The sequence below is a fragment of the Mytilus galloprovincialis genome, chromosome 5 (assembly GCF_965363235.1).
Source record: "Mytilus galloprovincialis chromosome 5, xbMytGall1.hap1.1, whole genome shotgun sequence".
NCBI lineage: Eukaryota > Metazoa > Mollusca > Bivalvia > Mytilida > Mytilidae > Mytilus > Mytilus galloprovincialis.
The window spans coordinates 20,261,743-20,333,831 of NC_134842.1; the positions used below are offsets into that span (position 1 = coordinate 20,261,743).

Here is a 72,089-nt window from a genome sequence, read left to right on the forward strand (position 1 = left end):
AATGAAAAAGACAAACAGAAAAACAATAGTACACATGACACAACATAGAAAACTAAAGAATAAACAACACGAACCCCATCAAAAACTAGGGGTGATCTCAGGTGCTCCGGAATGATAAGTAAAATGAAAGTACTTCAGTTAACTGCGAATGTAGAATTTTTTGCAGTGTTAGAAAGTGGTGAAAATTATAAAAAAGCTATTAGTATCCCTTATGGGCCAAGAAATACTACCGTGCCACCTTAATAGTGATTCAAATATGATTGATATAAGCTATCCACTAGTATGTATACGTATAAATAAAGATTTCAATGAATTTCTTTCGATTCTGAAATAAATTCGTATGTAAATATTTTCTTCAAAAACACAAATAATTAAGTTTTATAATAAGTAATCAAATGAAAGTGGAATTTTGATTTCATTCAAACGACTGATTTATTTTCTTATATCATTTCAATCGTAACGTTGTGATTCTTACCCAGTTCAGTTCCGGAAATTTGTACTTGTATTTCTGTTTCCCCTAAAACCACTTGTACTTTTATGTTTTCAGTAATCGTTGGATTTGGTTTTTCAACTTTGATTACTCCCAATTCGGAACACCCTTCTTCATCCGTATACATGGGATTTTCTTTTTCTGTTTTGAAAATATGCAACTTGAATTCTCCGCCTTCACTTGGTCGACTTATAGCCATTGTCTTAAAAATTTTGCCTGGTTGAATGGGTTGCTTACGCTTAAGAAATGCATCGAATAGACCAATACACTTGGCTTCACCATTTACTATTTCAAGGTGGTTCTGATCATGAATTGCAGGGTCAAATGTTTTTTTCTTCCTAAACCCATATGTACACCTCGCTATTCTGTGAGCTATGATATTTGGTTGGTGACCAAACATTACTGCGCCTTGCATAACGGCTAAATCACAGTCCTTTGGCACGATAACTGTAAGTTTGGGAAAGGTATCTTTTACTGCCTTTTGAACAAGCATGCATTGTGAAAAACCTCCAACCAAAAGAATTTGAGTTATTCCATCGCAACATTTCTCAGAAAGAATGTCTAGCATAAGTTTAATCAGAGAATCAATTGTTAACTGAAATAAAGATGTGAATAGACTAAATTCAAATCTTATTTTGTCTCCTTTTAGTGACACTTTTGATGAAAAGTCTGAAGACTCAATAACGGATTTTAAAGTTTGTCCCAATTGTTCCTTACAAACAAGATTCAATGCATTAGGTATTTTCATATTTATTCGCCCAGTGGTATTAGGTTTAATTGATCTCTTCTTAGTTTCAAACTCTCTCGATAGATCAAGGTAATTAGCAAGATGTTCTCCTTTTAATGCATTCATTATTGCTGGATTGGTGATTTTCTCCATCAAATTGAAAAACTCAGCATCTACTGATGTTCCCCCACAATTACTACCAGAGGCAAAATATATTTCTTTTAGTCTTCCATTATTGATTTTTTCATGAACTGTTATATCAGCTGTGCCACCTAAAATTTTTGAAGTTATGAATATCACATTGAATATATGTACACATTTTAATCATTTTACAATGACTTGATCTCAGCTTTCTCAGATCTGAAATCATTATCCAAACCAAAATGATATGTTTAACAGTTTCATTTTACGCAATAACATTCCTTCAAGCATATGAATTCGAAAGACATTAAATAAAGCACAATTGTATGTTTCTTTTTCACCTGTAAAAATTGCGAACAAATGGGTTTTTACATAAATAAGGCCGCCAGTTTTCTCGTTTGAATGGTTTTACATTGTCATTTCTGGGCTTTTAATAGCTGACTATGCGGTAAGGGTTGTGCTCATTGTTGAAGGCCGTACCGTGACCTATAGTTGTTAATTTCTGTGTCATTTTGGTCTCTTGTGGAGAGTTGTCTCATTAGCAATCAATCCACATATTCTTTTATTTTTTTATTTTTCCAGTTTTATTGCAAAGTTTGCAAACAATGGCGTTGTAATACTGAACAGTAAGAAAACATATTGCTTACAAGAGCTTATGTTATAAGTACTCGAACGCAGTTTTTAATTCAACAAGAAATATTCTCCATGACATCATTTGACAAAGCTCTACTCCATGCTCTAATTTTTAATAATTTGAATTTCAACAAAAGCAATAGAAATATATTGTTTGATTTCAATAAATGTCATTAGCTGTCAGTAGCTTCCATCCTTATTCATCAAATGAAAAACCATATGCTACTAAACACAAGTGTTGATGTTAGTCATGTTAATCCAGTAGCAAAATATAGAAATTATTTCCGTTGAAATTTGTTCGTGTTTACTTAAAATACCACCTTGCAAACTGTGACATGTTTACTTCAATTAAACTTGGAGAATTCACCTCTTGCTATGGTGCCTTATAATCGTAACTGTAATAAAGCCTGTAACGAATTTTGTCCTACTAAACATTTCCTGGAATATGATTGATTAAAAGCAACCGCGTGGAGTCCGTGTATATTTCATATAAGGTAAGTAGGATGGTGTGGTTTATTTCAATACACGGTAAGTAGTGGTGTTACATCCCCTTATAAAAACACGGTATTGAGGGGAAAGCTTTAAAGATTTCAACAGACAATGCAATCATGATGGTAAACAATTGAAATAAATTAACAAAACACATAAAGCTAACAAGTTGTTATAATTAGGTCTTTACACTTTTCTGTGGAAAGACCTATTGTTTTTCTTCTGATTATTATTTTTTCTTCTTCAGCCAAATTTTGTTCTTGCGATAAACGTTTGTTTCGCAATATGTCGCTTAGATATTTGGTATATGATATCGAACAGTTTATGCGCTTTTGAAATTTACCCTGCGTAACCGAATACTTTTCTTTGTAGGAGTTATCTCCCCAAACACTGTTTTCCTTGTGTCCACAACTCCTTCGCAACCGTAAAAGATTACGACAAATTTATTTTATAAAATTGCTCGTTATATCCTTCGCATGATTTGTCCAATTTCGACCGAAGCAATATGAACGCTTGATATGAGAGTTATATCCCTTTTTGTATTTGAAATTTTGAAATGTATCTTAAACTGGAACACCATAAGTGATAGAGACCTAGGATCTTTTGATTTGAGGTCCTTGGTCCAAAACAATGAAAATTAGGTCAAGGTCAAAGGTCAAGGTCATATTCTAATTTTTGAATTTGTCTTATTTTCACTCATTTTCATTAACCTTATAAGATATCGACAAATTATTTTGTATAAATTGTTAGATGCGACATGTGGTAACTAAATAATTTTAGTTGAAAGGGTGCGTAAACAATGAATGGGAGTTTTAGCCCCTATCATATCTTAAATTATGTTTAAAGTGATATAACTTATTAACCATACATATTAGAGACTAGGGTCATTTGATTTGAAATCCTCAGTTTGTGACCTTGAAATTGAGGTCAAGGTCATAGGTTAATTTGACGTTCTAGATTTTGACCTTTGCTTTAAATTCATATCTATACATCATAAAGCCATATGAACTGACCTTTTAGACCGATTTTTTATATTTTAATATCAAAATAGATATTAACTGGTGGAAAGACCTTCAATTGTTCTCTGAACAATTGGTTTTTAATTGACATTTGTTTTTGTATCGACTAATGATAGTAGGTTATTAATACTAACGGTATCGAAGAGTTAATCACTTTAATAGATCACTCGTCTAAATACCACATGTTAAGATAGTCGGTAAGATAAATTCGTTACAAAGTGTGTTAGTGAACTAATACGATATATATGGGATTAGTAAATTCGAAATGGAGATTTAAGCTTCGCTCTCGCCCCATATGTAATTTACTGACCCCATATATATCATATTAGGTCATTAGCACTCTATGTAACTAATAATCTTCGAGAGTAACGTTTTCAATGAGATATATAAATGCCATACAATGAAGATATGATATATTAGGAAATGGGTAGTTGGCAATTTTAAAGCTGACGTCATCACGTTTGTCAAAAATTTTAGTTTGAAGTCCTCTTTCTGTGTCAATTTCTATGTAACAATCAATCTTTGACATAGCCATTCTAGTTTTGGTAGTATCTTTTATACCCTGTTTACATAGGTATATGTGATACTAACAATTATTTTGGTATTTTGATTATAATCAATATATCTGACGAAAATTTGAAAAACACATGGTTAGATGCTTTTTCTTTTATTTTCTTTGAAAAGTTTAAGCACGAATGGTGCATCATATGAGTTACAAACAAAGAAGCCAGTAAAGATACACAATAAAAACCAATTTGGAATACCGACTGGCTGTTGATATATCAATCGAATGAACGCAAACAATATATTGTCGATGTATAAGATGTATAACGGACTGACTTGCTTGAATATATTTGATACATATATAGTATTGGAAATAAGACGCTTTTTTAAAATTTTGATTAACTTCTAACTATAACTTACCTCCCAAGTCAACCACTATATATTGTGTGCCTACCGGAGCAACAACTATTTCAGAGTCAGCATCAACACTTTTTTTAGTAGGCAGCGTTTGACAGTAAATTGAGGCTGCCTCCGGTTCAAGGGCTATACGTAGTTTGTTTGGATGTATACCTGCCTGTGATAATACCTATCTTTAAACAATTTTATAATAAATAAAGGCAACAGTAGTACTTCACTGTTCAAAAGTCATAAATTGATTGAGAGAAAACAAGTTTTGACTACAAACTAAAACAGAAAAACACATCAACTATAAGAGGAACTCAACGAAACAACAGAACACTGAAGTGCAATAAAAAACAAAAGATAATGCAACATACATAGAAACGAACAATTAGATAACAACTGCCATATTCCTGACTTGATATAGGACATTTAAAAAAAAACCAGTGGGTTGAACCTGGTTTTGTGTCAAACTCAGAATAAATTCAATATTCAAGCATTGACTATACATAGATTAATGCTTTTCCACTCTATAATATGTATAAGTACACAGCCTAGTGATTAAGTGTAATGACGCCATACCGATCTTAAAAAAGGACCATAATTTTACATATCCATTGTAAAAATAAAATTAACCTTGGTCAAGTATTACGAGGTCGTTCATTTGAATATTGTAAAATACCACAAGAGTAACGAGTAGGTACGAACATTCATCCAAAATGTGCAATTGGACTATTGATAAAATTGAGAATGGAAATACGGAATGTGTCAAAGAGACAACAACCCGACCAAAGAGCAGAAAACAGCCGAAGGTCGTCAATGGGTCTGCAATAAAGCGAAGATATCTAGCACTCGGAAGCTGCCTTCAGCTGGCCCCTAAACAAACATGTGTACTAGTTCAGTGATAATGGACGTCATACTTAACTCCAAAATATATATTGAAAATAAACTAAATTTCCCCTTTAATACTATCTTCGCTAACCAAGGGTTACGATCCACTCCCCTCTTCTCTATAGAGTAGAGTGGATCGTAACCCTTGGCTAGCAAAGATGCTCGAATACATATGTATACCAAACAAATACCTGTTCAGCACTTGTCCTCATAAACAGTTTTGCATTATCATCCCATATGGCTGGCACTGTTAGTACCCACAGAATATCATCTATTTGGATATTTTTCACCAGTTTATTAACTCTTTCAATGAAATGATCTTTCAGTGCTTTGATTGATAAGGAAAAGACATCTAAAGCTAATAATGATTTGCCACTAATATCTTCAATCATTAAATCTTTCGATAAATTCTACAAAACATGTGCAACATTAGATAGCAACACAAAATAAGGTTATTTTAATTCAAAATAATTCATTATCGGAGTTTCAGATATATATTTTGACATTTTACAGAGAAAATAATAATTATGATAATGGATCAAAACTCGAAATTAATGGTATTTTCTCATATATCATCAATGTGAAAAGGCTATCTTATGAGATAGGAAATGACATAGCAAAAAGTAGACATTTGCCTCGCTTACATCAGATAGAAGTACAAAGAAATCAAAAATGTTTGGAATTTGTATAAGAAATCTATGATTTGATTAAAGCTAGTAGTAATTTTGATTACACCGGAAGTACTTCTTTCCAATGATTTTGAAATTCAAAGGATAGATCAACCTTCGATTGTTCTCCGAACAGTAGGTTTTTAATTGTCATTTTAATTCTTTAAATTATTTTATTAATTGACGTTGCATGTTTTCCCCTATAAGGTTGCCTTCACGATCCTCTACCAGATTTTTCACGATTTAACCGCAATTCTTTTTTTCACTATCGTTTTTTTCGATTAACTAAACGACGGTTGTGATTATTCAAACTATTTTTTCTAATTCATTTTTCCCCCAAATTTTTAAATGCTACTTGCAAGTAATATGTTTTCAGTAACTCATTTCCATCATAGGTCGTAAACTTTATTTTGAAAACTACGTGCTTGAATGGTCACTAACCACGAGACACATTACATAAAACAATCTAATATATGATTTTTTTTCAATCATTAATGAAAGTGAAATAGTAAAATAATCATTCGCTTTAGCAGCCAGTATGGTCCAAGTTTGTCAAAGTAAGCTAAGAAACATTGATGATGAATTATTCCCTTGTAGGTGTATAATTCGACCTCATTGAATCCGTATTCATGTGAACTTCAATTCAAACCCTTATCTAGAGATGGATAACTCATGAATTGTGCGTGTAAAGTTATTTAAATGAAAAGAATGTCAATATTGAAAGTGAAACAAAGGTAAATCATTTAACTAATTGATTAGATCCACAAAAAAATCACTCTTATACAGGAAAAACGATCATAAATATACATTTCTAATCTATAATGAAAAACTAAACCTACAAAAATCCAATTGCACGAGTTCGCTTAATCTATTTATATCTATCTTTATGATAACATGGCTTATATGGTCATCGTATAACTTCGGAGGTCGATAGTTAATTAGATAGCGTCTAGACTAAAATACACACAAAATGAACCTGCATATTATCGTACCAATGCAATCTTAACTGTTTGTTATAGACTTTTAATAGTTTTGATAAATGTTTTACATTGTTATAAATCAATTATGATAATTTAAGTCAAAACGCTGAAAATAAATTTGACAGCTTTTTTGGAGAAAGTTAAATGCCATTGGCTATTTTTGTCAAATAACTTGTGATGGAAATTTTAAAATAAGTTCTAAATCGCAAATAATATAATACATAATTTAATCATATGTGTACCTTGTTTTGATATAAGTACATTTTAATTCTGGAAAAGTAGAAATAATCTTCATGAAGTTGGTCACTAATTAAATCGGCATATTCGTTTTCTGCTTCGTATCCAAATGCAACAAATTTTTTGTCACTATCAAGTAGCAGACTTGTAGGGGTTTTGAGCGACGCGAGTTGTGTACTCCCAGCATTCCATGACTGGTTTGCATGGATCTCTAGTGGATCTCGTTTGAAATCGGTACGGGAAGAAAACGCATACCCAGAATAAGTTGTTCCAAAATCTATTGCAGCAACATATAGATAATTAGATTCGGTCATTGTATCAGTTCAAGTGTACCTTTCACACAATAAAACATTTACAGCATGGATTCATCTAGTTGTCAAATACCGGCTGAAATTAAATAAATAGTTTTAAATGAATATGGTGGTAAAAGTTATTTAAACATATCAAAAAGACAATATATAAGTATATTTTCATATAGTCTCTTCTTTTATCCTTCGTAAGATATCATTGTAGAAACATATCACAACAAAGAAGAAGCATTTGAAAATCCAAAACACAACCATAAATGGAAACCTGTGAATGAAAATAAAATAACATTTTATTAAAGGTGCCTTTCGTCAGGAATATTTCAACCCCAAAATATGAAAGTAAAAGATACATAAGTGCATTGATATGGAAAATGGGAAATATTATGACCAAACGAGATCCAAAACTAATAACCCAATTGCAATCCATCAAAAAGCAACTTTGATTTTAGTAATAGGAAGTCTCTATAATTATGTTAACGGGGAATTAAAGACATAAAGGTCATAGTATAGACGCACTGCATACTGAGCAGGTGCTCCTCACAGGACCTAGCGATACAGAAGTGTATGCTGTGATTGTTTTTCGGTCTTTTTCGTTTTTTGAAATGAAGTTTTCAGTTATTTTTTACTTTAATATTATTTTGTGTCAATAACATATATTTCGCATAACCTTCGTTTGTTTACAATGTTGTTAAATCGGGTCGGTCTATTTGACTTACAGATGAATTTTTCACTGAAATTCCTATCTATATTTCAATTTAGTTATTTCAAATGAATCACTTAACGCGTAATATTTCATCCTATGCTATATTTAGAAATCAAGGTACAACCACATAATCTTTCTGAATAACCGTCCTTATCATTGGATTTTAACTTTCCATGAGCAACGGAGCCTCCAGCTTTTCAAGTACTGATCATCTTTCCATTAAGACTTTGTTCATCTCTTGTTTTTTGTCAGAATTGTGTTTTATATTCAATTTTCATCTCTTATTCCGGGAAAAAAATATTTCTTTGAACGCTTACCTTTCGACGTTGTACTGAACGTTTGAAGGCCAACTCGCGTCCACATTTTGTAGTAACCAATTTACATCAACTGTGTCGATTTTCAATTCGGCGAGCTGTTGTTGGACCAGATATGAAACTTCGGTTAAGAATTGAATCAACAATCAACTTAATGAAATGAATGAGCTGTAAAAAATTCGGTCAACGTCTATAAATGAAATCCATGGTTGCGAAGACAGTACTGAATGGTTCCACGTGACTATTCAAAGTTCACATACTTAATATTATTTCTTTTATCTACTCGAATAATGTCGCATAATCTTATTGATTTATATCTATTTACCCTCACTTAAAGATAGGTCAAAAGATATAAAATTACAAGGTTAAAAATGTGCGACGCATTTTGTTTTTATTCGTAATATTTTAAACGCGATAGTCACGATAAAGTGCCATGGCCTAATCGGGGCTTAAGCGCGATAATTTGATCCACTAATAAAGTGCGATGGTCTGTGCTTTTCATTTTAACACGTTAAAGTGCATTTTCCCACAAAATATCAACGTTAGCAACGTTCAACAGTATTAAATAAAATTTAAATAAAAACAGCTAGGGTACCAAAAACAAGTATACCTTTTTACTTTCTAATTAATAATTCTATAAAAAGAATACATTTTTTATTTTAAAATGACAGCAACCTAACGGACAGATGCATAGTATCATCATATGATTGCCAATATGACTTAATGTATGCAACCTTTGTTACAGTATAACCTTTAACGTGGAAAAATCGATTTGGCTTACACTGCATAGTATTTTTTATTAAGACCAAAGGGTCTCAAAAGAAGTGTGTGAAGTTAGCAGCCGGTTCGTTATTCGATATTCGATATTCAAAATCTAGTGAAAACCATAAAAAAACAAATACTTTATAACATTAAAAGCATTATTTTTATAGTTAAGAGGACTTTGAAGATACGTAAGAAATCGTTAAATGACCTCTTCAAGGTGTCGTAAATTCTCGTTGTCAAATATAAACCCTTTTCCAAGTTGCATATTTGTCTTTATATGTTATATAGATTTTTGTCAATAAAACGACCTCAAAAATTCCTCTATGTTGTATAGATTTTTGTCAATAAAACGACCTCAAACAGTGGCGGATCCAGAACTTTTTGTAAGGGGGGGGGGGGGGGGCCGCTCCAGTCACATTTCAGTGATTCCCTGTATAATCAACCAAATTTTTCCCACGAAAGGGGGGGGGGGGCGGGCCCCTCAGCCCCCTGGATCCGCCTATGTCAAAGATTTACTTTATATATGCTATTTTTTAAAACAAAAAGAAACACCGATAACTCTAGAAACATTTAGAATTATAAATAGAAATATTTATGGAAACCCAAAAAAAAGAAATACATAGCGAAAACCTACCTCAGACCGCTTAAATGAGAGTGATGAGTCCCCTGGTCTTAAAATGTCCTTAAAATGTAACCAAATCATAGACTATATATATTAAAAAAAAGGTGTATTAGAAGGGGTTTTTAGGATAATGTCATCTTCGATATCTACGGAGGGCTTAGATTGTCACTTTTCAGCTAAAAAATGTCAAAATTGTACGACAAAGGGCACAGGGCAATTGTGAGACCCCTGATATCTCAATCTTTCTACTATTATGTAGACATTAATCAAAAGGTAGACACAAACGTAACTAACTTGGGTACACTTCCGCTCTCTCATGTTTACGGAGCGCCTAAAGTGCCAGTTGGATATTCAAAATATATAGCGAAAACCTACCTTAGACCGCTTCAATGAGGGTGAAACCGCTCTGGTCTTCCAATGTCTATCAAATTCAACCAAATCATAGACTCTGTATATGCAAAGGTTGTATTAGTGTCAATCAAAAATGTTGACGTCACAACCGTATTGAGTTGGGTTTTTTTTTGTGTTTTTTTTAACATAAAAAACGTATAATTCTTAAGTAATATTATCATGTCATCATTTTCATTTAACATGTTTAAAGAGTTTTTCTATGATAACATAATATTGTTTAATATCGAACTGGCTGTTAGCGGCCAGTTGGATATTGAATATCGAATATCGAATAACGAACCGGCTGCTAACTTCATATACATGTAACCCCAGTGTAAAACAATTCAAATGACAAAAATGGCAACGTGAGTTAAATACATGAACAAAACAATAAACGAACAGAAAATATGAAATATGCAAAAAAAAAAATACCACTAAATTCCGGATAAACTAACTACTGCAATGTAACTATTACACTTTTAGGACAACTTTCAGATCGTACGTTAAATAATAACAAGAATACATGTTTGTAGTATGAAATATATATCCAACCACAAATGTAGTTCATGTATATATTCAGTTATTATAAGGCCTTCAAAGTAAAGTCTTCATTGTGTGTAAATTTGAGTTTTTGATTGGACTGCGTTAAGTCATTCTAATTTACATTTTATAGTGGTGTCTTTCTATGTTGTGATGTTTTACTATTGTTTCAGAAAATTGAGATAGTTTGGTACCATTAAAACGTTTAATCCCGCTGCAAATGTTGTACCTCTCCTAGCTAAGTCAGGAATCTGATGCACAGTAGTTATCGTCTGTTTATGTAGTTCATACCTGTTTCTCGTTTTTCGTTTTTATATAGATTAGACCGTTGGTTTTCCCGTTTGAATGATTTTACACTAGTAATTTTTGGGGCCATTTATAGCTTGCTGCTCGATGTGAACCAATGATCCGTGTTGAAGGCCGTACCTTGACCTATAATGATTTAATTTTATAAATTGTTACTTTGATGGAGAGTTGTCTCATTGGCACTCATGCCACATCTTCCTATAGCTATTGGACAATGCTTCATAACAAGCTGTATATAGTTATACAGTGAGCAGTGTAACAAATATCAACAAAGAAAGACTACGGCTTGATGTATAGATAAAACGATAAAAAAGGCATAGGAACTCAGCAACAAACGAAACCCATTGCCTGTACCAAATTCCCGTTCCTCCATTGGACTTTGGCGTGTCATACCATCGCACTTTTGCGTGTTATCTGATTGCACGTTCAAACCAAAAAAAAAAACTATCGCACTCCAGCGACTGACACCATCGACCTTAATCGTAGACCAATCTGACTTAAGATTGACCATCATGCTTTATAGTACCATTGCACTACATAATCCTTCATATCTGTATATGAATAATGAAGCAAAAAGGTAGAAAGAATATAAGAGGCAATACCTAACAATAAAAAATAGAAGAAATCTAGTAGATAAATGCATCATTAGACATGGTTCAAAACAAGCTCAAAATCGGCTCTTATAGACAAAGTCAAGCCCAGTCGAGACTAGATATAAAGGTCGAGGATGAGTCGAGACAGTATTCAGTCTCTATTTAAATGATCAAGTACTCAATCAGAATTATTAGGTAGCAATACACAGTCAGAAGATTAGGTTCGCATTATGGCCATGGTGAATTTTTAAAATATGATAGTTTTTGTACAATAAAATTAATGTTTAGATAGTGGATGAATAGTATGGCCTTCCAAGTGGATTTACATTAATATTTAGATTGTTTTAGCATATTTTATAGGCATCGATTTTGTTTGACAGTCCGTACTTTGCTATCCGTACCGCCCAGAAATTATTGTAGTGTTTTTCAACAAAGATTTGACGTTCGATTGTTTTCAATTAAATTTTTTGGAAAAACGTGCAGAAATGCATATGATTTTTTTGAACCTCTTGATATATAAATGTCTATGTTTTCTGATAAGGTATCACTCTCATCGATTGCAACTTTCCTTTGGACCAAATTATGGAGACTTTTGGGACATTTTCACCCCTTTCCTTGCAATATTTTGTATCAAATAATTGCAGATTTTTGCCATGATTACACCAAAAAGATATTATATTTCACCATTATAACTATTGGAAATAAAATCTATGGAAGATTCTTTTTCCATAAATATATATACACATGCAGAAGATAATTATTAAGCCTTATTTGTAAGAAAGGCAGGGAAACAGGTAGTTTTAAAATTATAAGTGTCATTTTTTTCCCTAACTGTATATTGCTACTTTGAATAAAGTCTAGAACAAAGTCGAGTACATATATGTATTGAACTAAATACAAATATCTGATATAATGGTGAAAGAGTTCAACATATGAACAAACTATGAAAATCAGTAGAAATGGGCATTACACATCAGATCAGTACAAAACAAAAAAAGTAATAAAAGCATAGACCGGACATGACAGAGTATTTATATATCCCTACAACAAAAAAGACACTTAATACAGATCTTCGAATACTCGCAGGGACTGATATTTTGTTCAAGTCCAATAACATCTTTTTAAAAAACATTTATCTAAGATTTTGGTATCAATCAGTAAACTGCCAACATTTTGTGGATCTAGTGTAAAGGCGACATTTCCAACCAGACAAAACGTGTCCCTATCCAATGCCAAAATATAGGTATCGACACATTGTAGATAAAGGCAACAGTAGTATACCGAAAGTGATAAATCGATTGACAGTGAATATGTATATAACATTAAAATTAGTTGGGTGTTAAATTATGGGTAGCAAAACAGTAGTACCAATTAAACAATGTTTTCAACGAACAATTATCTTCAAGATAACGATAAGTGTTACTAAAACTATCAATTAAATGCAGTTGAGACCGGTCTACACTAGCAACTATTATTTATATCAACATGAACAATACAAGATCAATTCTGTCATAAAAAAAGAGGCGCAGTAATGTCTGCTTGAATTAACTCTTCCAATTATGTCAATATAAAATATGTAAAATAAAAGTCATACTAGTGTAAGGTTCAACTATCTATATATAAAACAAGGTTTAAGCCACCATTTTCTTTGGAAAAGTCTAAAATGTGTCACTTGTTTCTCATTTGTTCCGTTGTTTGATATAGTCTCAAGTTTTGTCTTTTTTATGAATTTATCCATTTTGTTTTAATTTACCTTCGATTTCAGGCGGTTTTTAACGACAAGTAGATCTCTCTTTACCAAAAAGTCATCGGCATTTCATGGATTAGGACTGCTATTTTAGAATATCAGTTTTTTTTTAATTCCGCCATATATTCATGTGGCTGTCTTAAATTAAGGGATGAATTCAGTTATTTTAATCGTATAAAATATTTTTTGACTCTGGATTTGGTGTATATTACAGATCCTTTATAGTCAGTGCAGAGTTAAAAAGTAATTTTAGGATAATATAGGAGATATTATGGAAATAATTGTGCAAATCGTGATACAAGCATGAAATTCGGTATGATGGTCGACCAAATGATAAATAAAAGAAAACAGCTGCTGGCCATAAAAAAATTCCATTTTTTCAAGATGACCACCGCTCATTTTACAAATGGCGTCATACCCAATTGGCTATACTTCGTAAATCCTTTGAAAGTTGTGTTATAGGTTTAATCCAATGTAAAGTTTGATAAAAAGTAGATAACAGTTCCCAAATACGATGAAACAGTACATAAATGACGAAAAGTGCCTTCCGGTTCAAAAATGGCGGCAAAAACGTGGAAAATTTTATTTTATTAATTTTTTTCTGATTTACAACAGATATCACTTATTTTGTTAAGTTCAAATACCTAGTTTGGTTAAAAATACAAGTTGCGTATCTTTATTTGATTATTTGAAAGTTGCCAATACACAAACTCGTACAAGGAAGGCCAGAACGATGGCATTTAAAGTTACCAACACAGTTTTATGATTCATCTGTATTTCAAAAGTTCGTGACACGAGTGGGCAACGGCAGCAAAAGAGGTAAATTTTGGTGATTTTCTTTTCTTTCGTCCCAACCCAGTATTAATTACTTGGTACGTGTACCTTTCGAATGCATTAATCCGGTTGAGCCCACCTTGATATGCTTATCTTTTTATGTGCTCCGAAAGAGAACCACTGGTAGACGGAATAGCATAATAAAACCGCTGCTTCCTGGCAAATGATTCAAATCGTGCCTCGATAACAGCAATTGTTGATGTTGCCAAACATGATGCAAACAGATACTTATATGATGTCCATGTCTCTGTCTTCATACTTTATTAAAGCGTCCATAAACGTCCGTTACATGTAGAAATACTTTCCTTGTAAGCCGACCTCTTTACACTCTCCCACCAAATGCTGAAACAGTGTCACATCCAAAGAACGCATGGAATGAAGGAATAGCAGCTACACAGGGACCAAACGCATTTTATATGTCATGTACAGGAAGCCATCGAAAGTCTTTATTCCTTCAAAAACCTATCCACATTTTTCCACACCTAACTTGGCGAGTTCTGCGGTTCCTTATACTACTACATCTGTATCAGTACTACTTAAAATTACTTTTGTCAATCATTTTTACGTGCAGATTTATCAATCATAGACAAACAATTGTGTATCTGCTTCCTCATGGTAACAAGAATAAAGCTGGGAAGTATCCGTATTTAAATTGTAAAGAATATTTTCATCTTGAATAACAAAAGCATTTTTATTAGTCTCTGAAATTTCAATTCTGTCAGTAAGAAACTTGAACTATTCTGTTTTTTTGTCCTTTCCACAGAAAAAATCTACTCTAACCCCATGGCGTTCTAACAGAACCAACAACTTTCCGTCTAGCACCAGCACCTTGCCCTCTTCTCCACCAAGTCGTTAAATTATTCATTTAGTAAACATCAAATACAATGTCTACCCGTGAATACATATCGGTGCAAGATTTTATGCATGATCATCAAATAGTGTTTTGCACGTGGTGGCCTGGAATTAACCATTGCTGCCCAACCAACCATATATGCATAATTGCGTCAAAAGTTTGATCAGTTGATTGCAAATCGCACAATGTTTCAAGTGTACCCATTTGTTGCGATTTAGTACGACTGTTTAAAGCTACTACAAAGTTAAAGTTAAACAAGGACAGAGGGCCAATTTAGTTTTCATGGATAAAGAAATCTTCAAACTGTTTACTTGGACAAGAAATAGTAAGTCTAGAAAGGAGATAGCAATCAATTTTCGTGTTCTACAGCTTTTGTTTTGATAAAGACATTTTGAGTTTCATTGTACGGCTATGACTGGAAATTGTTTTTTGTCTGGTTATAAAAAGCCGATTCCCCCTTTGTTTTGCATTTGCTTCAAAAGATCCTCGTATATTGCAATTGTTTGGACCCAATATCTTGGAGTTTATTGACCATGTAAACATATCTTACCTGCTTCCGAATCAACAATTTCCTTTTAAAAAGAGTCAATTTTGTACAAATCTGACGACTTTCTAGAAATGGATTTCCAAATTCGTTCTTCACTTTAGAAAGCCTTTGACACCTTTAGAAGAAATCCTTTTGTGTTTTCGTAGCATAATTTACACTTTCAAGACCAAAATATACGGTATCATGCTTGATATGGACTGTTTGTAAAGTACGATATCTGACTTATAAAATGAGCGTACTACCGATATCACATACAGATTCCTACACTGCAACAAGTGTATTACGATATTTCTCCACTCGAGACAGTTAAATTTTATTATTTAAAGTGCGAGGCTTGCCGAGCTTTTTAAATAATTAAAATATATACGTCACAGGTTGGGAATGTAGCCACCAAACCTGGTAACATTTATTTACTTAAAGAAAGTCAAAGAGAAAGTTTTCCAGAAAAATCAGTATTTTCAAACTGAAAAAAAACAGCCATTTTTTAAAAAGGCCATGGCCATTATGAAAAAATGCTTTTTTTATGGCCAGCAGTTTAATTCTTAAAAAGTTTATAATAATGATGCTTCTTGCTAATGTTCACGCTTGTATCATTATTTGCACAATTCTTTCGATTTGCTTGCAAATATCTTCCACAAAATTAGGTAAGGATTTTGCGAGCAAAAAAAATCACGTATGAAACTAACCTAATTTTATTTTTAAAAACCTCACGTGCAAATTATCATATGAGCGTTTGTTTCACGTATGCATTTTATCAGATTGCTCATATGAGCATCTGCTCACATGTTGCACACGTGAATATGAGTTTGATTTTGTTATCTTATTTATTCCAGATGATGATGATTAAATTGTATCTAAAGATAAAAAATATGGCTGCTTCAAATAGGAATATTTTTCAAATTTAAATGAATATCTTAAATATTTTAATTGAAAATAAAATAACTGACAACTCATGTTAATTAAGCGTTATTCTTTAATAACTGTCAATTAGTTATGAGTTTTATATAATTTTGTCTTTTTTATTATTTAAAAATTATGACTAAAACATAACATTACTGTTACATTATAAAACTAATGGAGGGACTTGCAAGATTAGTACATATTGAATGTCTTTGATTACTGTACTGAGTACTGTAATTCAGAAAGTTTAAAAAGGAATTATCTATATACATGTAATACTTATTTGAAGCAATCTGCATACTAATACTCCGATAGTTAGGACTAAAACTGTTCTACATTTCAGAAACTGACACAAAAATGAACATAATGAAATAGAAATGATAACTTACAAATAATTAACCACAGCAACACTGGTTTTATCAGATTCCAACAATGCCATTTTCTTGAAATAGCACGAAATATGGCTTAACATTTTTCATCTCCATCTCCCTCCAAATTGATGCTTTGAATTTGAATTTACATAAAGTACATGACTGGACATGTCATTTTGAAAAAGCTCATTTGTTTTCAAAGTCTTTATTTCAACAAGAGTTTAAGTTTGAAATAGATTTGGACGATAAATGCAAAGTTGTACGTGTCGTCTGCATATAATTCAGTCTCTGTGTGATCTAATGTAAACGGGATATCATTTATATAGATTAAGAATAATAATGGTCCTAATATGGAACCTTTTGCGACCCCAAATGTTACATTACTGTATCCTGATTCAGTAGTTCCAATTTTAACCTTTTGCAATCTATTTGAGAGATAGGATGAAAACCACATAACAGAGTGATCATCACATTTATATAAATTAAGTTTCGATAATAAGATGTTATGGTTAACAGTGTCAAATGTTTTTTTAAAAAATCTAGAAATAAAACAGCAGTGAAATTGCCTTTGTCAAATTCTTCTTTATTCTTCAATTTGTAGGGTAAGGTCTTGTAATAGGCCATCCCGCACAACCAAACCCTTGTGGATGCCCCACATATTAGAGTTTAACAGTAAGACATTGCACAGGGGTGGATCCAGCTATTTTTAAAAGGAAGGATTCAAACTATATTCTATATCATGATATGTACCCTTTCAAATGCATTGATCTTCAAAAAAAGGAGGGTTCCAATCACAGGTACAATTTCATAACAGGCCCAATTCTAACTTTGCCTTTAACAGGCCACTATGCACGAGTGCGGTGATATAGAACGTCGATTCCTACATGTATGCATAATGAAATGTGCACATTTTTCCTTCAAAATCCATAATTATTCTGATAAACACGTTTTTAAATATTATTCATGTCTACTGACTAATTGCAATTTCGAGCGCAGCTTATATTGTACTGTAGTTTCCCTTCTACCATGTCTACGATTTTGAGTAAAATAAGCGCACCAATTGCCAAAGCGCTGTTCTGCCGACATGAATGCAACAGAATACAGAGGGTACGGTAACGTTACGGATCAAGAATTATTTTCCGTTTTAATAAAACTTGACAGATTTTATTAATTATCATCGGAAAATGTCCCGAATGGATATAAGTAATTCAAATTAAACCAGATTTATTATGCTGTATACATGTAACATATGTATTTTAGTCTCTAAATTTACTTCAGGTACATCGACGTAACAATTTCATGATAAGTTATCAAACCTATTTCAGATATAAATTTGAATGATTTTTCTGCAATAATATTCAAACTTAATTTTTTAGCGAAGGCTTGTGGTATGTAAAAAAGTTACAAAATGCTCTTGAATTATAGACACAATAAAAACTAAAGGTGGAAAGTCAAACGCACAAGTCTGGCAAAAATGAACGGACAATGCCATGACAAAAACCGGAAAACGACAAAAGACATAGTTATAGTTTTCCCTGCCTCAAATTTAAAATAACTCAAATGAAATTTATATAGCTATAGATAACATAAAAAGTTATATGATAATGCATATTCATTTACAATATTTTAAAAAAGTTACATCAAAAATTTAATTAAAAATATTTAGATCACGTTTTCAAGTGTTCATCCCGACATCCGTAATTTTTAAAGGGTATAAAATTATGTTACGTCAAGTTGACAAAATTTTCACCACGGCACCAGCATACACATTTATTTGCAATCACTTGTTATCCATTAAATATAAAGTTTCAGATGCTTATATATATTCAATGAATAAACATTATTTCGGCAATCTGTTGATTGTTAACTCAATTCGCAGCGCTTTGTGCAGTAATATATGACTGAGCTTTTTTTTTTATAATATAAAAAAATGTTAAATTATCAATAAGGAAGAAGTAAGAATTAAAATTGATTTAAAAAAAAAATTAATAAACATGATTAAGTGGACGTGGTAGACTTTCAATTAACATAAACCGTCTTCTTTCTAATGTTTATTTTATTCTTAAAAGGGGGCCCTGATAAACACTGGGAAGTTTCACCCGTCCAAATTAATAAACACGACTAGACACGGTCTGACAAAATCTAAACGTACTTTTGTATCCATGTTCTGTTTTTGCTGACACCGTCGTGACGAATCTAAACAGCTCGCTAGAAGATTCAGTCTTGTTTATCTTGACATGCCTTAACGGATTAATTTACCTGATGAGACTATCGATCAGAATGGCGTCTAAACGGTCTTAAAAGTCTTGAGGTTTTTCTATAGAGATAAATCCAGTCAATTAAGATATGATGCGACCAAAATGACCGTTTCAGACTGAAATCGTGCTACTAGTGTATTGTAGTTACGACATAAGGAACATATCCGATATTATCTCTGAAACGGCTATTCCATAACGGTCAACCAACTCGTGATGGCGTGTGTAACATTTACGAAGGGATCACTTCAACTTAGCCATTATGAACTCTTCGATTTATAGCTTCCTTGTGAGTAACAATCCTCTATCAAGTAAATATTCATTTGAACATGTACATCTTACAGTCATTTCATACACCAAATATAGTTGACCTATTGTTTATAGTATCTGAGTTTTGAACATGAAAACTTAACCTTGCTCACTAAACCATGTAACGAAGTCGAGGTTCAGTGAAAACTGTCCATCAGGCATGAGGACGTTGCAAGGTGTACACATACCAAATTTGGTTGTCATGTTACTCACAAAAAGAGAGGGAATTACATTACAAAAAAAATGTTAACTTTTGTTCAAGTTTTCTTTGAAATGGAGGTCAAGGACAGAGGACATATGAAAGATGGAAATTTTATAACATAAGGCATCTCTAAACAAAGTTTGAATCATCCAGCTCGTCTTCATTCTGAAATATTAAGCTCTTAATTAGTTAGTTAATACCATTGTGGCCACAGCCGTATGATCACTATCCCTATGTCCAGCTTACTGCAACAGAAGTTGCAGGTTCGAAAAAAACCAGAGAAAAGAAGGCAATACATTAAAATTCGGTGTTTTGCGTTTGCGCTAATTGATATTTCATATGCGCCATAAAGCCTATTTCATTTGAGTCACACTATATGGACCAAATTTCATTTGCGCCACAGACCATATTTCTTTCGAGCCAGACCATATTTCATTTGCGCCAGACTATATTTTTAGCCCCACAGACCATAATTCATTTGTGCCAGACCATATTTCTTTTACGCCACAGACTGTATTTCATTTGCGCTAAAAAAATATTCATTTGTGCCAATAATAAGGGTGAACAGCATAAATAAAATATCAATGTTGAAAAGGTAATTTGAATAAAAGCATTACAATATAAGAATAAGAACATTTAGTTTGATTTTCCATTAGACTAACTGTCACAATTCAAATGACACAAACGTTAAGAACTTTAGTTAAATCGTTTGTCTACAACAGTGAGCTATACCATTTACCGTTACCGCACAATAAATAAAGTCAACAATAGTATACAACTGTTCAAATGTCATAAATCGATAAAGAGCAAAGAGGAAAACAATGGAACAAAATTGCTCAATTTTCAGTTTGGCGGAAAATGTTTTATTGTTATTATTGTCATTTCATCATTAATATTTTAACCGAATTTTCATTGGTCTATATCAAAACGTTTCTTTTGGTTGTTTTCAATTCATAGTTTCTACAACTTAAGATTATTTTTTAAATTAGGAAACGAGAGTATCAGGTAGTTGTGTACAACCCTTTTTTTTATTTTTGCATGTAAATGATTATACTGTGTCTCATATTTATAGTACTTTGGTTTAATAAGGAAAGTTATCAATTTTCTCTTATAACAAGGACAATCACAGTATATAGGATAATTTTGCATTTTGTTTTAAGATAGGGCGTTGTTTTTAGTTGTTCATTATTCACTTTATATTGTCCTGTATAAAGCATGAAGATAAAGACTGTAAAAGAGGGACGAAAGATACCAAAGGGACAGTCAAACTCATAAATCGAAAATAAACTGACTACGCCATGGCTAAAAATGAAAAAGACAAACAGACAAACAATAGTACACATGACACAATATAGAAAACTAAAGAATAAACAATTTATTTGTCAGGTAAATTTTGCTGTTAAGTGTCTACTGCAAAAGTATCGAGAACGTTTCCAATTATCAGGTGTATCATTCGTAATGTAATTCTAAAGTTAAGTTTCTGATTCATTGGCACTTAATTCAATTCAGATATTACAAATGTCTAGCAATACCAGCTTAAGTAGCATTAGTTATCATGATGTACACATACTGTTGGACTTTGTTATTATTGGGTATCTTATAATTATCAGTCATCTGGTTTTTTCTGTTGTTCTATTATCGCCTTAAAACAGATAAGATATTTCTGAATAAAGACAACCACTGTTAAAAAATCATAAATCGATTGATAGAAAACAAATTTGGGTTACAAACTTAAACCGAAGGAAAACATCCATTATAAGAGGGGAAAACGGATCAATAGAAATGCTGAAGGTCAACAAAAACAAACGCTAATGCAACATAAACTGTACATAGAGACAATCTATTAAATAACAACTGCTAATTCCTGACTGGGGACAGGCCATCTTAAGAACAAATTATGAGTAAATCCTAGTTTTGTGGCTATCAAAACATTGCGCTTAAAGGACAACATTACATGACAGAAATACAGTGAAATAAATACAAGAACACTCTGGACAGGGAAACACATAAATAAATTTCAAATATACTTATAAAGCATTTATTTGTAACGTTTGCATAAATATATGTATTACATTTAACAAAACAATCATTAGTAATATTCTGATATAAACATGAATAAATGCTACTTGCAAGAATACACAACAGAGACTTTCAGTCTAAAAAAATAAATCATTTTAAATTTACAAATAAATAATAATTTCATAAGAAAACTAGATCATGAAAATCATGTTTTAAGTACATTATTTAGATGATAACTATGATATCTATAAGACATGTATATAGTTATATACATTTTCTTTTGTACTTGATACATTTCTCTGAATCAAGTAATGTAAAATAAGGATAATATCATCATTCTTCTATCATGAGTTTGGACAATTTGGACACCACATTGAGTGTTTTCAAAGTAGCATTCTGATTTCTGCTAGGACATAAGATCTTTAAATAACAAATGTCTAATTCATTATACATAATTCATTGGTAGGCATTGGGGTAAAGTATCGTTGGTAATACTGTATCATAAAAACTACTTTAAAATACGTTTTCCACCAAAATATTGAATATTATAGCACCATAGGCTTCAATAGGTGACTTGATGGTCGCAAATGCCCATTTATGCGTCACCAGTACACTTAATTTGTGACCATCAAATCACCAATTGATGCCGTCTGAGCTTAAAATATAATACAGTTGTCTCCTAAATATACCATTCATTGTCAGGCAACAAGGGAAAGAATCATTGGTAATGCTGTATCATAAAATCTACTTGAAATACTTACATATTTTTGAAAAATTCAAAATCAACCATCTGAATTAGTGAACAGGGATTTCTTGATTAAATGTAAGAAAGAGGAAACAGTAAAAACATTTAGAGAATGATTTTTTCTAGTATGTCGTCAAATCAAACAGGAAAATGTATAATATATATATATAACTACTGTACTACTTTCCTCTTCAATATAGCATTTGGAACATAAGTGGTTCATTACCTGCATCTGTCTAGTGAAAGCTTTATAAAGACATTGATAAAAATTAAATACTTGGTAATATGACATTGAGTTAGACTTTCGTTCAATAGAGGATAGTAGCTACTCTTTTATTTAATTTTTATTGTCAGATATTTGGAATTCCGGAAGTCATATTTATTTAGTGTACTGCCAATAACATATTATGTACGCCTTTAACCCTTTTCCTTTTTTATCTTATTAAATATAGTTTAGAAAAAAATATTTAAAAATCTTATAAAATTCTTGTAATTTTTTCATAGTTTTTGAATTAATAAAAGTGTCAATGATAAAAAATATCATGAATATGGAGATAATCAATTCTCACCAAAACAATTATCTTCTGCGTTTTCTCATCAATAAGAGGTCCTCTTAATAAGTCAATAATGATTAAATAACTTGCTTATACTAAGCAGGTAATGAAAATAATAATGCTTTCAAAAGTTTATTAACAAATTTAACAACAGTTACATATGTAAAGAATGCTTGAGTTTAATGCTTAAGAATTTCATCAATTGTAGTATAACTTATTAAAACAATAACATGTTGTCAGGTCAATTAATGTATAAGAATATTTAATGAAATCATTTAAAGGATGATAAACATTGCCCACTCTCTTTTGCAATAGGATATCTTTAATAAGACTGCTATTCTATCATTCATTTCTACCAATGCATTCACAATAGAAACCAGAAGTGCAAAAATAATCAAAATCAATAGATAAAATTTAATTGAAATGAACGATGAAAATAAATGTAAAGAATAGAGTTTAATAAGAGCATATTTTTCAACATATAAAACAATTCTACAATCCTTATTTTAGCCATGGCGTTGTCAGTTTATTTTCCCTCTTTGAGTTTGACTATCCCTCTGGTATTTTTTCGTCCCTCTTTTAATGTAATTCTTATTTGACTGATCAATGAATTAAATAATAAAGGCTGGATACTTTAGTTCACACATATTGCCTTTAACTTTATAAATCACAGAGGAATTTATTAGCCATTTCAATTAGGTGAAACAATCCAACTAAAATAATCTTTAACTTATGTTTCAAAAATAATTGTATAAGGCAAAGTGTCACTAGAACATTGATAGAATGAATCCAAAATGAGACTGTTGGACAATTAACTTTCCGTCTTATTAAACCTTTTCTATTGTCTGTTGACTTGCCCTCACAAAACAAAACATACATTGTAATATACAAAATGTCAAGGACAATGCAAACAAACATATCAAATTAATTTGAGTTTCTTTCATCCTCCCATCCATTAGTTTTAGTACAAATGTATAGTAACTGTAGCACTATGGTTTTAGATTTGAACATAGAATTCATGCAATTCAATTATTTAACGATAAAGCTTTACACAAAAATCAGTACTTTTTTTCTGCAGGGAAAATAAATCTCACTAGATATAATATCTTCTCAAAAACAAAAAGTACAAACAATAAACATAAAAAATGGTACTATAAGCATTGAATAACATTTGTTCAGTATTTTCAACATCTATGATATAATGTTTCACTTAAAATCTCCATTAAGTCTCCAATCTGAGCTTTGACCACATAATTCACATTATGACATATGTAAAAAAATAATCCACACTCCATCTCTATTCTAAGTTTTGGTCAATTAATCCACATGACATATATATAACATAATACACATAACTTAAAGCTATAGAAGAAAATAGTTTCATTCATCCACTCTTTACAAAAACAACATTTAACATGCATAGAATACAATAACAATATACATAACACTATATAAAAATGCAAATTCATATTTAACATTTGTTTGTTAAGAGAATATACATATCTACAAAAACAATGTAACAACTAAACTACACCTCATGTCTGTTCCTTTTTGTATATATAAAAGTTGTCATAGAAAAATATTCTCTTTTTCATAATAATAAATTCTTATTCTTGGTTTCTTCGTTTTCAATGAGATCAAACTATATTATACATATTTTCAGGGTTTATACATCACACAATGCAGATCTATGCAAAATAAAAACTATAATGAATACAGCTTGTGAGCAACAAAGGAGAGTCATTAAATTCAAGGTAAAAAATACTGTACTGAGTTATGTCTCTTAGAATGTAATCACACCAATCTAAAGATGGTCTGTATAAGTTGTTCTTCATTTGTTGATTACTTTATTTTTTTTACCCATTATTTTCAATTCTGTAAACCCTCATTCATACTCTCTTTAAAAGGAAGTAGCACTATTTATCATCTAAAATCTCAATTACTATTTTAAATGAAACTTTTATCTTTTTTTCAAAATATTATGATTTTACATGCATGTTCTCTCTAAATTAAGAATATTGTATTTTTGCAGTTAGGTAGTATGAAACAAATAATAATCAATATCAGTTGTGACAGAACAATTTGAATACTGTTTGTAATGTAAATAAATGTTTGTAATATTTTCCTTTTAATTTTTTCTGTCTGCAATATTTAATAATATAATATATTATTGATACTTTTTATTTTCTTTACAATATATATATATTTATTGATAATATATAAATTCTTACAGGAATAGTAACAGCTGAATTTTATCATTTTGTTCTTAATACTGTTGAACTTTATGCTTAACATTGAAATGGGGGAAAAATTTAAAAGGCACACAGTCCTTGATAATACCTGTTGATTATTATTTTACGTTTTGGCTCATTATGAAAAATATCTGCATAAGGTTGATGTTTATAAAGAAACACATGTGCATTTGAAATTTGGTGTTCATCAGAAACTTTAAAATCAATGTTTGGTTCACATGACCACTTCTTATCCAATCATGTTGCAAAATTTGAACATAAATACTTTTCACAAAATTGGATAATAATATCAAAGTAAAATTTACAAGCAATAAGAAATAAAAAAATATGTTAATGTTTCAAGGATTGAAACATAGAGTTTAAAAAAATGGAAAAGTCTAAAGTCTTTTTTGAAACTTTGACAGTCTTTAAAATTTACATGTTGCCTGTATATAAATAAACAATAAATATCTTACAGGAATATTGCAATGTATCTATCAATTTTATTAACTTTTTCTATTTGCAGTTACCAGTTCCCATTTGAGCAATTTGGCAGCCATTACAATTTTAAGATTACACATTACATATGAATCTGCTAATGAGCACATTAAAATATTGCTTATCTAAGCATATTCTGTAATTAGTTTCATAAATGGTTGTTATTTTTATTTTCTTTCTAATATTGGCGAGTAAACCAGGCTGTCTTAACATAATCAGTAAGTTTGTGAGCTTCCATTCAAGTTTTCAAAGTATAATTCTATTCACAATATAAACAAGTTAAATTCTATCATTTAAATTAAACAAGTAAAATTATTGGCGGAAAGACATTTCTTAACATGCTCTGCAAAAGATTTATTAAACATAAAAATGAGTAATCTGTCATTCTAACATTTAAAAATCCCGCCAAATAATACAATTTTGAATAACCTGGTTATGTGCTGCTATGTGTCTGGTAAGCATTTACTGTTCTGAATATTTTATCCAATTCTTATATAACATTTTCTCAAGAAAATTTGGAAAACTACAATTGATGCTCCTTCAAATTAAGCACTTTTTCAAACATTATCAATACAGGACTTTTTCTCGACTGTGAGATCTTATACACTGATCTACAGCATCTAATACCTCTGCTGCTGCTTCGTTTATAACTTGAGATAAAATCTTTGTTGTCATCTGATGAATTTTGAAATCTGATAAGTTAAATCCATCATCTTCAACCTGCTTCATGACCTGTAAAATATTAAAATTTATTTAGATTAACGAGCCTTCCACATTTTTTTGCCAGGGCCAAAATGTCCAGGTCTTTCAATTATTTGTTTAACAAGGTTGATCATATCATTACAACCTTTTAATCTGACTTTATTATTTATTATTGTTTATCCCTATGTTCAATACTTCACATCTCCTTCATTATAATTCATAATTGATTGATAAAACTTTACCTAGTGGCTAACCTTTTTACCCAAAAATACTGTTCTACCTAGATTTATTGCAAACTAAATGAAACATCTCCTCTTGGTCAATGTATCTAAACTTTTGTCAGTTCTATTGTCCAATTGGAGAAATACGATAGCTATTGTTCTCTGTGTAGTATATTTACTTAGCTTGGACCTTTAAATTTTGTTATAGAAATCCATCACTCATTGATTAATTTCCCTGAATAAGAAAAATATCTTTTAAGTTGATGAAAATAGTTAATACAGACATCAACTCTCAGAACTGTATTTAATGATGTATTTATACAATATCAGTAATATATTGTCAATCTGTTTTATATAAACATTGATTGAATCATCAAAGTATGATTTCTGGTATATTTGGTTAGAATTGTTTTTATTGAAAATTCAATTTAAAAAAAATATTTGTAAAACAAATTTCATTAGGAACAATGTTGAAAATTTTGTGAAATATCAACTTTTAATGTTGTCAAGAATTAAAAAAAAACTAATACATAAATTAATTCTGATCTGGCCACCTCACAATCATTCAATGTCCAAAATGTATTTGTAATGTTATTCATGATAACTGGACAAGTGAGAAACTGACACTGCCAATGCAACTGGTGATCCTTCAAATGCAAATTTATTTAGAGAAACATTTATATTTCCAGGGTTTAAAATACTAAGTATGCTTGGAGGAACAAACAAAATATTTTCTATTATATTCCTTGTTTTTAATCTGTAATAATATGTTATATTTCATAAAAGGATGCTGGAGTTTTAATTAATAATCAATATAAGCAATAACCAAAGTTTAAAAAATTTGTCTCTAGAAACCAAAATTGTTATCCGAATACTTTTTCTCCAGCATCCTCATATACATAAAACCTGTTTGTGGCATATATAAAAAAAAATGATGTATATGTCCTTTGAACACAAACATATTGAGTGTTTACTTCATTAAGTGCTTTCATTGGTGAAGTGACAGTTTCATAATGACAGAAATTACAAGGAAAAACTTGAAGAAAATAGGCACTTTCATCTAATCTCTGTGGGATTTCTATAATTATTGTTCATCAATGTCAGTGGTTTTTTTTTAATTATCTTTTTATCAATCTAACATTATACTGGGAAACTGAGTTAGTCTGTGTATATATATATATGAAACCCAGGTGGTCGTGTGGTCTAGCGGGATGGCTACAGTGCAGGCGATTTGGTGTCACGATATCTCAGTAGCATGGGTTTGAATCCCGGCGAGGTAAGGACAAAAAATTTGCGAAAGCAAATACAGATCTAACATTGTTGGATTGATGTTTAGACGAGTTGTATAAACATTATGTACACAGCCATGTATCACCATCATTGCTGGTGATCCGATGGATACATCTGTTGTAGAGTTGTCACTGACTCAGACATACTTAAAAATATAATTATTTTCTGTGACTGTATCTTACATTAATTTGTAGGATCCTTTACTATGGATAATTTAGCCGATCTGTAAAAATAACATCTCCATGCCTTGTATATCATGTACTGTAGTACGGCGCTAGATTAAAACTGACGAGGAAAGGTAACACACAGCCACCAAAAGCTTCATTATTGAAGCCCAGGTGGTCGTGTGGTCTAGCGGGATGGCTACAGTGCAGGCGATTTGGTGTCACGATATTTCAGTAGCATGGGTTCGAATCCCGGCGAGGGAAGAACAAAAAATTTGCAAATTTACAGATCTAACATTGTTGGGTTGATGTTTAGATGAGTTGTATATACATTATGTACACAGATAATTTAGCCGATCTGTAAAAATAACATCTCCATGCCTTATAGTTTATTAGCCGGATAAGACACTGAGGTGAACAGATGTGTTTTCATGAGCTCCATCTCGTTTACAAAATGGAGCTAAATTTCTTGTTGTATATGTGAATCAAAATCATATCAACATTGTTTATTGGAATTATTAGATATTAAGACAAAATGGATTTCAATTCTACATTTGTGAACAACTTATTTACATCTTTTTCTGGTGAATTTTCTGGATTTGAAAGTGATGACTATAAATGCTACCTAAACAACTGTGATCTATACTCAATTGAGGACTGTACAGATAGAACATTGTCAATTGTTGTCAATTTTAGCAGTGAGAAAATATACTTTATTTTTGAAAACATTATTTTTCAAAATTATGACAGAAATTTGTTTATTCAGAAAGACAGGAACGGATTTGTATATAATTTCATTTATGAAGGGAATAAAGTTGTGATTACTATACAGTTCGTCTGCAACACTTCATATTCAAGGAAAAGGATGTGGGAATTGGTTCAATGAAGAATTTAGTGTTTTAGGAAAACAATTACACAATGAGGTAACATATTTCCAAACTTCTTTAATAGAAAATAATGCTGACCAGATGTGTACTGGAAACCTTTTATTAGAGTCAATGATAAGCTTTGACAGTTCAGTAACAGACCCAAAGTTATTAGTAACAGATATGTCAAACACTCTGATAACATCAACCCCAATTAGAAACTCGTCTTAAACAGTACTTTTCGTAATCTACAAAATCTAGATCATTACAACCTAGATTTGCAACAAGAAGTAATTGATTTAAAACAAATGGTTGAATCAATTATCAAAACAATCCATTCAAACAAGCAGGATCAAAGTCTCCCTATTTCAAAAACTGTTAATTCGTCAACACAAACTGTTAGTACTCAGACAGAAGAACAGGAAAAGACACTGAAGACCCGGCATACTTCGATGCACATTGAATATAGAACTGTTTCCACACAGATCTACCAACCCATTGGATCTGAAGAAACACGTTTTGACCCTCCTCCACATAATGTAGTAGACTACCAACCAAAACCAAAACCTCAAAAACCTGAATCAAGTAAAACAGAATTCGGACCAACAGATTACTCAAATGACAATACTGTTCCCATTCCCAATCGTTTCACTGGTGAAAACAACAAAATCACACTAATAATTGGGAGTTCCATTTTAAAGGGTATTCAACCCCGTGGACTACAAAACACTGAGGTATGTACCAACAGAGGAGCCAACATAGATAGACTGATAGATGTACTACAAAAGAAGGATATGTCAACATACAGAACAATTATTATCCATATTGGTGGAAATGACTTAGATATTAATGGTGACAATCTCCAAAGCATAAGAGATAATTACGAAGCTCTTTTATATTTACTGAATTTCAAATGTCACCCACATTGTAAATTTGTAGTTTCTGGAATTCTACCCAGAAAAGGACTTAATATGCATAACTTGAATGAAATGCTGAAAGACCTATGTGAACAGTTTAACTTACAATTTATTGATCATACAAACATGTTTTATGATAAGAATTACAATCTTTCTTATTCTTTTTTTCATCATGATGGAATTCATTTGTCAAAAAAAGGGACATCAGCGTTCCTAAGATCAGTCAACATGCATGTTAGTATATTAAAGCATACAGATCAATCAGATAGGTATTGTGTTCACTGTGGTGAACCAAATCATAATTCAAAATCATGTAGACATGGTAGAAAGGTTCTTTGTCACTCTTGTAACAATTTTGTTCACAAAGAAAAATTCTGTGAATTTTATAATTAGGGTGATGGCAAAGAAGGCAAAGCCCTACACAATCAAATTTTGAAAAATTCTTTTGAAATTTTAAACCACATATGTCAAGAATGTAATAATATTTCCTGCGCATGTCTCTATTGTATTAAGGATTTAGTTTATCAGAAAATTGAAACCAGCTGTTCAAAATCTTTTTACCAATTATCTAAGCATAAGGATGTAATTAATAACTCTGATAAAATTACATCAGCATTAAATCAATTTGATACAACCTCTCAGCAGGTACCAGACCTATCCCCATCTTTGCCATCTCAAGTTTCTCAAGACATAATGTACAAAACAAATACTTTTGTAATACAAGTCACTGAGGACACTTTTAGTATTGAGGATTTTTTTATATTTTTATTTACTTATTATATAATATGTGTATCATGTTTATGTGTTATTGACAATACTTATCTTATTGATAAGGATACAGAAAATGATGATCTTGTAACATATGGATTTAACAAATGCAAATGTCTTAAAATATGTTCCCACAATGTTAATAGATTGGAATGCAAGTTTGATGAGATTAGATACAATCTAATGTCCACTCCAAATCCCCCAGATATAATTGGTTATTGTGAAACTTTTTTGGGTAAAAATACTTCTGATAGAAAAATAGATATACCTGGATATATTTTACAAAGGAAAGATAGACAATCCGATGGTGGGGGTGGCTGGGCTGTCTATTTAACAGAAACCACCTCCTTTTCTAGAAAAAAATGATTTTGAAATAAGTAATATTGAAACTATGTGGTTTGAAGTTAAACCCAGCTATAAGAAATATTTTTTATTGTGCTTTGTTTATAGGCCACCAAAGTCATTAATTGGTTGGATAGATAAGTTTGAGAATGAGATTAAGATTGCAATGAAATATAATTCAGATGTAATACTTATGGGAGATTTTAACATAAATTGTTTACTACCCAATAAAATTCCACAAAGATGGTTAACTGCTCTAGAAACTTATAACTTTCAACAGGTAATTAAGGAACCAACTAGAGTAACAAATGAATCAAAAACTTTGATTGACCATATATATGTCACTAGTTTAAGCATAGAGACTCATGTTTCTAAATATTCTATTAGTGATCACTATCCAATATGTATGACAAGACAAGAGAAATTGTATGATAAAAAACATTCTCATTCAACAATCACTTATAGAAATTTTAAGACTTTTAATGAGCAAAATTATTTAAAAGATTTAAAAAGTGCACCTTTTCAACATATTGAATTTGAAAATGACCCATCTGTTTGTATTGAAATGTGGTACAACATTTTTAATAACATTTTAAATAAACATGCCCCTATTGTGAAAAAGAGGGTAAAAAAAGACAGACAGCCTGAATGGTACAATAAAGAAATCTCATATGCAAGAAAAATGAGAGATAAATATCACTCAATGGGAATGTGGGCTGAATATAGATTCTGGAGAAACAGAACAAAACATATTATTGATAAATCTAAACAGAAATGTTATAATGATATGATAAAAGACTCAAAAGATTCTAAAACACTATGGAAATGTATTCACAGCCTAAATCCATCTAATCCATCAAAACCACATGAACTTATTACAACTGGAGACCATAAAACAACCGATCATAAAAAATTGCTAATACGTTCAATAATTATTTCACCTCATGTGTTGAAAAATTAAGGCATAGTAGGGCACCAATCAACTCAAATTTTAATACTCTGACAAACTATGTACAAATGAAATTCTTGAAAAAAGGCATAATAAATTCATCATTCCTCCAGTAAAAGTTTCAGAACTATTTGCTGAAATAACTAAACTAGATGTTAAGACATCTTCTGGTACTGACAATATAGGTCCTAAGATTTTAAAACTTAGTGCTCCTTACATAGCATCTTCCTTAACATACATTTTTTAATCGAATGATTGATACTGGTATTTATCCATCTGTTTTAAAAAATGCCAAAGTAGCTCCAATTTTCAAATCTGGTGAAAAAAATGTAGCTAGCAATTACAGACCAATATCTGTTTTACCAACATTATCAAAATTAATTGAGAGACATGTATCAAAACATCTGTATAAATATTTGACAAAGTTTGATATTTTACACCCTTCCGAGTCTGTTTTTAGACTCAACCATTCATGTCAAACTGCCCTCATTAATATTATTGATAAATGGCTACACGAAATGAATAATGGAAATATCAATTTGGCAGTCCTCTTGGATTTTAAGAAAGCTTTTGATGTTGTTGATCATGAAATTCTATGTAAAAAACTTCTAATTTATGGCTTCCATGAAGATACTGTTGATTTTTTAAAATCATATTTGAGTGAAAGAACACAGCAAGTCCATATAAATAATCAGTTTTCTAATAAAAAGTTTATAAATTTTGGTGTTCCACAGGGCTCAATACTTGGTCCCATTTTGTTTGTTTTGTTCATAAATGACCTTCCATTACACATCAAAAACTGCCATACAGACTTGTATGCTGATGACACAACTATGCATATATCAGGAAAGACTATTGGTGACATGCAATTAAAAGTACAAGATGATCTCCAATGTGTTGAAAAATGGTGTCATGAAAATAGCATGTTCATAAATTCAGATAAGACGAAATGTATGGTTATAGGTACAAGACAAAGGCTGCGTTTAAATCAAGCAGATCCAGTTCTAACTATTGAGAATAATATTCTTCAAAAATCATCAATTGAAAAACTTTTAGGTGTTAGAATTGACTCTAATCTGTCCTGGACAGGCCATATTAATTACTTATGTTCATCAATTTCATCAAGAATTTTTTTACTCTCTAAAATCAAGAAATTTCTAAATATTGATCTAAGAAAATTATTTTATAATGGTTATATTCTCCCACTGATAGATTATTGTTGTATTATTTGGAGTCTTTGTGCTAAAAATGAGCTAGTCAGAATAATAAAATTTCAAAAAAGGGCTGCAAGACTTATTTTAGATGCTGATCCACTTTCATCATCAGCTCCACTGTTTAAACAGCTTGGATGGATGACAGTAGAGAACAGAATCTCATACCACAAATCAGTTTTGATGCATAAATGTCTTAAGAATGAAGCCCCTGTATATCTCACTGAAAAGTTTAAAGAAATGCCAGAAATAAACCAATATTGTTTGAGAAATGCCTCTTGCAAAAATTTACAAGTTCCAAAAGCCAAAACAGAGCTTTATAAGAAATCTTTTATATATTCAGGATCTATTTTATGGAATAACTTACCAATATCCCTGAAAAAATCAACCTCAAGTACAAGCTCATTCAAAAAAGATTTAAAAAATTACTTGATGGAACATTAAGAAGCTGTGCGTTTTTTATATGCATAATAATTTTCACACACTTACTCAAACTTATGATATTGTTGATGCCAATACTATACATGTCATATATGAATTTGTAACTTTTACCTGTTTTGAAAATTGTATATTTCATAACAATTTTTTATTTCATTATTCATGTATGTGTGTCTGTTTGATATTTTGTAATTGTTTGTTATATTTCATTGTATTTTATGAGGGCCTCAGGGAAGATTAGCTTTACAGCTAACTGTGTAACCCTCTTTAAATAAAGAATTATTATTATTATTATTATTATTATATATCATGTACTGTAGTACGACGCTAGATTAAAACTGACGAGGAAAGGTAACACACGGCCACTGAAAGCTTTATTATTGAAGCCCAGGTGGTCGTGATGTCTAGTGGGACGGCTACAGTGCAGGCGATTTGGTGTCATGATATCTCAGTAGCATGGGTTTGAATCCGGGCGAGGGAAGAACCAAAAATTTGCTTTCGCAAATTTTCATCATACCAGAGACATTTAATACATGAGAGTGTACAAGATACAGTAGCTTAGGTTACAAGAGAAATAAGAAAATGCATATGACTGCAGCTAAATTAGGAGATAAGTAATTTATGAATTAAAATATATTGTGAACTAGTAAAGACAACAAATAAATCATGGGCTGCACTTATACTCACATGTATAAAAATAAAAAGAAGTGGTATGATTGTGGACAAATGTTGTTGTGTTGTGATGATTTATTTGTATTCTTGTCTTTCTTTTTTGCTTATGTGTTTTGTCTTTATATGTAATTTTTTTCACATATTCATGATATGTGTTTGATTTTGTAGTCATTAAGATTAGAACACGATGTTGACTGCAATATTTTTTGACATTTTGGACTATTATGTTTGTTTGTTTCATGTGATTATCATACTGTTGAAAGGTTAAGTTAGCTATAAAACCAGGTTTAATCTATCATTTTCTATATAAGGAAATGTCTGTACCAAGTAATAAATATGACATTTGTTTTCCATTTGTGCAAAATGTTTGAGCTTTTGATTTTGCCATTTGGTTACAGGCTTTCCTTTTTGGATTTTCCTTGGAGTTCAGTATTTTTTGTGATTCTGCTTTTTACATAGCAGAAAGAATAACACAATTAATCATGTGTTCTTTGTTTCTGAATTCAGTGTGTCATAGGGCCTACAACAATATTTTGTTTAAGGTTTTCTTGAAAAATAATTACAGAAGGTAGCTCAGTTTTTGTAGGTAGGTCACTTTATTGGTTTTGTTTTATCACAAGGTTATTTCAACAACACTTGAACATATTTAAATAGTAAATGTTTTGAACTTAAACAAGGATGTAAAATACAGCACATAAAATGGAAACCAGGCTCGCCAGGTATCCAATGTATTCTCCCAACAACAGGAAGCCAGCTTAGATAGCCTTAGTCTTAATTACATTAGGCCATACCAATTCAATTCCTTGTTCGACGGACCCGCCCGCACCTATTTTTTTCAAAACAGTTTAAAAAAAAAAATTATAGTCAGCTTCCCGCATCCCGAAATGTAACCATGTAAATATTATAAAAAGATATCAACATTTGTTTTTTTAAAATCAGTCTAACCAGTATATACAAATGATATAACGATTTTAAACCTATAAGCACCCCATCACACTGTGTAAATATCTGTGAGAATATTTGTTTCAGCATGAAATCAATGTATCCCACGTGGGAGTGGTCTGATATAAATATATAACAGCGGAAATACCTGTACAGAACAAAACATTGGTTTCTTTCCCCCTTACTTATATTCCCTATCAAAAAATGTTCGTTGGGTAGAATAAAGTACAAAGAACTTCTGAAAGATTTGCCTTCAACTGCAATTATATTGTATGCTGGCGAAACAAAACTATCCATAGCCGCTGCATGTTTCAGCACCTGTTCTTATTGATTCAGGGGCCTGTCGTTCAGCAGTTATCGTTTGTTGATGTGGTTCATTGGTATTTTCTTGTTTGGATATATAAATTAGATAGTTGGTTTTCCTGTTCAAATTGTGCAGTCCCTTATAGCTTGCTGTTTGGTCTAGGTGTAAAAGGTCGTACTTCGACCTGTGTTTGTAATTATCAGGTTGGAAACTGAACCCTCCCTCAGACAAGGGGACATTTTACTGTTGTAGAAAAGAAAATAGAAATGCCAAGGATTTGCAATTGTAAAGTGCTACTATACAAAACCTTTGAAAACTTAGAATTTTTTTCTCAAAAAGAGGAGAAATACATAATGTTAACATGGTTTAAATCCAGGATTATTACTCAAAATAAGTGAGAAAGTCCATTATCCATTAAAATAAGGAACATTGTAACATAAATATATATATCATTATTCAAGGAATGAAGCATCTGAGATTTTCTAGGAAATATAAAGTATACAAATAGTGTATCTCCTGAAATAAAAAGTGTTACTATACCTCTTCTCCAAGACCACATATTGACCATTTACTTTTTCCTGGATAATGGCACTTGAAACAGGACATCATTTTATATACAATATTAGGAAATTGGCAGTTGTACAAGTATGGAAGTAATTTAACACTCAAATCTTGGAAGCTACCATCAGCACCAAACTGGATCATATGTCCTATAAATAGAAATAATAAACGGTACAATTTTATCTTCTGCAAAATGTTGAAAAGATTTAATTTTCACATTCATATTGATGAGCCTGGCGTATTTTATTATAAGCCTGGTACCTTTGATAACTGTTGAACAATCATGTAAATTGGTTTTGTATACATGATAGAAGTCATATAGTCTATATATATATATATATATATATTGCAATTCTAAGGTATAAAAGATTTGTATGATTTAAAAGGAAATTTGTTAGTTTAATGCTTTACTCATCCACTGTCCATCATTTACATCAGTCTTCCTCAGTTAACTTTTACAAACATTTTCTCAACTGAAACTTGGCAAAATTTAACCAAACCATAATTGTCATTGCTTAATTGGGGTAAACGTATATAGTTAAAAAATCTCTGAAGACCCTCTGTGCCAACTAACATGGTCAACATAGATAATCAAAGCCTTAAAGGCTGTAAAAGCAATTGCTGCCATGTTAATGTTTGGGGACTTTTATTTTTCATCCACATATATACAAGAATTAAACCTGACATGAGTGTTGTCTAGTTAAAAGTAAGAAGGTTTTAACTTTATATAAATAAAAGACTTTAGCAGAAAGTCATTTTTAATATGTTTTATATTTCACAAGGAGACAACACGTTTACCAGGCTAAAGTTGGGGTCAAATATACATGTGCTGAAACATATAACTCAAAAAGAAATCATCATGGATTATCCCCTGGTAGTGTTTGTAACTTCCTTGGCAATAATTTCCTTTATTGATTTAATTTTAACAATTTTCATTATTAATTTATATTTAACCATTAACACAAATGATTAAGTTAAAACATTTCAACTTTCCAGACGCAAATGTTAAAAAACGGGAAAGACATAAAATATCTTACAAGACATAAACATGTATTAAAAGAACAAGTGAAACTGCGAGCTACTGCTCACTAATGATACCCCCGCCGCAAGTGGATAATATTAATAGTGTAAAAATATGCAAGTGTTCGGTAAACAGGAAGTTGTCAAGTGATGAATCTGAAAACGCATCACACGGTATAGCTGACTTATATAAATCCTGAAACCAAATTTCAGAAATCCTTGTATTGTAGTTGCTGAGAAAAATGTGACGAAAATTTTCAACTTGGCTATCATGTGTAAAATGATACAAGTGTTCGGTAAACAGGAAGTTGTCGAGTGATGAATCTGAAAACGCATCACACGGTATAGCTGACTTATATAAATCCTGAAACCAAATTTCAGAAATCCTTGTATTGTAGTTGCTGAGAAAAATGTGACGAAAATTTTCAACTTGGCTATCATGTGTAAAATCATACAAGTGTTCGGTAAACAGGAAGTTGTCAAGTGATGAATCTGAAAACGCATCACACGGTATGGCTAACATATATAAATGTTGATACCAAATTACAAAAAGGGTGGATGTGTAGTTCCTGAGAAAAATGTGACGAAAGTTTCATGGGACGGTACGACTGACGGACAGACAGAGGTAAAACAGTATACCCCCCCCTTTTTTAAAGCGGGGGTATAATAAATGTATATTTCAGCCTAATAAAAATATTTTCATAATGTTACTTTGTCAACATTTTTAAAACTAAGTTCCAAACATTATTGCTCAGTTGATATGTGTCCTTCTGATGCGGTACGAGCACATGCACTTGTTTCTATCCATAGGAAGGTCGATTATCCATATAAATAGTTTTTTTGTGGGTACGAGATAACTACAATTCTCATGCAATCCCGAAAAGGGGGGTCATCACAGACAAACATGACATTAAATCGTTATCACTGAACTAGTATATATATTGTATAGGGGCCAGCTGAAGGACGCCTCCGGGTGCAGGAATTTTTCGCTGCATTGAAGACCTGTTGGTGACCTTAATTCTGCTGTTGTATGTTTTTCTATGAGGGGGAGGACAGGGGGTACCCTTCTCCCTTCTCCCATCCCTCTTCTCCTTTCTCCTACCCCTGTTCTCCTTTCTCCCATTAGAATAAAACATCTCCTTTTGAGATATTTTTTCTTGAAATATTAGATCATTTTTTTAAAAGGAGAGATATTTTATTTTTTCTCCTTTCTCCAAATTTTTCTCCTTTCTCCCAGCCTTCCTCTCCTTTCTCCTTTCTCCCACCCCCTTTCTCCCTGTCTCCCTTACCCCTGTCCTCCCCCTCTTCTATGGTCGGGTTGTTGTCTCTTTGACAAATTCCCCATTTCCATTATCAATTTTATTATACGAACAAGAACAAACAGCTCTACGTTGCTTTGATATTTATCAATTTTCAGGAAACATTGCGAAACATGATCTTCAATATTTCGAAAACATGTGAAATAAAATTGCTAACACGGTGGACCGTCGAGTGTCAACAAACGTAGTAGACTTGTGATCACTTGTTCACTGAAAAGACGAGGATAATGGTTTCATCTGACATTTGTTATGCAAACCCAGTTTTGATCATGATATTTAAAAAGACGTACTTTCTTTCAATCTATGTATTAATAAACTAGAAAATTCCAAATTGTAAATATCTCTTCATCTGGACCGACTTGGACGGGTCCATTTCATTAGTAAGGTGATCGATAAATATTACGGAGTTTTGACAGAAAAGGAAAACGAACTTATTGTTATGTGTTTTCAACAAGGGTTTCGTTCCGCTAAATTATTTGCGCAAATAAAGTTTGTCTATTTTTAGATTACAGGTAATAATTTGACACTACGCATTAACCTGTGTAGTGATTTTGATTTTACGATAAATGTATGAATGAACGATAATTTTATGAATGAACAAGAGCACCTGACCTCTTAAAGAAACACAAATTAAACATAAAAAACCGTATTTATTAGGAGATAATTCAGTTAAATTTTCAATACTAAATCAACAACTGAAATGAATCCATATTTTGTTGAAACATCGTACGAACGGCGGAAAACGGAATCGCATTTATAAAAATGTACTTTTTTTCACTCGGACTTCTATGTTATTTGATAGTCAAACGGTTGACCCTTTAAATACAAAAATACATCTACAAGAACATATTCTGAAACTTCTTAAATCCACTAACTTTTTTTAAAAGTTTCAAGCTATGTATTGCATTAGAAAACATACATAGGTGTTAAAGAATGACTGACCAGGAGCCTGTTTAACAAAATACTATGGCTTGATCTGGGCGGAGTCTCTGATCTGGGTCACAAAGATGGCCATACGCGACGGCATAAAAGCAATTGCTTTAAAAATAGATCATAGAGATAAAAGTCTTGTCTTGAAAACAACATTAGAAAAAATCTGATAGCTGTAGGGCAGAAATGTTGAAATCTACCTACTGTCAATCAACATCAAAACTGATATTGTTATCGGAGTTTATACCCTGAAATGACAAAAATTTTATTAATTTAAAAAATGTTTGAAAATTATTAGAGAATACTAACTTTTAAAAGCCAAAAAGATTAGCAAGACAAGACTCCTAATTAGTTTAATGATAGAAATTGTAAGTTAAAATTATTTTATAATATATAATGCCTATAAAAAAGATTTGTAAAATGTCAAAAAATATGAAATCAGTAAAAACATATGAATGTAAATTACCTTTGTAAGCATAAGGTGTTTCTTTGACATGATAAATCTTTGTTAGGTACCATAATAGGACATATTCCACTTGCATCTTCTCCTGTCTAGTAAATTCCTTTATTTCCTGTACAACTGATCGTTGTTCATTTATCAGAAGGCTTTCTTGTTTCAGTACTGCAGGGATAGGGCATGTCAATATACCTGAAAAAAAAATACCGTTCCATTAACTTAAATTGTTTCAAGGGAGGAGTCATAAAAGAGGGACGAAAGACGCTGACAACGCCTGGCTAAAAATGAAAAAGACAAACAGACAAACAATAAAACATATGACACGACATAGAAAACTAAAGAATAAGTAACATGAACCCCACTAAAAACTAGGGGTGATCTCAGGTGCTCTAGAAAGGTAAGCAGATCCTGCTCCACATGTGGCACCCGTCGTGTTGCTTATGGGATAACTAATCTGGTAAATAGTCTTATTAGGTAGGTCACATTCATGAAAGGAAAGGAGGAGGTTTTGACCTATATTTGATCTAAAATGTAGGTATAATTTTTTTTTAATTTGCATGAAATTGGAACAAATTATGTTTATATAATTATGCTATCATTTCAAGGAACATCTTGTCACATCCTTTTTTTATTGCTGAACACAAGGGATAATGTATGTGTGTATGTAGGACCGTACCTTTGATTTAAGTATGAGGAGCAACAAGGTCTTATCTATGTATGTATATAAATTTCTGTATAAGGAGCTACAAGGTCTAAATCTGTTTGAGTAATCTATGGTTCATTTGTTAGAGACCTTACTTTTTGTGTGAGGAGTTACAAGGTCTAATCTATGTGTGTAAGAAACCTTACCTTTAATTTCTGAATAAAGAGCTACAAGGTCAAATCTATGGTTGTATGAGGAGCTACAAGGTCTAATGTATATTTGTATGAGACCTTACCTTTAATTTCTGTATGAGGAGCTACAAGGTCTCATCTATGTTTGTTTGAGACCTTTAGTTTCCATATGAGGAGCTTCAAGGTCTAATTTATGTTTCATTTGTAAGAGACCTTACTTTCTATGTGAACAGTTACAAGGTACAATCTATGTTTGTATGCAAGTAACTGTACCTTTAATTTCTGAAGGAGGAGCTACAAGGTCCAATGTTTGTTTGTATAAGGCCTTACCTTTAATTTCTGTATGAGGAGCTACAAGGTCCAATCTATTTTTCCAAGTATCGTCACCTCTAACAATATCAACTTCATTCCTGGTCATATACCAAACTATGCTGGGAGGAGTGTGGTATATCTACAAGTCAAAGAATATAAATAAATACAAACATTATAAAATATTAGTTTGTATTCCTTAAATGTAAAACTATACATTTCAGCAATCCGATGTTCAGTAGTTGTCATTTGTTGATGTGGTTCATAATTGTTTCTCATTTCTTGGTTTTTATATAGAGTAGACTGTTGGTTTTCACGTTTGAATAGTTTTACACTAGTAATTTTTGAAGCCCTTTATAGCTTGTTGTTTCATGAGAGCCAATGCTCCTTGCCGAAGACCGTACTTTGACCTTTAATGAATTACTTTTATAAATTATGACTTGGATGGATAGTTGTCTCATTGGCACTCATACCACATCTTTGTATGTCTGTATATAAAGTATAGTCATCAAATAAATATTAAAACCATCAGTGAAAAGTATATGTTTTCCTCTATATTTCTTTTGTGGATGTTGATTTATGTGTTATGGTCTCAGGAACATTAACCCTTTGGCTAAGCCATTTTTCAAATAAACTTAGCTTCATATGCAGTACTTATAGTCTCTTAAATTGTCCAAAATCATTTCAGAAAAAATATGATCAGAAACATTATTTTCTGATGCAAGATCTGTTAGTTTGGTGTTATACATTCTTACAATTGAATGTTAACTATCCTAAATAAAGAGCTGAGCCATGAGTGCATGATACACCAGTTGCTTTTTCAAAGAGTGAAATTTTATAAATCCTCAATCACATATCAAACACTTAAGGGAGATTATATTGTTAGATAAAAACCAGTCACTTAGTTTCTTGAAATCTGCTGAAAGCATTTTCAAGTTATTTTCCAAAAACTTGAAAATAACTCTTCTTAAACAGCAAGTAAGTGGTTTTAATTGAATAATGTTTTGTGTACTTTGCTTCAAACTATGTAGTTCCTTCCCATTAGTCTATCCAGTTTATAAACAATTTAATGAGCAATATGAAACCAATATGGTTGAATTTTGCAAAGTACATGGGTGTAGTTTTAACTGACTATATTTTTCAGTATTGTGTTCATAACTTCATATATGCATATCTCAAAATATGAAGTACCAATTCAAAACTAATTAGTACCTTTCTCAAACTATTCATTACTTACCCAAACTGGTAAGTACTACTTGGTATTTGGTACCTACCCTTAACTGTCTATCCAGTTTATAAACAATATGATAAGCAATTTGAAACCCAGATGGTCCAATTTCACAAAAGAGGGGCAAAAGATACCAAAGGAGACAGCCAAACTCATAGATCGAAAAATAAAACGCCAAAGTACACAGAAGTAGCTTTAACTGAATACATTTCATGTATTGTTTTCTGAACTATTTAATACTTACCCCTAAAAGTCTATCCAGCTTATAAACAATATAATGAGCAATATGGAACTGAGACGGTCCAATTTCTGCCAAGTACAAGGCATTTTTAAGTTTACTATCCGTGTCAGCTCCAATCATTGTTACGTTAAACCTGCCACCAACTGTGCTAGGAGATGTAAAGTCGTTCAGTCCCTCATGGCTAACTATCTTCTGCCATTTCATTTTCTGGATCCAATCTGCTTCTGTGTAAGCTAGAAATCAAATCATAAATAAAGAACCTTAGTGGAAAGTAAAATCACAAAAATACTGAACATAATAGTCATTGAGAAAAATTCAAAACAGAAAGTCCCTGGCAAAATAAAAAGCTCAAACACATCAAACAATTTGACAACAACTGTCATATTCCTGAATTGGTACAGGCATTTTCTTGTGTAGAAAATGGTGGATTAAACCTGGTTTTATAGCTAGCTAAACCTCTCACTTATATGACAGTCATAAAAAACTCCATCATATTGACAACAATGGGTGATCAAATCAAACAGACATGAAATGTAAAAATGTCAATATTAGGGGTACAGCAGTCAACATTATGTTATTAAGTGAAACACTACTCCCTCCCAAATAACACTGGGCAAACAAAATCTCAACAGATGCTTAAGTTCAAAGACTCAAACAAAGTGCTTGTAAGCACTGAAGAGTAAAGGTTGCTTTAAAATTTATATCAGTGGGAAGTAAAAAAAATACTGCATTGTATAAAGCATTGGTTTTAGTTTTTATGTGAAGGAAGATAACTCCTATTTTTAAAGATAACTTTTACAATGATATCATTGATATTTTTAGAATAGATATTAAGTTCCTGCACCTCGCAAAAGTTCAGTTATTTTCTTGACAAGTATAGCATCATTTTGTGACTTGAATATCTGAGCATATATTTCATTGACAAATTTCTGGAATGTTCATTGATAAGTTGTGTAGAATATTTTGATCAATGCACTATATTTTGTGTATCTAAAAGGTAGTGATCAATCTTGGAAGATTTAAATATCCATAGAGTTTGGTTTTCATTTCATGAAATCTTTACACAAAAAGTGAACTGATACTACATATTAAATCTTCATTAACTACAAAGTTTCATGAAATCTAACCACAACAGCAGGAGTGCTAATTAATGTATGACATGCTTAATACAAATCTAGCAATACACATCAATTCCTGAAGATTTTAAAGTTTTATACACATCAATAGTATTGAATTGTGTTACAAATAAGCTATTAAACTGTTTAAACCTGTTGTTCTATTTCAGTATTTAATTAAAAGCACATGTCAAAATATTGTAAAAGATATAACAACAAATCTCACATTTCAATCCAAGATGTGCCATCAGTCGTCTTTCTCTGCTTTTTCTAGCATCTTTTGCTGAATCATCAATACGAGCTTTGCATTCTGGGAAATCAGCAGGTGCAGGTTTCAGATCACTGGATTCTCCATTGGCTACATTTCTTTCTGCCCTCTGCTCCACAGCTTTATTAGGTAAACTTACTTGTAGATTCTGATTACTTTGTCCCATCTCACCTCTTGGTGTATACAGAAATAGAGTAGCACCCACATTCTTTTCTGGTGAACCTAACCGAGAGTTCTTCAATACCATTGTCATCAAGACTGAAAAATAAGGTCTTCATTAGGCAGATAAGAAAACATTCTAGTATCTAGATCTTTAATGAAAAGAGTGCACATTTTTATTTTCTTCTCTTGATCATACAGAGATGTTGAAAGAAAGTTCAGAAGAAATCACAAATATAAATTCCTTAAATGAATAATCAGAAAAATTAAATTGTCTTTCTTCAAATTATTATTTTTGTTTTTCTGGTATCCCTATATATATATATCCAACAGTTGTATACTGTTTACAATATGTTTACACAACAAAAGGTGAAGTGACACAGAAATTATTTCAATAAAACACCGTACCTTCTGCATCTGGTTGAGAAGTGAAGAGGACAAAAGCTTGACATTTAGGTTCTGAGTTACATGTCTGTTTGGCCTCCTTCAGACTTCTTACTGTCACAACACAGCCCCAGGCTACACGAGACAGGGGACAAGGGAAATCATACTTTCCAGGAAAGTTAGACTGTGTTACTTTCTCATAATCACCATCCTTTATTTCCAATGGTTGCTGCTAAAATAAATATTACTGTAAATTCAGAAATTATTGTAATGTTTTTTTATTGTGAAAAATGCGACAAGCTAGGGTTATAATCGCATTAATTAAAACTTGCATTTTAGTCTAAAATTTACAATATCTCTGAATTATCACAGCAAAACATGATGTTTTTTCCTACATTCAAGAACATTTGATACATATGAGTTATTTGTATAAACAAAATGCATTAATTTATAGGACATTTATATAAAACAGAAATAACAAATATTATGATAAAAAACTGCTTCTGCTTATCTTTTAAAACAAAAAGGTTATGTAATTCTGTCGCAAGGAAAAATACGTCCAGAAATACGAATTTTGGGCAAATATCTGAAATTTCTTCCTCATTTTACTCAAAAAGTAACACATAAAGGTATACTTTATATTACATGTTTGATTTAATCAGGTAAAAAATAGTCTACATGAAATTTTCATAAAAAGTAATGGGATCAAAACTGAATCGTATGCCCTTAATCTCATGCTACAATAAATACCAATTGATGGTCTTGTTTCTATTGAGAGTTCATTTCAATGTTGTTTCAATACCTTATCCTGTAGTTGTTGCTGTACAGTTTTACCTGATCTTGTATGATCCTGTTTTGTTGTATCTCCTGTTGTCGTATTTCTTGCTGTCTGACTGAGTCTCTTGGCTGGTCTCTATTCTGTACAACATATTCTTGAACTCTAGGTCTCTCCTCTATTTGTTGTTGTGGTTCTTTTTCTGGAACTGTTATTAATGATCACAAACATAATACATTATTCTCATTTTTTTTTCAGTTTTTACTAAAGAAATTAGTTTTCATTATTTAAAACAAACTTTCAACTTATAACCAGGTGCTCCGCAGGGCGCAGCTTTATGCAACCCCAGTGGTCGAACCCTGAACAGTTGGGGCAAATTTGGTCACAATATTCAAGCTTGATACTGTCTGAATGTTGATTGTGATCATGACTCCTTTTCGTACACATTTCTCGGTTTAAATTACGATTGTTTTTAATATAATACGTCTTTGATCCACAGAACGAGTTAATTTTTCTCAACGTGTTGTACATGTTTTGATTCAGACTTCAAAGAAGTGACTTCCGGAAGGGAGACAACTCGAAACGATAATATGGAAGACTCCATTTCGCCTGAAGGGATGTTGAAAGTAACGGACTACATTTCTTTTAATTTAAATGATGCATATGATTTCAAATTATGCAACAACAATGAACCTCAATAGCAGAGATACATAGAAAGGATCCCATGAGTTATAAATTAATCAATTGAGTGGGGAATCCAGAGCAACCATTTAACCTGGTACCCCTTGAAGTCAAGAAAAATATACGCATGCGCACAATTACCTAAACAAACCCTGTAGTAAGAACGTATATTAAACCTAAATGGTTCTCTATTTTTTATGGAAGTACAGTACCAAATATCAGTTTAATAACGGTGACATATAAGTAAAACTCCACTTCAGTTCTGACAGAAATAGATTTATCGAAATTCTGAGAACTCTCGCATTTTTATCACAACTAGGGGATTCCCTCCGACGTGTTTCTAAATTTATAAAAACACTAAATATAAATACTGCTTGATTCTGATTTTCCGTGTCGTTAAAAACACGCATATAAGTCAAGGGAAATATCAAACATGAAGATTATGAAAAGACCATTATAGGAAAGTTGTTTAAGTTCAATCCCTTTGTTTGTTTTTACCTTTTAAACCAAGACCATCATAATAATCTGAGATGGTCCTTAATGTTTAGAATAAAATGGTTGACGTTAGGGAATTGTCCTGAGCCACTGGTATAAGTCTACAGATTGCTTGAAAGCAATCATATCCCAAAAACTCAATGTCTAAGGGACACAACTAAGCCCATTTATTTTTACTATACAAGTAAATAAAATACACTTGTATAAGTATCCTACAAATTTACTTATATAAGTATTTTAATATTTACTTCTTCAAGTAAATAAAAATTACTTGTACAAGTAGTACCCCTGACTGACTATGAAATATCTACATGATCTATCTTAGCTGATACATACCATATCTTTTCTCTATATCTCTCAGTTTTTGTAATACTTCATCATTAGTGATTGTCAAACTTATAATTCCATGTCTTAGTTTGTTCACTTCACTAGTATAGCCTGGCGGTGCATTGTTTAACATCTGTTCAAACATCAAAGGACCCATCTTCTTCAAGTTTAGTTTGGTATTCCTGTTTACACATATCCCAGCCTCACTACATGTTACCTCTGAAATAAAAGCAATGTTTAAACATCACTCAGCCAAAGTGCATGTTACCTCTGAAATAAAAAGCAATGTTTAAACATCACTGAGCCATACTGCATGTCGCCTAATATAACATATTTATTGTTTTCATTCCAATTTTCTTAATGCTAAGTTTCTTTCTAAATGAATAAATCTGTGGTTTGTCAAGAGTGTTGAGATATATATATATGGTGACCTGGATTTCTCCTGTTTGGCAGTTGAAGACCTCTATCATGACTATTAAGGAGTTGTCTTCTTATCTGCGCAGTATGTATAAATATACTACAAGCATGTATAAAGGTGAGGTAATTAAGGAACATATGAAATAATATTACATATGGGGTAGCATTCTACTGTTTTCATTAAATATGACGATCACATGTTTCAAAAATTATTCTACCGTATTTGACGTCTTGTTTCTATTTTTACTTATATGGACACTTTATAATGTTTCTAATTATACGTATATCATGTATATTGGTTGTGAATATGAAAAAGTTACTAAATTTAGATTTATGACGTCATGACCACACAACCACAGAGGAAGCGACCACAACAGACAAAAATTAAAATAATTTCACTGGATATTTCAAGAATTTTATGATAAATGCAGATGCTAAGAATACAAGAAATTAATGCAAAAAGCTATGAAGTTGTTTAAAAATATTGATATTTTTAATAACATGAACTCCTGCAAAAAACAAATCAAAACTACACAGAAAGAACTTTGAACTTCTTTTTCTTATATATCAAATACATAGAAATTAAGGACTTTCACTCAGTCAATTCTTTATATATATCTATAGACCTGTTAGATTATATTGACACTCTGTTTTCGTCCTCAGTCAATATAATCTGAACAGGTCCATATATAACTTATTGACCTCGTCAAAAGTCTATAATTGATAAGTATATATACTTAAATCATTTGGTAATCATGGTAATGTTAAATTCAAAACTAGTTTTAGTATTCTCTAGTGTCAATTTGTCATGTTTGTGTGGAATAGTACTGTTGTCCATCATTGTCTTTGGTAATGGTCAAGTAACTTTAATTTTATAAACTGGAAATTTGAGCAGTCAAAATGCATTGATCATATAAACTTTAGCTCTATACAGACAATCTTTCACTGTATGAATAAATTAAGTGTCCAATGCAGGTTTACAGAATGTTCGTGTCCTTTGCTTCAAGTTTATTAATACTGAAAAAAAACATAAATTGCCATAAAAAATGTAGTTGCATCGGACTAAAAGCCGGATAAGTGTGTTTGACACAGCCTCAAATTCTTCCTATTTTTCTATGCCTTTTACAAGTAAAATAAAATTTATATTTTGAGACAATAATGCTTGGTTATTCTATATTTGAACTATATACACTACACAAATAACTTACTGACTTGACTAGCACCAGGAATTTTACAATCTGCATTAAATCTACACGCTTTCTCTTCTATTGCAACATCATCCAGATCTACTAACTTGAGTTTATTATTCACTATCACAAAATCTGAGTTATATGTATTAGTTAAGGCAAGGCTACCAAGTGGGTGGTGCTCCAAAAAGTGGAGCAGTTCTGACAGCTGTACAGCATACTGGAAATATAAATTGTGGTTACTACATGTATTGATCATAAAATTATTAGTATATCGGAAAATCTTTTTTTTCTGTTATCATGGTTATGCATATCTAACATGTCTAATTTCTTTAAAATTTAGATGACTTGTCTTTTTAAATATTTCCCCTTTTGGTTTACTGTGTTCTTTTTTGTGACTTATCCTACAGAACATATCTAAACATTTGAAAGCCCTAATCTGACCTGTATGTAGATTTATAGATTTTACTTTTTTAACCTTTTGGTACAACATGTACATGTACAATGTATTGGTGGATAGTTTTCACATTAGAAATATAATACCACTTCTTTATTATCTTATATATAAGATGGTTTCTTACATACAAATGACATATTAATTAAGGAACTCTACAATTAAAACAACAAAAAACAAACACATTTTACACAACTTATTTATCTGATGTTTAAATTTTGTATTGCAATACTACATTGTACCAACCAAAGTCATAAATAAAATGCACATACTAATTCCATAAACTGCTTTGCATGAGCTGAAAATATTCAACTAAATTGGTTTTTTTTTGGAGTAAAGAAATGTATGATTTTTGATTCTGCTGTACAACATTGTACAATGTACACATTCAAAAATTTTAAACATATTAATGTGTTTACGTTTACCATGTTTACCAGATGTCAAATTATACCCCAAAAATTTATATTGGACCCTTAGCCTTCATTTAACTTGAATTTATATACTAAAATTAATAGAGACTAAAATATGACTGAAGACTAGCATATGTACCTTAAGTCTATCATGGAATTTTATAATACTAAAAGTAGAGGGCATGACAGGTATTCCTGGTTCTGTTAATAGAATAACTCCCTTTTTATGAATGAGATGATCAATCTGGTCTCCACGTATACAATAACCTAATAGATCGGCAATACTGTCATGTTTTAACACAGAAAACCATAAAACCTCTCTTAATAAACCATAATTTCCCATCATAGAACATTTATCAGCATCATAAACACTCTGTAAACATTTCACTTTAATGTCAAGGTCATTTGCCTGAGATTTCATAATAACTTCCACCCCTTTGTCTGGAACAAAAGCTCTATCAATGAACTTTTTCTTTCCGACACGGAATGAAGATGAGATTCTTAATCCATCAATATCTTTACATGACATTGGACTTTCAAATCCAAGGTCATAAAGTTCTTGACTGACTTCCATTATCATGTCATCTGCATCCTGGGCTCGTCCCCAATCTGCAGGATATAATTTTTTTAATAAAGATTTGATTCTACGATATTTGTTAGAATCAAGAGCCGGAAGCTCTATTTTTGGTAAAGCTTGTAATTTATCTTTCTGTCTTTCTATATTATGTTGTAATGCCTGAACTTCCATTATATCAACCTCTGGATACCGTGGTTTATCCATCCCATGATTCACAGGGGCAAAGTTCATATCTCCTCCTTGAACAAGATCATTCAGATAATTTTTCTTACTTCCATCGCTGCGACTGTCACTTAGACGTTTGTAGGTCAGCATGACACCAGCAATGGAGAATAATATAAGGAAGGCTATCCATGCTGACTTGTAGCGATATCGTAACAGCCTCATTTTACTAGTTTTGATAACTATTCCTTTAAGTCACATGTTTCATGACTAAATGCCTCTTCAGCTTCTGAAAAAAATATAAATAATATAATTAATCAAGTCAATAAAGCTGCAGTGATTGATATTTAAATCATGTATATACCAAACAAATATATATTTTAAGACAAAACCTCATAACTCATGATCATACACTGCACTAAGTCAGGTACAAAATGTACCTGATAAACAATGGTTGGCTAACATTTCTTATATAGATGTATTAATGAAATTATACATTTTCTTTGTTTTCTAATTTTGCCTGTATTCTATTTTCTAAACATTATCATGACTATTATTGGATTTTATCTAAGTCTAGATTTTCGTGGCTACAAAAGGATGGACTACATTTACAAAAAGAGCTCCTGTATTAATTGTAGGGTAAAACATTTAATACATGTAATATACATTGTTTAACCAAGCTGTCTAATACATGTAAAAAGGATTATAAAAAACATAAAACACATAACATTGATTGAATTACAAACAACAATAAAAGATATTTCATTTCCTGTTGATTATGTTGAGAAGTTTTTCAGAAAGTCAATGAGCAACTTTATCAGATTTATGTTTAATTCTCTTTATACCATATTAAATCAAGTCCTATATCTATTCAATTTAAGGAGGCTCGCAGGTATAAAAAGCTCCAAATTATCTCCCTTTGCTGCACAAATGTCATTTTTTGACGTTTAAATTGAAATATCTTTAATTCATCGGTGACCTATATTTTTTATTATTGTTTTCAAACAAGCTGTACATTTCGATATTACCAATATTTCTCGTATTAGTTCAACAGAAAAAAAGACATTAACAAAAATGTATGCTTCTTTCAGAGGCAGATTGTGAGCTCAAATGAACAGTGACCCCATAATTTTATTTTATATTTCTATTAGGTATAAGATAAAGTTCAATCATAGAAAAAATAGCAAAATCGTATACATGTATAAGAAAAAAAAAAGGTGATTAAGACCCGTGAGCCCCCTTAACAAATATGTACTGAATAAGAATCATGTAAATCATTAAATAAAGAAATATGAAATTTATAGTTTTAAACAAGGGACATAACAATTACATAATACTCCTAACTGCCACACTTGTATAAACAACCATGTCACAACCACAGAAACCTAATGATAGATTATTACAAACACAACCCAAAACTCTGGGCACATGTACATGTATGATTCATGGTTAAACTAGTCCAAATAATTATGACATCTTGAAAGTCTATTATATTTTTTTTCTTTGACCCCTTACAACACCTTCCTGGCATTAAAGCAAAAAATTAACATAGTCTTCCTAGACAATGCTAAACGTCATAATTATTTGGTCTAGGTTAAAACTTAAAGCTGTTTGACACCTTTTATTAAAGTAGTAGAGCTAATTAATTAGTCTTCTTCTTCTTCAGTTTCAGAAAACCATCAACATACTGATGTTTACTTTCCAGCACATGCCAGGTAAACATTTTTCAAATCTATGTATTTATAAATACAGTTACATATATATGTAAACATATAGATTGTCAATTTTTTGTATATCATATTTTTGTATATCATATTTTTACATATCATATTTTTGTATCATATTTTTGTATATCATATTTTTGTATATCATATTTTTGTATCATATTTTTGTATATCCTATTTTTGTATATCAAATTTTTGTATATCATATTTTTGTATATTTGTCATCATGGTTATCATGGTTATATTTTTAGTTTTTACAATTTTTCTAAAGTTTTTCTAAAATTTTATTTTTAATTTTTATTTTTAATTGAGTTTGAACTAGGTGAACCAACACCTGAAATGGTTATCGTGCGGTTGGGTAATACATGTAGTGGAAGGATACCGAAAGGTATTCACAGTTATCTTTCAATATAAATAAATAAAATAAAACAATAAAGACAACAATACCCATCAATTACCACATGGTAAGAGTTTATTCTGGTCGACATGTTTCGCCAACAAGTGTGGCGTCTTCAGGACAATATTACACATGAAAAATCAAACAGTGAAGTACAAATTTTGCAGTTGTGTGGTTGCCGAACAATAGAGGTTGTTATGACGACGTTATAGATGTAAATAGAAAGTGAAAGTAAAATAAGAATATATAGTATAGTTAAAAGTGAAAGTAAATCAATAAATTTATTTTACGATATGGTTAGCTGCTATTCTTACATGTAATATTGTAAAAATGATGAAAGTAAATAAAAAAATGTCAGTTCATTTCAAAATTTGACAACACCCCACTGGCCATCCCATACCAATTCAACTTCGCTCTGAGGGAAGTACTGCTTCCAATTAGGTTGGTAATAGGGTGAAGTGTATGATCGTCGCAATTTTTGGGAATTGTATATCTTGGTAGATTCGTTTATAAAAATTTACTTTGCTAATAAAATGTCCGTGGATCAAGCTTTTCTTTATATATATGTTTTGTGGTTTATGTGGTTCATTTTGTTTCTGGTTCCTTCCTTATTTCTTTAAAATGCCTGGTACGTCATGTGGTACCGTATTCCAATTTATTTTGACTTTGTGTACTTATGTATGGTATGTTAATCTTTCAGTGATGGACTGCTTCTTATTAACAATAAACCAAACAACATATTTTTCGATATCACAAACCAGTCAAAACATTTACTAAATTTTATCATCGGTATAAGGACATCATTCGTAAATATAGCTCAACATGCAGACTTCTTATACGTTCAGGTATTTCACATCCAATTTTTTATGGAAATATTCTTTATAAAGCACAAAGGTGTCAGTATTCACCTCAAAAACTAACAAAACCTTTGAATAGACTTATTAAGAAAGGATAAAGTTACGAGACTGTTGTCAGGTCATTAAAGATTGCATATTTTGGCGTTAATATTGATTCACTTATAGGGTCTTTGCATCGGAACTAAACACATTTATTCAAAAACCAGTTGTTGGCATGACACGGGGTTATGTTCTTCTCATATATGTTATGATGGTATGATACTAAACCCCTAACGGGAAGGATTGTGCCTGATGTTCATATGATGAAATCATAATCTTTCAGTCAGTTTAATTGAAGTCTGGAGCTGGCATGTCAGTTAACTGCTAGTAGTCTGTTGTTATTTATGTATTATTGTCATTTTGTTTATTTTCTTTTGTTACATCTTCTGACATCAGACTCGGACTTCTCTTGAACTGAATTTTAATGTGTGTATTGTTATGCGTTTACTTTTCTACATTGGCTAGAGGTATAGGGGGAGGGTTGAGATCTCACAAACATGTTAAACCCCGCTGCATTATTGCGCCTGTCCCAAGTCAGGAGCCTCTGGCCTTTGTTAGTCTTGTATTATTTTAATTTTAGTTTCTTGTGCACAACTTGGAAATTAGTATGGCGTTCATTATCACTGAACTAGTATATATTTGTTTAGGGGCCAGTTGAAGGACGCCTCCGGGTGCGGGAATTTCTCGCTACATTGAAGACCTGTTGGTGACCTTCTGCTGTTGTTTTTTTCTATGGTCGGGTTGTTGTCTCTTTGGCACATTCCCCATTTCCATTCTCAATTTTATTATAAAGAATAGCATGATCATGTTGATCCACGGACATTTTATTAGCAAAGTAAATTTTTATGAACGAATCTTAAGAGATTGTGATACCTAAATATTTTGCATGTTTACTGATTCTAAGAAAGATGCGTCCATACATGTACATGTTGTAGTAGAATTGGATGGGATTTCTTTTGGTTGTTATGTTCATGATAATGATGATGTTGCATTTGTCTAGGTGGAAAGACATGAGCCAGTCTTGCTCCCGTTGTATTGCGACTTCTGGATTTTCTTGAAGCTTGAGGCAGTCGTTTTAAGATTTAATTTGTCTGTAAATTATACTGTCATCTGCGAAGAGTCTGATTTTGCTATGTTTGATGTATTCTGGAAGGTCATTTATGTAAATAGGAAAAGCAAAGGTCCTAGCACTGCAACCAGTGGCGCACCTGATGTGACTGGTATTTTTGAAGATGACATGTTTTCTAAAAGTACTGTTAGAGTTCTGTTTGAAACAAAGGATTGGACCTAGTTTATTATTTGATCTGATATGCCAAAGTATTTCATTTAATATAAAGTAATCTTTTGTATGGTACCTTGTCAAATGCAATGGCAAAATCCATGATTATGAGATGTGTTTGTATGTTCTTGTCATTATTATGTGATAATTCATGTATCCAGGGTTCTAACTAAGGATTTTTGAAGGCGAGTCCAGGGACTCATCATTTTTAGGTATGATGAGTCCAACAGCAAGAAGAAAATATTTTATTGCAATATAAATTAATATTTTAGTCTCTATTTCCTAATAGAGCAATGAAATCAAATCAAATTCAGATCACTTTTAAACTTTTGCTATAAAATGATGATATTTGTGTTTAACTGTGTTCAGTTTATACAAAATATTTCAATCTTGATGCATATGTGGACTCACCAGTTTTGAAAATGGTGAGTCCAGACAAATTTTGAAGAGTCCAGGACTCATGGACTCGCCTTAGTGAGAACCCTGTGTATCACTGGGATGACTTAAGACTCACATGATCGCTTTGCCCTAAATCGATGACGAATTCATACAGCGTGTTATTGCTTTCGAGATGTTGTATCATGCTGCTTGCAAAGATGTGTTCAAGTTATTTGCAAGCTATGCATGTTAAGCATATAGGTCTGTAGTTACCCGTCTTATGTTTATCCCTGTTTTTGGATACAGGTGTGACATTTGTGTGGTTCCAGTCAGATGGTACTTTGCCTGTTTCTAATGATCTGGTGTCTATTAATATGAGGATGTCTGTACATATCTCAATGTTTTGTTTAAGTACTTTGCCTGAGATTGTATCAGGACCAGTAGCTTTATTAGGGTTTATGTTTTTGATAAGTTTAAAAACACCATCCCTAGATATTGTTATTGTTGTCATTTTGTGATGAATACTATAGGACCTTTATCTGGAATGTCAGTATTTGCTTCAGATGGACATTTTTTGTTAAAAGCTAACTTAAATTGTTTGTTCAGTATGTCTGCTTTCTTAGACGGATTTGAGTGCAATGTACCTACACTTCTAAGAGGAGCTGCACTTGAAATGACTTGCATGGCACTATTTTATTTTTTCTGGCTTTTAATATAAGAATATAGCTATTTTGAAGCATGGTTGGTCTGGTTCCTTTATTTCAATATAGAAGATCATATTTTCTATATATATTGCCATAAGAGTTTATCATTTCATATTGGAACTTGGTTTTAATTTCTTTGTAATGTTTTTCGTACTTAATATTTCCTTTTTCTTTTTGTAAAGTTTGCTTTTCTTGCTAATCAGCTTTTTTAGTTGGTTATTTACCCAGTAGTTTTGATTTATAACTAAGGTTTTTTTTTAGGAATATTCTTATCAACATGATCAATAGACTTTTGGATATTTATCTTGAAGCTCTCCATTCATCGAGACTCATTTTATTTTGATTTGGTTTTAGATGTTTGTATGTTTCAGTGAGGTCTTAGTCTTTTTGGTCCCAATTTGCCTTTTCGTAGTTTAATATTTTGTTAGCCTGTTGTTTATAATTTTTGAGGCAGTGCTATGCTAATTTCACTGTAAACGATGTCATGGTGTTGGAGTTATTAAGGCAAATAATTTTTCAAAGGCTTAGCCTTGTACAGTACCATAAATCATTTTTGCTCTAGACATCACTGTTCACAATTTCATAAACTTAGCAGCTACTATATTTATCCCTTTTGGACAACGTTTTTATACATGTTTTGTTTGTGAACAATCTTTTGTATTGTATAGAGTTATTGTGGGTGGTGCATGCTAGAAATTCTTGTTGATTATTTTTTTGTTTATCTTTTTAATTCAATCATAGCTGTTATGAATATACTTTGTATTAGTATTACAACTGATTCTTACATGTACGGTGTTTGACAGTTTGTAGACATTCACTTTTCCATGCCAGGGGAGATAATCAGGAAATATATATATCTACCAAGATTGTTTTCTTTAAGAATCAGTTTAGCTACCATTAATAACCCAACATATTTTTCAACAACAACGCACAACTAATGCACCATATCGGATCAATTTAAAACAGGGAAGAAACAAGTATTTTAGATCTATAAACGGAAATTGCTTCTAAATCAGTAGTTTTTTGGCTAAAAAATAAATATGCAGCAGACGACTCGACTGCCTATTCTTTTTTTCAAAACCTGGCATTGCTCAGTACTATATGTATTATATAATTATTATACATGTTATACTAACAGTATAATATAGTCCCAGATAAAACTATCATGGTAACATACATCTGCTCTTACTTGCCACTTAGTTAAGTCGTCTTACTTAGCTTATTGAGTCGATTTGTCATTTAACTGATACTTGTCGAAAATAAAATGATTCCAGTATATCATGTATATTGGAGAAAATAACTTGAAAAACATGTTTTAGCTTTTTTCTTGTAGAGCGCAAAAACGTTAACTGTCTTGTTATTAACCATGTTAACCCGAATAATTCAGCCGTTATATTCCGCTTACTACCTCGCAAGTAGGAGAGATCGTTAACGGGGAGGGACTGAATTATTCGGGTTATTGTTATAGCCATTTTTATTATAGTGTATGATGTGTATTTACCTTTATACGATGTGACCTTGTCATCATTTGATGTTCAAACACCTATATATGACGTGCAAATATTGCTTTTATTATGTACAAGTATCTTTATGATGTCTAAACATCTTTATATGATGTGCAAACACAGTTATATGATGTGCAAACGTTCTTATATGATGTGCAAACATCCTTAATATATGATGTGCAAATATACTTATATGTTGTGCAAATGTACTTATATGATGTGCAAATATCCTTATATGATGTGCAAATATACTTATATGTTGTGCAAACGTTCTTATATGATGTGCAAATATCCTTATATGATGTGCAAATATACTTATATGTTGTATAAATGTACTTTTATTATGTGCAAACATCCATATGTGATGTGCAAACATTCTTATATTTTGTGCATTTTTCTTTATATTATGTACAAACATCTTTATATGGTGTGGTTGTGTCATTAAATTATGCGAACGTAATATTCTTATATCATGTGGTGTGGTTAACATCATTATAGGATGTCGAAACGTCATTTCTATGATGTGCTTTTGTCGTCGTTATGGTCAATGAACATGATTACGATAAGAATGATTACTGTCATAACTGATTCCGATCTGCTTCTGTGGAATTAATATAAACCCGGATCAAATCTGAAGGTATCATTTGGAAAATGTTTGAGTTTTCAAGAGAGAAAAACCTTGACATGGTTGGTCCTCGATTTAAGGGACCGTTCAATATTTATCAGATGGATGGGCCGGTGCAAAATGGGGCGGGGCAAGCACTTTTTTTGTGGAAATATTTGGATGGGCGAGAACTTTTTAAAAAATATTTAGTGGATGGGCCAGAACATATTCTATAGGAAATTTTTTTATCCATTTTATCGGTGTGTAAGAAATTTCTTTTGCAGGCACTAAAAAACTGGTAGCTTGGTTCATTTCTGTCAACTTTAAGGATTTAATTAAGGATTTAAAAAGCTAAAATTTTCTGTTCGGACTATCTTATAAATTATTTTGACCTTATGGAATACCAAGTTGTTTAATAGTTTGGTGTATTGCTGTTAAATTTATGGATTTTATTAATAGGTAAGAAAAAAAGCTCAAATTTTCATTTTAGGCTAAATTCAGATAGCCAACTTTAATTTTTTTTATAACTTTTTCAAATCAACTTGGATTTTCATAAAACTCAAGAGCTATCTCAATTATATATTGATCTTACAGAAAGCCAGTTTGTTTGGTACTTTGGTGTATTGGTGTCATTTTTATGGATTTTATAAATAGGTAAAAAAATCTAGAATTTTAAGTTTAGGCTGAATCTAGAAAGTCATCTCTAATGTTTTTTATAACTTTTTTAAATCAACCTGAATTTTCATAAAACTATACAGCCTTTTCATTTATATATTGAACTTACAGAATGCCACGTTGATTGGTAGTTTGGTGTATGTCTGTCATTCTTACGGATTTAATAACAAGGTTTAAGAAAAAGGCTCAAATTTTCAGTTTATGCTAAATCCAGATAGTCATTTTTTAAAAAAAAAATTATAACTTTTTCAAATCATCATGGATTTCCATAAAACTTTTTCATATAACTGTACAGCTTTCTCATTTATATATCAATCTTACAGAATGCTAGGTTTTTTGATAGTTTGGTGTTTCCGGGGCGGATGCAGGAATTTTCGAAAGGGGGGGTGCTAACCCAGGGCAAAGGGGGGTTGCAAGGGGTGCAAAACATATGTCCCGATACAAATGCATTGATCGGCAAAAATAAAAGGGGGGGTGCGCACCCCCGGAACCCCCCCCCCCCCCCTGGATCCACCACTGTGTTTAGTTGACAAATTTAGGGAATTAATTAATAGGCGAAAAAGGCTGCATCAAATTCAAAAACATGCCTGCCTATGTTTGATTAAAAGGACCATAATTTCTTTTTCCAAAAGTAGAACAGATAAAGGAATATTCATATTTGAACTAAATGTATACATATATATGGAATTAACTAGCACATTTTAAATTTTGTATTAACACCAAAGTTTATTCTTTGATTTCAAGACATAAAATTTTAAAAACTTTAAAATAGAAAAAGAACCTAAATCATTTTTGATTGTCTTATAGTTTTAGAGGGGCAAGGACTTTTTTTTATAGATTTTTTTAGATGGGCAAGGACTTTTTTTCAGAATTTAAAAGGATGGGCGTTAGCTTTTTTAATGAAACAATATTAAGAATGCACCGGCCCATCCATCTGGTAAATATTGAACGGTCCCTAAGATGGAAAAATCACACAAGATATTATTGGAAAATTATCAAATTATGAATTGCAAAAGTTTAGTTTTAATCGACAGGTCTTCAGTAATGAACAAACGGGGTTTTATTACACTAATATTATGAAATATATAATAATGAAAATATTTTTTTTTTAAATAACTTGGTTAATAGGCTATCAATATCTTTGTAACAACTAGACTTGCAATAGTCAAAATCTACGTAGCCTGACTACGTAGCTGCTACGATATTGAACGCAACCCTGTACACTGGTTCTTAATCAGATTGGTTAGGCACCGATTCTTCATTTAGTGTTGGCAGGAGCACCTATACTTCCTAATTCCAGGACAAACATATTTTCGACTATTATGAAAAATAAAACTTTTTTTTAAATAACTTGCTTATATTAGTTAAAGGAGTAGGTCCGGTAAGGGCCGATTTTGGCCCCAAATTTCAGTTTCATCTAACGAGATATTTAGGACACTTTTTAAACACTTAAGTGTCTATTTCAATTGATTCGATTAGTTTATGTAAAATATTTTAACTGATTCAGTCATTAAAAACGCTCCGATTGAAGCTTAAATATGAAAAATCTATCAAATATGCCAAAAAACGTCACTTTTCAGATGGTTTTCGTCAAAAATGAAAGTGGCCGCATCCGTGTTCATCCTCAACCTTTATATATGTTATGTATTATCATCAAATACAACTTACATTTCAATATTATGAATGAACACGAATGCGGCCACTTTTATTTAAGACGGAAACCGTCTAAAATTTAGCTAAAATGCTATATTTGTGAAGATTTCAGTAATTTAGCATAACTTTATGATGCTAGTACACGATATATGTGCATTGTATTGTCAAAAACAACACATATTTATGTAGCAGAAGCATTCGACTTTCCAATAAATTGCTAAAAGATTACATTTTCACAATTTTGCAAAACTGCTTAATGTTGGGGCCAAAAAGGGGTCTTACTGAACCTACTCCTTTCAATATTGTTTTATTTTTTCTCTCATTTCAATTGAAACAATTATTTTTATTCCCTTCTGAAAAAGATAAAATATCCTTCAAGAAATTTGGAATCAAACACAGTATGTTAGACCTGTTTACTAGAGTCTTGAGTTGTATCTGAGCGGCTTTCCTTTTTATTACGGGTAACTGTCTAGTAGCGGTGCTTTCATGGTAGCATGTTCGCTTCAAGTGTGGCTGGTCGTGGGTACGAATCCCGGCCGGTTACTATATTAAGGAAATAAAAACAACTAGATGCAGAATAATATTATTCATTTATGTATTTCTCTGTCCTGAGTGTTCTTGCATTTTTTTATACTGTATTCCTGTCATGTAATGTTGTCATATTATCGGGATATTTAACATTGTCATAAAGCGCGAGGTTGTGGCCAGCTACAAAAACAAGTTTAACCCAAACTCTTTTTCTTAAAATGTCCTGTACCAAGTCAGTAAACTGGCAGTTCTTTTCTATGTATGTTGCAGTGTCGTTTGTTTTTATTGCACTTTGGCGTTTCCCTTGTTTTGTTGTTTTCCTCTTATAGTTAATGTGTTTTCCTCGGTTTTAGTGTTACACGGTTGTTTTTCTATCAATCGATGTATGACTTTTGAACAGCGGTATACGTTTACTACGGTTGCCTTTATTTTACTCCCATACATTATCAGCTGCAGCGTTCAGTGTAACCGAAAGTATCTGAATCAAACATTTTGCGGATGTGTCCTTTTTTTACGGCAAACGAGAATAGAAATTAACAAAAGATATCTTTTTACTGTCATAGTTTGGTTAAGTTGAACATGGTTAAGTGAAGTTACTTACCCGAACAACTGCCCCAGTTCCATTCAAAGGAGCAAATAAGATATTTGAATCTGTTTTGTCAGTCAAACGATCTACATTGGAATTGTTTTCATGAAATTAACGCAGAATAAACAAACTATCGAAATTGCTATGGTATGGTTAAGCGATTGGCATGGTTTGTTTAATTGTCTGTAAATTCGTCATGGTTTAGATCCAAAATAGAATATAACTGTTTCAGCTCAATAGTGATAGTTTGTTTGAAAACAAAGAATTTATGCAATAGACAATAGACTAACGTCAGAGAAATGCGTTCAATATAGATAATCTATATTGCGTTTATTAAATCGAACAATATACATATGGAGATGTCACAAATTACCTAAATAATCTTGGTCAAAGAAAATAGATGGAGAACTGTGAAACAAACGCTCAAGTAGTATACAAACTATAATCAATGATCACTGAACTTGAAATTCCTGTGTAGTGATCAAATAAGTAATTGTCATAAAATGCCATGATTTAAAACCAATAGCAACGTTCAGTGAAAATTAATAAAAAACTAATTTTGTTTAGGTTAATTATATACTATATATATGTTAAAAGGGCGCTCTAAATTCTGCTTCATTGAGTATATAAGTCGGCGAGCACAGGGATACATATCCTGTCAAATTAGAATACCTCTGAGCATCATGAATACATCGTCAATGAAAACCCACAACGTCTAGACAATTTGAAACTTGGGGGATTTTTCACCTGAATGAGTGTGGTTTTAGAGGAACAACGTTTTATCTGTGTAAATTATTAAAGAATAAAAACTTATACTTTGCAAGCTTTCAATTTAAAGCAAGGAAAGTACAATTAGTGTACAGTGTAGTGTGTCACCCAGAAGAGTATATATTCTGGTACTATAATTTGGTATTTTTTTTTGTTATCAACCCATTAAAGTTTTAAAACAACAGCCATTTTAGTTTGACATTCAAAATCATCGCTACATCAGTTGTGGAATTTCAGTAATAATATTTTTATTGTTATTTAAAAAAAATCTTGCTTAAAAACCTTATAATGCATTCTAGAAACAATAAGCTTCAATAGTCTAATAATAATTATAATGGTGTAAATAGAGCATTGAGTAAAAGCCCTTAAGTTGTCTCACTTTTAGACATTCCATTAAATATAACGACATCGTGCCTTGATTTAAGACATTACCCTCATATGCACTTGTCATTTTTGTTTATATATTCAGTTTATGCATGTTGTGTTCTCTGTTATAGTAATATTGGTTTAAACTTTCCTACACTACTTACTTAATACACCTATGAATAAAAACAATAAACACGCATACAAAAAATACGAATTAGATACTAAGAGGACATTCTAAATTCTGACGTCAAGAGAAACATCATGTGATAAAAGACTACAGATAACCCATAGAATATTCAAAAACACCACAACGAAATCAAAAGACTGAGCAACACGAACCCGACGAAAAACTAGGAATGATACTGGTTTACGGGAGTCATTATTAGCACACTTCTCGTTCTGATCATTCATGGTAACATAACCGGGTACAATGGTGTTCCTGCTAAATGGAAAACAAAAAGGAATGATTCGTTCTTAAAACTTTTATTTCAGCAGTCCGGCAAGACCGAACAACACACTCCAATCTAAATGAAATTCAACATACAAACAGTTACAATATGTCGTGTACATGTTGCAATTTTGTACATGTTGTAACATGTACAAAAATATTGTACATGTCATAACTTGTTACGTATAATGCAAAAATACATAGACAATAACTGTTTAGTGTCTTTAAATATAAGCTGTATTTGTACGAGGCTAGGAAACACGGTGTATGCGAGCTTTTAGCGAGCTACTACACCTGTTTCGAGCCGAGTACAAATACAGCTGATATTTAAAGACACTAAACAGTTATTGTCTTTATCCTGCAATTAATTCTGTATATTGTTTGTGTTTTGAAAGACACAAAAACTAACATATTTAGCATTTATTTTTGATTTGTAATCCCTTGAGGCCCGCGTAGTAATATCAAAATCACACATTACGCTGAAGACGGGTTCGCAAAAAAGAATCTCGAATGGTCAACAATAATACAATCGCTTAAGGTGGATAATTATCTATTTTAACATAACAACTAATTTCAGCAGTAAAAACAAATAACAAAACATTGTCAAATTTGAAACAGAAGTGTACGAGTTGTCCTACGATTCAGACTTAACATTCACTAAACATGCATGCTGAAATTGACATGGTTGATTTTGTAACACAATCATACACATTCAAGTTTTGAATTCGACAAATGTCATCGTCATTGGATTGCAACAGGAATACACATTCTGAGGTCACACAGGTTCAAACAATACTCAGTCCGGCAGTGGGCGGAGTTTTAAAGCGATATCTGTATAGTATACAGATACAGCATAGCGATATCTGTAGGGCTGTATCTGTATAGTAGGACACCCAATTGCAGGATAAAAGTTATAATATGTACAAAAGTACCTTGTACATGTTATAACCTGCACATAATAGTGTTCAAAAATGGTTTTAACTTGTACAAATTTTAAAAATAAAGATATGTTCTATAATTGCAACAGATGTTATTAACTTCAATAATATTTTCATCATTATTTAATTATTCATTCATAAAATTGAGAATGGAAATGGGTAATGTCCCAAAGAGACAACAACCCGACCATTGAAAAAAAACACAGCAGAAGGTCACCAACAGGTCTTCAATGTAGCGAGAAATTCCCGCACCCAGAGGCGTCCTTCAGCTGGCCCCTACACAAATATATACTAGTTCAGTGATAATGAACGCCATACTAATTTCCAAATTGTACACAAGAAACTAAAATTAAAATAATACAAGACTAACAAAGGCCAGAGGCTCCTGACTTGGGACAGGCGCAAAAATGCGGCCGTGAGAACGGTTTTTACGAACAGTTTTAGAAACTATATCCAAAATGTTAACGGAATCGGTTCTAGATATATTACCAATTCCCATGATATTATCATTAAGACCGAGAGGGTAGACTGTTTGTAATTTTTTAATCCAATTTAATTCAATTATTTCCCGTGATCGTACAAACTTTGAATGAGATTCACCAGGCTGCTTATTTACTACTTTTAAAGGTTGAACGGCTAAATATTTAAAAGGATGGTTGTGCTTCTTAAGGTGTTGAAAAATGATACTTTTGAATTTATTGGGTCTTTTAAAACAATAAAGATTTTCTTGAGTGCGTTTAGATAAATGTCGTCCAGTTTCTCCTACGTACTGAATACCACATCCCGGTTTGACAACCATGTCTAGCTTTATATATTCAATTCAACAATATAAATGATGCCTTCCTACTAATCTTACGATTTAGCATTCGTTGTCAATTAAAGCGCTAAAGGATTACCTGATCGAAACTATTAACAGGCAAGTAACTGGCGTTAGTATAGATGATATTTTGATGGTGCTAACAGTTCCGGCCACATGGAATGATATTGCAAAAAGTAAAATCACAAAAATACTGAACTTAGAGGAAGATCAATTGGGAAAGTCCATAATCACATGGCAAAATCAAATAACAAAACGCATCAAAAACGAATGGACAAAAACTGTCATATTCCTGACTTGGTACAGGCATTTTCAAATGTAGAAAATGGTGGATTAAACCTGGTTCTATAGCGCTAACCCTCTTACTTTAATGACAGTCTCATCAATTTCCGATATTTTTACATTGATGCGTTAAATAAACAGACAAAATAAATATAGTTCATGAGAAAAAGTGCTGAGCAGGTACTTTCATAGTTCTTCATAAGCATCGTACCGGCCTTTATTAATGCCCGCGTCACACTGTCCCGATTTTTACGCCGATGGCAACACGATTATGGAAATTTTCAAAATCGGGACTGATCGTATCCAGATCGGGCTATTCGTAGTGCCATCTTTAACCATTGTAGAACCATCGGCCAGTTTTTCTTGCCTTCGGGGACAACTTCGGGAAGGGTTCTAAATTTTTTAACATGTTAAAAAATCCCCGAAGGTGCGTCCGATGTTGAGGGTTCGTATTGAGTTCGTATCACCATCCTTACCATCGTAATGTCATCGGGAATGCATCTTTTAACATCGTATTGCATTCGTGTTTCCATCGTTTCCATCGGACAGTTTAGACATTCCGATTTCTTCACGAATGAATCACGAAGCCACCCGAAGGTCTTACGATGGCAACACGACTTCGTGAAGACCTCGTAATCCCGTCGTGTTGCCATCGAATAAAAGTACGAAGGCGACAAGATGGAACTACGACGGCAATAAATCCAGCTAAATGTAAGTTAATTTTCGGGCTAAAATACATTTAAAGTGCCATGCGCGATATGCACTGGTCAGTCTAATACGACAGTTAAGAAAGACGTTCACAAAACATGGAGCTCATATCATATGATTCTATGAGAACAAGAAAGGCGACAGCGCTGTTTCTATTAATTCAAATGGAACAAGAAGAGCAGCTTTTACAGGCTCAGGATTTACTTTACAAGTAAAATATTATTTTTTGTCAATTTTTCATATCAAGTAACATAATGAAAATCATAAACGCGCCTCGTACACCAACACTGCAGGTACACGTATATAAGGAAACCAGCTTTTTCTTCATTATTCTGATTTTTTATGTATCATCTGAGTTGTTGTCACACGAATGTTTACTCCATAACCATTTTGTTTTCTTTATGTCATATTTTGCCGCATTTGTTGCTTTTCTCACATCATTCCTTTTGTCTATATTATTATGATATTCTCCTGGAAAGAGCTCTTTTTGAATGAAAGGGATCAACGAACCCATTACCTTACCTTTAAGATAGATCAGTAAACATGGGCATAATTATGGGTGATTATTCAGACTAGTGCACACATTTTACAGTTCAAACAAGGCAATGCCGATCGTGGCATCCCCTCGTATGTAACATATTGGGGACAAATATGGACACTATATTTGTATTTATTATACTTCACGTGAAAATGCCATATTTTGATTGGCTGATACGAGGGTGTTAATTTACTCTATCACATAACTGAGAGGGTGACAATTTTTTTGAATGTTACCCTTTCGTCTAGACCAATCAAAACCGATAGTTTAAAGGACAATGCATTGACTTTACATCAAGTAATTAAATACAATGCTAAAAATCTACGTTTTGGCTCAGATTTTATCATTGGACTGTCAAAATAATAAAATAAAACATCTTGAATAACTTTTGTTATTTTTTTCTAACACCCGTAACGTTGCTATGTACTTGACGTCATAGAAAATACTTTTAAAATAAAATTAATCTGTAAAAGACTATAATGAAAGAACATTCAGTATAATAAATTAAATAACACATAACTGAGAGTGCGATAGAGCAGATTGGTACCCCTCGAAAAAGCATTGTCAACCTTGGTTTCACCGTGGTTGACAATGTTTTCTCGGGGTAGCAATCTGCTCTATCACCCTCTCAGCTATGTGTTATTTATATAATGACACATGCAGAAAATGGTAAATTGAATATGCATATTTGATACATAAACTATTTATTAGAAATCAACCAAAACATTCAGTAACTGCAAATACCTTTAATATTGTCTTTAGAACCAGCAGGTAAAAAAATTAATGAGCAACCAATTTCCTGTGTATTATGCTATTTCAAGTAGAAAAAAACAAGTCCATCTTCCGTCTTATGATTAAACCAGAAATTAAATGTACAATATCATATATATTCAATATTGATCAAACAATTTAAAACGCGTGATGCCTTCGGTATATAATTTGAATGCATCGTAAGCTGTACTCGACGTCTTTTAGCCATCGTATGGCCATCGCGCCATCATCGTAATCCATCGTGTAGCCTTCGTAATCCATCGTGTAGGCTTCGGCTGAGATATAAAGCTTAAATACCCGTCTTCGGTTAATCTTCGTATGTCCATCTTTTGCTATCGTATAATATTTTGGCACCATCGTATAGACTTCGTTATTCATCGTACTTGCTTCGGTCACTTTTTGGTATTTTAACAAGATCGGGACCAACTTCGTACGAACTTACAATTTTCGCATTCGGGTGTCCATCGTATATAAAAATCGGGACAGTGTGACGCGGGCATAACCAAAGTAGAAGTAAAAATACTTATACATATTAGTAATAGTCCTTTTAAATAGTAGCAGCAGTGTATTGGTGTAAATTTATACACTGATCTAACCTTTTTTGTATGATTTTTAAATATTATCTATCAAGACGTGCTTTAAAATATTTTTATACTGCAACTAGTTGTGTTTATTTCCTTAATATAGTAACATAGCTATATTTTGTATAATGTCAATTTCATCATGGAACACAATTAGTTTGACATTTGTGTTACGATTTAAAAAGCTAGCAATTAATTAGTTTGAGGTGCAATATAAAAACAATATTAGGTCAATGTCATAAAAATATAAACTGATTACATTTGTATTGCTTAATCATATTTGTATTAAATTGACATTGTCGTCAGAAGTGCATGAAGGATTTTGAGAAAACTATTATTTGTTTTGTTAATTGAAAAAAGTGTCGACTGGCTGGCACATACAGCTAATATACAAATATTAGAAACAGCAACAAACAACTACCATTGGAATCATGTCCCTGACAAGGAAACAATTATTTTAGGCACATACAGAAGGTTGCGTAGTTGAATAAGTCGGCTTGCACTAAACTCTCTTACCTGGGAAAATGGTGTTTCAGTTTAAAATAAGAACAAACTACAAACATCATCAAGTTTAAAGGGCTTAAATTATCAAAACGATACGAAGTAAAAAAAATCGGGTATTTCTACATCCACAAAAGAATAAAAAAGACACAAATTAAAGAGCTATCATTTGATGTCAGACTGACACATCAGATGGATACAAATTAAAATACATTAAAAAAAAACCAAACATGGACGTCGACGTGATTTTATACATCCCAACAACAAGTACACTAAGTACAAGTCTGGGAATATTAGTAATTACTGACAGCTTGTTCAAAGCCATTACAAACTAATGAAATACATCAAGAAAATAAGTCTAAATATCAATCAGTACTTATATTCGACATGCACTAGATTAATTATAAAGACTTCATTAACAATTAGAGGAAATACATGACTTTGAGCAATTTCAACCTCCCCTCCCCCCACCCCCCCACCCCAAAAAAAAAAGACAGATTATAGACTCACGAATGTGCATAGCTATATAAAATATTTAGTTTGATTTTAATTTACCGATAACAAAATCATCTATTACTGCCAATTAAAAGCTTTTCAAATATCTAAATATTTTCATTTTTGTGTTTAAACTTTTTTGATATTTTCTGTGTTATTATATCTATCTCACAACGTCTATACAATAGTTTAATCTCATGATTTTTAGAAAAATAGTTGCTGGCTACACGGAAGCTATATATTGAACCAATGGTTTCTATTGATAACGATAAAACCATTCCTTCTAAAGTTTAATGGGCTCAATTATTAGTTGCTTTACCCTTACTTTTAGGAATTTGTGGTCCTCAATGCTCGTACTTTATTTGGCCTTTTAAATATTTTTTTATTCGAGCGTCACTGGTGAGTCTTTTCTAGATGTAACGCGTGTCTGGCGTATATATACAATTGTTATCCTGGTATCTATGATGAGTTTATTTCCAAGATGGCTGCGTTCATTTGATATAATAACCTGTATAGAAACTACATTTTAAAACTGTGTCTTCGTAAAGCTGTACTTTACCTGCACACACTTAAAGTCGTGTATAAACTGTACACCGGTTTAAATGCGTAAAACGGTACAATAACTGCATTTAAAGGGATGCATATTACATGTATTTGGGATAAGATGACAAAATATATAGATCTTTTGAATATACATAGTGTATGTGCAGTTAATGTCCATCTTTGTTTTCACCTTATAGTTGATGTGTTTCCCTCGGTTCCTGGAAGCCGGACTTGTTTGCTCTTTATCAATTTATAACTTTTGAACAGTGGTATACTATTGTTGCCTTTATTTTATTGTGCGGTATGATTAAAGGTTATAGCTCACTGTTGTAGGACAAACGATTAACTTAAAGTTTTTAACGTCTGCGTCATTTGAATTGTGACAGAGAGTCTAATTGATAATCAAATTACATTTTCTTATTCTTACATTGTAACATTTTTAATCAAATAACTTTTTCAACATAGATATTTTATTCATACTGTTTACCCTTATTATTGGCATAAATGTAAGTCTTTTTTTTTTAGCGGAAAGGAAAGATAGTTTGTGGTTTGTGGCGTAAATGAAATGTGGTTTGTGGCGTAAAGAAATATGGTCTGTGGCGCAAATGAAATATGGTCCGTAGTTGTTGTTGTTATTGGTTTTGGTAGGCGACTTACTTATGTAGTAATTGCGCCTTAAATTCATATAACATAAGTATTAGGTATATATACTTTCAGTCCTTAATTTATTTTTAGTATTACGTTTTGGCGAGTTTTATGTCAAACTTTGGCGAACATGGTTGACTGAATTACTCAGAAATATATATATATTTAGAGACAAAAAACAAAACAAAAAAACACATAACAGAAGATACATGTAATAGGAAAATGAAAAAAAAAAGCAAAAAAAAAAAAAAGCAAATGATAGTCCCTAATGAAATGCTTTATTTATTGAAAGGTATCATAAAATTGTTTAAAAATGTAATCTGGTTATTCACCTTTGTGTCGTCTGTGATATACTTATATAAAAAAAAAGTATATTTAGAAACATGTAACAAGACATGTGCTAGTTAAATGCAACCAATGTTAGGTCGTCTCCCTCAATTGATGTAGCAAATAATGAATCCTTAAAGTAAGGATTGGTTGAAGTTATTCCTTTTCCATGTCCGTAGTGCAAATGAAATATGGTTTGTGGTGCAAATGAAATATGGATTGTGTCTCAAATGAAATATGGTATATATAGTGTGGCTCAAATGAAATAGTATGGTATATATAGTGTAGCTCAAATGAAATTTGGTTTATTGTGTTGGATATTGTCGGTTTATGTAATGTATCCGGTTGTTTTCTGTAATTAGTTAATACTTCAGTTTTATCATGTATAACTTTTATAAATTCATTTAATAAAATGCACTGTTTGCAAAAGTATAAATTATTCTAAATAGTAGGGATGTTCTGATCCAAAACAGAAAACCCTAGCCGTTTTTGACACAACTTTTGTGGACTTTTGTTCGTCGATGCTGTTCAACTTTGTACTTGTTTTGGCTTTCAAACTTTTGTATCTGGCGTCACTAGAAAGTCTTTTGTGAACAAAACGCTTTTCTGGCGTATTACATTTTTAACGTGGTTCCTTTTGTTAGCTATTATTCGTGTGTTTATTTGTCAAATATGTTCTATTTATTTGTATTGTAGTCCTGTAATGTTGTGTTGTCATTTTAATGTTATATTTAACATGGCCATTAAAGAGGGATGTTTGGCATGCCACAAAACCAGGTTCAACCCACCATTTTTTCTTAACTTTCCTGTACCAAGTCAGGAAAATGGCCATTGTTATATTATAATTCGTTTATGTGTGTGTAATATTTTAATGTTGTGTTTCTGTTGTGTCGTAGTTCTCTTATATTTGATGCGTTTTCCTTAGTTTTAGTTTGTAACCCGGATTTATTTTCTCTCAGTCGATTTTTGAATTTTGAACAGTGGTATACTACTTTTTCCTCTCTCTCTCATATATTTGGACCTTGTAGCTTTTCCCACTGAACTAAAGGGTAAGGTGCCAAACAAACATAGATTGAGACCTTGTAGTTACGTACTCAAATATAAATTACAGGTAAGGTATCATATAAACATACAATAAACTTTGTAGCTCATCACACATAATTTTGAGGTAATATATCATACAAACATATATTTAGACCTTGTAGCTTTTCCCATTGAACTGAAGGGTAAGGTACGTAATAAACATGTATTAGGGCTGTGTAACTCCTCACATTGAAATTACAAGTAAGGTATCATATAAACTTAGATCAAACATAAACTTCAATTAAACATTGTAGCTCATCACACAGAACCTTAAGGTAAAATCTCATACAAACATATATTTAGACCTTGAAGCTTTTGCCACAGAACTAAAAGGTAAGGTACACAACAAACATAGATTAAGACTTTGTAGTATCTCAAATGTAAGGCCTCATATATACGAATATAAATTTTGACTTTGTAACTCCTCACACAGAAATTACAGGTAAAGGTATCATATAAACTTAGACTGAACCTTGTAGCTCTTCACGCAGAACTAATAGGTACGATATCAAACAAACATATATTTAGACCTTGTAGCTTTTGCCCCTGAACTAGAAGGTAATGTACCAAACAAACAAAGATTAAGACCTTGTAGTTCTTTAAATGTAAGGGGCCATATATACGAACACAAATTAAGACTTTGAAACTCCTCACACAGAAATTACAGGTAAGGTATCTAACACACATATATTAGACCTTGTAGCTCCTTACGTAGAACTTAAAGGTAACGTTTTACATACAAACATCGATTAAGACCATGTAGCTCCTGACATAGACATTAACGGTATGGTTTCATAGATTATACTTTACTCAGAACCTATAGGTAAGGTACCAAACAAACATATATTTAGACCTTGTAGTTCCTGATATAAAACCAAAGGGTAAGGTACTAAATAAACTTAGATTAAGACCTTGTAGCTCCTTACACAGAACTAAAAGACAAGGTACCAAACAAACTTAGATTAAAACCTTGTAGCTCCTCAAACAGAACCAAAGGTAAGGTATCAAATAAACTTAGATTAAGACTTGTAGCTCCTCACAGAGCTAAAGGGTAAGGTACCAAACAAACATAGATTAAGACTTTGTAGCTCCTCACATAGAACTAAAGTGTATGATACCAAAGAAACATAGATTAAGACATTGTAGCTGCTCCCAAGGAACTAAAGGGAAAGGTACTAAACACACATATATCATATATATCTAAACCTTGTAACTACTCACACAGAACCAAAGAGTAAAGTACCAAATCAACTAAGATTAAGACCTTGTAGCTCCTCACACAGAACCAAAGGGCCAAAAAAACTTACATTAGTAACATGAGTAAGGTACCAAAAAAACATACATTTAGACCTTGTAGCTCCTCACAGAGAAAAAAAAGGGTAAGGTACCAAACAAACTTAGATTTAGACCTTGTAGCTCCTCATACAGAACCAAAGGGTAAGGTAGCAAACAAACATAGATTAAGACCT

At 31.8% G+C, this 72,089-nt stretch overlaps 2 protein-coding genes across 4 annotated transcripts; both read right to left on the bottom strand.

Annotated features, from left to right (window-relative positions):
* Positions 1–376: 376 nt before the first annotated feature.
* On the bottom strand, positions 377–8,761 carry LOC143075361 (heat shock 70 kDa protein 12B-like). Of its 2 annotated transcripts, XM_076250752.1 has the most exons (5): positions 8,507–8,756; positions 7,184–7,565; positions 5,485–5,703; positions 4,424–4,577; positions 377–1,489 (listed from the first exon to the last, which is right to left on the bottom strand). In XM_076250752.1, exons 2-5 carry the CDS (start codon positions 7,490–7,492, stop codon positions 441–443), a joined length of 1,731 nt encoding a protein of 576 aa, XP_076106867.1. In that variant the 5' UTR covers positions 7,493–7,565; positions 8,507–8,756; the 3' UTR covers positions 377–440. The 2 variants fall into 2 exon arrangements, with proteins under 2 accessions (XP_076106867.1, XP_076106868.1); XM_076250753.1 differs by lacking the exon at positions 4,424–4,577 and having other exon boundaries at positions 1,328–1,489; positions 8,507–8,761.
* A 13,000-nt stretch (positions 8,762–21,761) lies between these two features.
* LOC143075362 (uncharacterized) lies at positions 21,762–56,101 on the bottom strand. 2 transcript variants are annotated; one of them, XM_076250755.1, is made up of 12 exons: positions 56,044–56,101; positions 49,281–50,169; positions 48,299–48,497; positions 46,683–46,892; positions 45,230–45,378; positions 44,420–44,624; positions 43,811–44,110; positions 42,473–42,702; positions 41,022–41,142; positions 39,867–40,049; positions 36,111–36,280; positions 21,762–26,516 (listed from the first exon to the last, which is right to left on the bottom strand). In XM_076250755.1, the coding sequence occupies exons 2-12, from the start codon at positions 50,103–50,105 to the stop codon at positions 26,352–26,354; spliced, it is 2,757 nt and encodes a 918-aa protein (XP_076106870.1). In that variant the 5' UTR covers positions 50,106–50,169; positions 56,044–56,101; the 3' UTR covers positions 21,762–26,351. The 2 variants fall into 2 exon arrangements, with proteins under 2 accessions (XP_076106870.1, XP_076106869.1); XM_076250754.1 differs by having other exon boundaries at positions 44,420–44,627.
* Positions 56,102–72,089: the final 15,988 nt, after the last annotated feature.

Coding starts and splice junctions, on each gene's coding strand:
- LOC143075361 (XM_076250752.1), bottom strand. CDS start 7,492: ATGACCGAATCTAATTATCTATATGTTGCTGCAATAGATTTTGGAACA. Junction 5,704..7,183: donor TGTACTTATATCAAAACAAG/GTACACATATGA, acceptor CATGTTTTGTAG/AATTTATCGAAAGATTTAAT. Junction 4,578..5,484: donor TGAGGACAAGTGCTGAACAG/GTATTTGTTTGG, acceptor GTATTATCACAG/GCAGGTATACATCCAAACAA.
- LOC143075362 (XM_076250754.1), bottom strand. CDS start 50,105: ATGAGGCTGTTACGATATCGCTACAAGTCAGCATGGATAGCCTTCCTT. Junction 46,893..48,298: donor TCCTGGTGCTAGTCAAGTCA/GTAAGTTATTTG, acceptor CTTTTATTTCAG/AGGTAACATGTAGTGAGGCT. Junction 44,628..45,229: donor ACAGGATCATACAAGATCAG/GTAAAACTGTAC, acceptor TATTTATTTTAG/CAGCAACCATTGGAAATAAA.